Source organism: Perca flavescens, chromosome 6 (genome assembly GCF_004354835.1).
Source record: "Perca flavescens isolate YP-PL-M2 chromosome 6, PFLA_1.0, whole genome shotgun sequence".
In the NCBI taxonomy this organism is placed as follows: Eukaryota; Metazoa; Chordata; class Actinopteri; order Perciformes; family Percidae; genus Perca; species Perca flavescens.
Window position 1 is genome coordinate 20,708,412 of NC_041336.1, and position 59,614 is coordinate 20,768,025.

Sequence of the window (59,614 nt, forward strand, 5' to 3'; positions counted from 1 at the left end):
GTGGATTTGTGTTCAAATGTCAGACTGTTGTGTAATTGCCCCCTAATGATTTCAGTAATGCATTACAGTAGGCAATATATTGGGCCTTTTAAAACACATAATCCAAAATACAAAACATACCCAAAGGCATGTGAGTTAGTGTTGCATTTGAGAGAAAAGAAAATACAAAATAAAAAAATTATCAGATTTATCTTCTCGTTCTGCTGTTTGAATAGCTTTCCCGATATAGTTCAACAATATTAAACGTAATAAGACAATATGTCCTGAACAAGAGAAGAGGTCAACGAGACTCTACTGCTGTACAATAGATGAGATTTTATTAATTTATGTATTCATTTATTTAATCTAAATCCTCTCTATATAAAAGCCAGTGCAATGTAAAATGCAGTGTGGTTTATCAAACAATAAAACCAAGAGAAACAGCCTGTAAACCCATTTTTTTCATTTGGGTTATGTGAGGTGATATAAGAGTTTGTGAGTGCTGTTGATGAATGTCTCAAGGATATCAAAGTGGAAGAGTCTACAGACAGAAATGTTAGAGATGCTCAGAGCAAATCAGATGTAGATCAGATGAGTGTGCTGTGTCACATCTCCCTAGTGAATTAAAATGGATTCAGTTGTTACATCCTCCTTTGACTGCCTCCCACTGTGCAACACCTTCACATTTGGGTCTAAAATTTATTTCAGACATTATTTAGGAGCAAAGTGGTGCTTTATAAAACCACTAGAAACTGATTTGTCACTGCCTGTAATTTATGAAATGGTTTTTCAAACATTATAGCCTATGAAGAAAAGACAAAAGAAACAAGTTTCCAGGAATTAGTTGCTTTTGCAAACTGTGCATTGTCTGTTTTAATGCAGTAGATACACAATGTATATAAACAGGACAACCCTGCACGAGCATGCAATTATATTCTGAGATTAAAAAAGAACCTTTTTTTATCAAAAGCCAAAAATAGTTCAAACGGAAATAGCAAAGCTCTTTCGGTTATATAATAACTAAGCATAATAATAATGGAGCTGCTGACAGTGAATATGGGTGCAGTGAAATGTCCCCTGAGAGCCCATTTTTATCCTGTTAGAAGCAGAAGAACAGTTAGTTTGCAGCCCCAAAAGAGTCACTATGGCACCAGGTTCTGCATGCCATCGTAATTTACAGTAGTTCTAGTTACTAGCTTTGGATGTGAGATGCTCATCTGTATTAATAACGTATGTGACAACCCTTTTGAGGTGGATTCCCTCTTTTATCTCGGCAGATGCTTGATGTTTAATGCAAAATTAGCCGTCAATATGAAACCAGAGAAACTGGAATCAATGCATGCCATATAGAAAGGCCGTAATGAGACACATGGCTGCAATATTTTATTTCTTGGTGCCAATGCATTAATTATTCAATAATGTCAATGACAGGCAGTAATGATATGTGATTGTCAAAGAGTCCGGGCTGTGATATATCATGGAATGTTGTTTACCAATACACTAAGCTGATTACTTGTTGTTCTGTCACCCGGGGTTTTTCTGCGTACATACAGGTGCCATCCAGCAGGCGCAGAGCCCATCTAATGAACATGAACTCTCACTGGCAGCCACGGAGAAGTCCTTTCCTCCTGATTTTCATCAACACTTCAGCCCCCATTGATGGGAGAACAGTGGCCATGGACAAAAGCTGTATATACTGTACAAACACAGCTCTGAGCGGCAGCACACTGACTCATTCTTCAGTGTGTGTGAGAACGGAGGGGGACCCCTTTCAGCTCCTTTGTGTTGGTGTCTGTCAACAGTGTAGTTGGAGGCAGAGCCCATTGTGGTGGCCAGTGTTTCGTATTGACACAGGGCCTCACTCAGCTTGTTCCCAGGGTCCAACCTGAGGACTTATGAATAATGGAGAGAGGATCCTCAGGGCCAAGGGGGAGTTCACAAGTCTGACTGGGCTCGTTACAAACCTAAACTACAGCTTTATAAGCCGGCAGGTAAAACTGCGGTCATGGCTGCTCATGTTGACGGTGAACTTTGCTGCAACTCCCTGCAGCCAATGATCTGACACTGTGAGAATATGGCAGGCGGGTGGTGCTTTTTAAAGTACATTAAATAAAAAGTGCACAACAAATTTAAATAACACCTATTTTCAGATCATGTACTGTAAGTCTTTTACACTTTGAGTATGTTCATGGTATTCCCCTTCCTTCTAAGCGGAAACTGTCTATTCTGTTCAGGGTAAGCCTTTGCCTGAGGTAGGGGATACATTTCCTCCATGTAGACATCTATGAAAGGCCTTTTATCAGTGCCCTGCTATGCCGTGCAGTGCCCTGCTACACCATGAACTATTACAACTACTATTTCTAGACATAGTTCCATTATCTTTATTGTGACTATAATTGCCACCGTTCATCGTACCCCCAAGCAGCACCGTCAGACAACCGCCCACCAAGAGCCTGGGTCTGTCCGAGGTTTCTCCCTAAAAGGAAGCTTTCCTCACCACTCGAGGTTTCTGCCTAAAAGGAAGTTTTTCCTTACTGTTACACTAAATGCTTGCTCTTGGGGTAATTACTGGAATTGTTGGGTCTTTGTAAATTATAGAGTGTGATCTAGACCTACACTATCTGTAACATGTCTTGAGATAACTCTTGATATGAGTTGATACTATAAATAAAATTGAATTGAATTGAATTGAATCAGTGTCTTTCATGTACTAGTTGAGACATGTCCATAATCTGTTTACTTTTTTAACCAAACCCCACAGATGATTTAATCATTTTTAGGAGACCTCTTGATTGATGCACCATGATGAGTCATGATTTTTCATTTAAAACATTTTTCTTTAATTGAAATGTTTTAGTAATGCCATGTCTTTTGCATCAGATTTTAACAATAAAATGTGCTTCAGAATGCTAATTTAAAAAGCCATGCAGAAAATACAGAACCATCACAAACTGTTTCACTGAAAAAAAAGAAACAAAAAATGATAGGAAGATATGTTCAAGTTTGTGCGCTCCAGGCATCAGTTCTGGTCTGGTTCCCAGCAGGTTCCAACCATCTGCTGAGAGGCTCACACGACCTGAGCGACGTGCCCTCTCATCTTTGCCTTTTTACACGGCTGCTGGATGAGGGGAAACTAGAGGCCAGGGTGGGCGCCTATCGTTCAGCACAGCACAGTGTGTGTGTGTGTGTGTGTGTGTGTGTGTGTGTATATGTGTGTGTGTGTGTGTGTGTGTGTGTGTTAGTGTGGCGGGGGTCAGAGAGGTGCCTCTTGCTTGTGTGCTTTGAGCTGTTTCATGCTTTCTGCTTTGATCTTCTCTCTCATCCCTTTATCCCACACGCTCCCTGTGCCTCAGGCTTCTGGTTTGCAGCACACCGACAGTGGGGCTGGAGAGGCATGAGGGGGGCTGGTGACTGCCCCTAACAGAGACACTGCTTGTTCTGTCGATACAGGGAGAGGTGCCCATGGGGCACAGCCACCGGGTGCAGAGGGCAGTGGGCGGAGGGTTCACCAGGAGCTGAAGTGATGCATACTGTACAGTTCTCTGCTTCTCTTTTATGCTCTCTTAGATCCCCCAACAGTGGGCTGGAATTCTTATGTGAAAAACAACTGCCACAGTGCTTAGAGGGCGGCCTCCTGACCCCTTACAACATGGGAAAGTGCACCCCTCAGCTAGTAGTTATATAAAACCAGACAGAGTCATAAGAATCCCTGATAAATTACTTGGCTTTGGGCGTCTCATGTCTCTCTGCATCTCACATGGAACGATTATTTTCTATGGGTCAATATAATATGCTTTCTGCTAAAGCTTTATATAGGCTGTGTTCAAAGTGTTGCCATGTAATCAGTGTTGCAAGAAGTGATAGTCTTGGGACAGCATGACCGTCATCATGTGTCCTGTGTCCCCTCCAGAGCCTGCAAATCCTCATATAACCCCTCACACACACACATGCACACACAGTACCCCCCCAAACCCCACCTGCTGAGCTGGGACTGGAAAACACAAAAGCAGAGGCACAGAGCAGAACCCCTAATTGAAGATTAATTGGAAGGGGGGAGCACTTACCTTTATTTAGACATGTGGTAAGTGTTAGGCTGTGACAATTAAGTCAACCATCTCAGCAGATGACTGCACTTAATATTTCATGACACACTTTAAGGGAGGGGGTTTTAGGGGGTTCTGCCATACAGATCTGCAGCCAAGTAACCAAGACTTTCATCCCTCTCAAGACGATGACAGATACCATAAATATCTGTGGCATCTCCCTGGTAAACTGGAAGGTACTCTCTAACCTTTCCTTTCAATTAAATAATCTTTAAGTCAAATGGACATATGACTGTGGGGTGAACTAGATAGCAGTAGATGCATGTAACAAGGTGTAATATGCCTTTTTAATTTGTTTTTACAATGGATGCTAAGACTTGAAGAAAATGAAGGTCAGTGATGCAGTTACATAGTTTTTTGTACAATTAAACATATGTTGCCAAGGATTGCCAGATAAATAGAAAACACACTTTTATTGTTGTCAGTGTTTCAACGATTTTAACGAAAATTGTCTAAAGACAACAGTAGACATTAAAAGTAACATTATAACTTGATATGGACACAATGATGAATTGTAAAAAGGAAAAGATGAAAGATTGCACAAAGCATGTGGATTATAGAGTAAAAATAATCTATAGAGACAGATAATTGTAGCAATGGAATTAACAGTAGGACTTGGTGGGATTCTGATGCATGTTTGTGTGAGTGGGAGAGAGAGAGAGAGAGAGAGAGAGAGAGAGAGAGAAAGAAAGAGTAAAGGGGCTGTGCTAACAGGCTTTCTGCAGATCACTGGCATTTTGACTGCAGTGGAGAGTAATGGGGCTGGCAGGGCGGAATCGATTACTGGCCACAACAGATTTTCCCACAGGTTGGAGCTTGGGAAAGCCGTACTTTACTGCAGCGCAGACAGCTGGCACAGAGCATCCACTGGGAAAGGAGCCGGCTTGAAAATAAAAAAGAGTTTTATAAACTTGTGACACACCATGAAATGACTCTTTTCTGCTTCTCAGTTCTTTCTGAAAATATAGGTACTCAAAGTCAGATATTTAGATTTGATTCCAAATTGCATCACAAGCCCCCCAAAAACCTTTTGCCTGGGTAATGTGAAGGACTAACAGTTGACCTTCAGCGACAGACCTATTCGAAAACTTAGATTTCCCCTGACAGTGACCAATCATGTCTTGTACACACACATTTTAACCATTTATGTATGTCCACATGAAGAAAAATGTTACAGAGACACAACTATTACAGATGCAGGAGAGATGCTTGTCAGGACTACATCCAAAAGGCAGAATAAAGTTACACACGCACACACACACACACACACACACACACACACACACACACACACACACACACACACACACACACACACACACACACAAACATAAATAATTGTCTACAGCTTGACTCGACTAATAATTCATATGGCTAGTGCCTGTGAGGTTCCCTTTGCGTGATGTAAACCAGAAGATACATTTCAATTAGAGCCCCAAACTTCCCCCCACCTTTGCTCTCTCTCTCACACACACACACACACACACACACACACACACACACACACACACACACACACACACACACACACACACACACACACACACACACACACACACTCTCCATTGATATGCAAACAATGTTTTCCTGTGGCAACACAATGTGTGGCCTTAAAAGTAGCTTGCTCCGCGGTCCTCCTTTCTCTGTGTGGACATCACGTGCTGTCTCCTGTTGCGCTTATTTGGGAAACCAGTCTTGTGATCTGCCTTCCCTCTATTGTAGACCTGCATAACTTAACTGGTAATGGGCAGCATACTGGTAAACCTTATAAACAATATAATTGTCAGGGACCATTGTGAAGGAGTGTGCGCCATTGTGAAAAAACTCATGAAATAGATTTTTATTTATGCAAGTGTGACTCAGGTCATTGACATTTATTTAAAGCCAGCACACAAGGATATCCATATCGGAGTTCAACGTTTTATTTGAATCTTTTCTAAATGCTGTTCATGCCCTGTAATTGACCATAAGCCCTGTCATTGGCAGCTGGTGCTGAGATCCTCGTGTCAGTATTATGACCTGAGGAGTTGTCCTCAGAAAAAAAGATTTAAAAAAAACGTCTGCTAAACAAAGAAACAAGGAAGTCAACATATCCTCCCTGACTTTACCTATCCAAAAAGCACAGGGAGAATGGATGCCAACAAAGGCAGGAAAGTAAAGAATGAGAAGGCGGGTGTATTACAATTAAACAGTGGGAATGGGTCTTAGGCCTGGTTTGGCCCTGCCCAATATAGCGCCTGGGTGCTGACTGGAACCAGAGGGGACAGACAGGAAGCTGTGGCCCATAGGATAACATTGTTGTGTGGAAGTTGTCTGGGAGACATTTCCCTCAGTCAGACACGCTATTTTGGACCAGCATGGGTGGTATTTTCTCTGTCTTATATAGCTCATGTATATATATGCAGCAAAGTTAATACCTTTTTACATACACATCCATTCTGTTTGAATAAAGCATGACAAGGCATGATCTCACACACAGAGAAACATCACCCAGATGCCCCCCCCACACACACACACACACACACACACACACACACACACACACACGCAAGCTTCACTGCAGCAGTTGTTGAATGTCAGGTATAAGATGTCAGGATGGTGTGCACACAGGATGCAGGCACGGCTGCGAGCGTCGCTGCTGCCGACAGCCCCAACGGTTGACATAGTAAATCAATCCTGATGGGAGGGTGGGTAGGACGGAGGCGGAGGGGGGTCCAATGGGACTAAGCCGGCCTCTGTCAGACACACTCAGCCACTCAGCCAGTCAGAGAGAGACTGTGGACGGGTGGGAGAACACTCGCCGGGAAGCGCTCACACGGAGATTGAGTTACCACGGAATTAGATCAGGGCTGTGGGAAACAGCACCTCCTAAACACACTTGCACACTCTCGGTCACACACACATAAACACATGCAGACACACCAGCACACACTCAGGCCACACTCTTGCACACAAAGAGTCACCAAGGGAAACCTGAGGGAAGATTGAGGAAGGCAGCTGGGCACACGCCAGTTTCAAACAAATGCTTGCTTATACCTCTTAGCTTCCTGGCACTGGTTTTAGAGTGGTTTCTTCAAATTGGTGCCGAGTTAGGCCTACTGTCAACAGGCAGACTGGCATGTTCAAGTTTTTAAATGTAGAAGATTTAGAGAAACATGACAATCACAGACAAATGAGCTCTAACCAAACACACTTTTCCACATCCAAAATCATCAAAAGTCAACTGGAGAGGAGGAGGTTGAGAAAATGTTGTGATGCCACAGTTGAAAAGTCAAGGTTTTTGAAAGAAAAATCCTAATTATGTTTAATGGATCACAGGAATGTCAGGGCTAATGTGAAGGACCTTGACAGTCAGGTGTGAGGAGAGTGGTTTGTGTCTGCGTAATGGAGACCACATGAACTTGCCCGTTGTGTAGTAGTGGCAGCACTGTAGAGCCCTATTACCATAATAGCATCATAAACAATACTGAAGTGATCCCAAATATATTTAAGCTGTCTATCAGCAGAGAGTAATGGGAAGGCCATGTATGGTTTAGTCGGTGGTAGAGGGCAAGGAGAGAGCTTGTACTGAAAGAGCAATATAAATGCTTATATGAGAAACACCATCCAGAAAGACAGTGTGCAAGCCTCTGGAGTTTTTCCACCATGGGATTATGCACATGCTAAGGTCTATAAATCGACCAAGTGGGAGTATGGGAGTGTAGAAATTCAAGAAATGGGTGAAGGTAGGCATGATTTTTAGGGAAAGTGTGTGCTACTGACAGAGAGGGGAGGGGAGTGTTAGGGATAGTGTGAAGGCTCATCCACCCTCAGAATGACTGAAGCTTGCATATTGTATCTGTCACCACCGAAACCCCTCTGACATTCTGGGAACAGCGTGCTGGCTTGCAGTTGCTCCTTGGAATCAAGCTCTCATCTGCTTGTCTAGCTCCCAACGCACCAAGTTAACAACTGACCTGATGGACAGAGCAGAGAAACAGCTGCTGCTCTACAAGGTACTGGAAGGGGGGGGGTCACACTCCCACTGATGGCCTTACCAGACATGTCAGACTCAGGATGCAAGAATTATACCAGCCTCAAGTGCTGTCGTTTCCCAGACCTGACATTTGACTGCTGTTTTTATATTGTATTTCATGTATTTTATATGTCTACTTATATAATGGCAGTGTTAAGTCAAAGTAGCAATACCACGCTATAAAAAAACACTCAATTACAAGTAAATATCCTGCATTAAAAGTTTAACTTGAAGTACACAAGTATTGGTAACCAAGTGTCAAAAATAAAAATCATTCAGAATGGCCTCTGGGAATTTTTGGTATTATAGTATTGGATCATGATTATTCAATGTATCAAAATGTAATCAATACTTCAATGTTGTAAATGTACCTAACATACAATACATATAACACATAACAGTGTTTTCTACTAGATCATTCACTTAAAACATGTGCCTTGTATTTACATACATATATTTCTAGATAAATATATGTATATACAGGCAGAAATATCTGCTATCCCTAGAAAATCAGCTAGCAGGGATCAGTTACACAGTCGAACATAAACATTTAAGGTTCCCGTATTTTATATAGTTTGCCCTCTGACCCAAGCGTATTAGTGGGGTCAAAATGTTCACACCTTTAGCAGACCACCCCTGCTCCGCATCCAAAGTGAGGCACTTTTGTTTTGCTGCTTATATGCCTAAGTAGATTTGTATGTTTTTTTTAATGTAGCTCATAAGCAAAACATTGATCAATGGTTTGCTTGTAACTTGAGCTTCTAAAAGCATGTCTGCTTCTCTTTCCCACTACACAGCAGAGCGAGGTTCACTGTTTTCACCCACAGCGGATGAATGATTCCCTGGGAAGGTCTGTCTGCGCCAGTCAGTTGACCTGTTTGCAGTGACTGGGGAGGAGGTGCAGGGGGTTTCCTAGGAGAGCCTGGCAACGCTGACTGACTAATGTTGGGCCTCCCGGCTGATCAATGCTGTTGTGGAACCACACAGCTGACAGCAGACAATGAACAACACACTCTGCTAATGGGCCGTGTGTCCTCCACAACACCAAAGAAGAAGAGGGCTCCCGCTATAGTGGGGGCCTGTTGCTCATGAACTGGGGGCTCAGCAAGGAAAATGGGAACCTAAGGCCAGGAGTCTACTGGTCAGCCTGAGCTGTCAGGCCTCAGACTCACTGCTCTCTTTCAAAAGAAAATACATTTAAAATCATGCTTTTAATACATTTAAAATCATGCTTTTAATACATTTAAAATATCGGTTTAAACCATTACAGAAATTAGTTTCAGCACCTCTATTAGAGATTCCTATTAGAGCTATTTTCCTAAAGCATATTATGTCACTCAAATGCCAGCTCAATTGTAACAGGCTCAACTCTTTTCAAGCACCGCCCACATGATCCCGGGACCCCGCCCCCCTCTCCGTGGTGTGAAAATGATCAGAGCAAAGGAAGGTCTGACGTTTAAACTCTTGCACAGACCCTCTGCTGTCAGTGCACCACCGGAGCGTTCTCTAAAGGAGTAGGCTACTTTTGATCACTGTATGCTTGGAAGCAAAATGAAGCGAAGCCACAATTACAGCTCATCGGATAGCGACCTGGACGACAATATTGAGGTGGAGAAGGATAGTGGCGACGAAAATGGGTATGTTCCCGTTTTATGTTACACATCATATATCATATGTTCTATGGCAGATTTCTACAACATTTCAACTTGCCCATGCCTATTTTAATTTGTTATCTTGCCTTTGTTGATTAACTAATGTATTACTGTTTTACCTTTTTCAGTCAACTTGATTCTCACGGCTCGATGTCACCCTCCACAACCACACAAGTCCAAGCCAGAAAAAGGCGCAGAGGCGTAAGTGAACTCATTCTCTCTGGTGCCAAGTTGCGCACTACTGTTTGATAGATGCATCTGTTTTCCTCCCACCTGTGACTTAAATTACATTGTTCTCTTTACCCATGACAGATTATTGAGAAACGGAGACGTGACCGAATCAATAATAGTCTGTCAGAGTTGAGAAGATTGGTGCCAAGTGCTTTTGAGAAACAGGTAAATGGGTCATTCTACCATTATGGGCAGGCACACATTTGCCCATACATGTTTTTAGTTGTTTTGTTATGGACACTAGATAGGAAATGTCAATATCATTAAAAGTGACACTGTTCTTTCCTATTTCTTTACAGGGATCAGCTAAATTGGAAAAAGCAGAAATTTTGCAAATGACTGTGGACCATTTGAAGATGCTTCATGCGTCTGGTGGCAAAGGTAACAGACCCTTTCTTAGGCTTTGGAAGATAAGTAAATAGCTCCCTAATTCAAAAAGAATATGCTGTGAATCACGTGTCTAACCCCCCTGCTTCCTTTCCTGACAGGTTTCTTTGAGGCTCATGCTCTTGCTAAGGATTACCGCAGCCTGGGCTTCAGGGAGTGCCTGGCAGAGACTGCTCGCTACCTCAGCATCATAGAGGGTCGGGACGGTACAGACCCCCTCCGTATACGTTTGGTGTCCCACCTCAGCAACTACGCCTCTCAGAGGGAGGTGCACACTGGACTGGAACACTTAGCCTGGGGCTCTGCCTACGGGACTCCCCCTGCCCATCTCCCCCACCACCTCCTCCTACAACACCCCCAGGGCAGGACACCTGCATCCAGAAGCAACAGTAGCCCACCCTCCTCCTCTTCTTCATCTACATCTTCCTCCCCCTCCACTGAGGCATCTGGGACATCCAGACTCAGTGTCATGCCCCCCACAGAGACCCTCAGGGTGCCTCCCAGCGGCTCGCTGGCCCTCAGTCTGTCTGTGCCAACATCCAAGCTTTCCCCACCACTGCTTTCATCCCTCTCCTCGCTATCGGCCTTCCCCCTCTCCTTCGGTGCTTTGCCTCTGGTGTCCCCAACAGCCCTCAGCACAGTGAGCCCATCCTCCACCCTGTCAAAGCCTTACAGGCCGTGGGGTACAGAGATTGGGGCCTTCTGAAGCAAACTACTGGACTGAAGGCAACAGCTGAGCTGTGCCCACCACCACAGACTAGCCACCGCAACCTGACTCTGTTTTTATAGCAATCAAACACAGGGGAACGAAGCAAACTGATTTTATTTCATTAGTATCTCTGTATCTCGACATCACTGCAAATTAGGGGAACCCCAATCATTTCCGAAGCTTAAAAAAAGGTTTGAATGAAGGTATACAAGAATAAGGGGGAGGTGTTGATCTCATTATGTCCTAACTCTAAAGAAAGGAATTCTAAATGATTTTATGTTATTCATTGACTAATTTTAGTTAACATGCACTCCAGGCTGAGGACTGATATCATGACGTATGGCCAAGAATAGATGTAAGCACAGATATACTAGAGAATATTTTGTAGACCACATAATGGAACTTCTACACAGATGTCTGTATTTAACATAATGTAGAGTTACTTAATTTGGTCTGCTTCTTTCGTGGTATCAGAACTCATGGAAATTAATAAGCATTATGTGCCATTGTTGGAAAACTAACCACTTGAGAATTGGGAACTTGCATTCTTGTATCCATTTGTAATATTTTTGTACCAATAAATTGAGTTTAAAGTAAAATGTGGATTTAAACCAAAGTTTTTGTTTCTGTTGCATTTGCTCCTTCAACTCTCCAGAATGTTTTGTTATCATAATGTATAATAGGTAGCTATTTTATCTACCATGATGCCACATAGTCCTTTATACAAGCAGACTAACTGCCCTCTAAGTGATTAAGACCTTATCTTCCCAAATGACATATAATCTGCAGGTGCATTTTTGTTATAATCCCATAGAAGTTAATCATGCGATAATAAGGTCCCGGTTATTGACTGAAAGGCAATTCCTTTACTGTGTGCCAGGTAAGTAACCAAATCTGAGAGCATTGTTGCCCTTATGAATACCCAGGAAATCATTAAGAGCCAGAGGAAATCCTTTACAATGTTGCCCTGACCTCACCAGCTCGGGTTGGTCTGAAACGGAGACAATAGTGTGAACAGGATGGGGACATTGGAGGAAAGCGGTTAAAAAGTAACAACAATACACAAGACAGCTGGACCAATAAATCACTGTTCAGCTCCAATGTGTCCTTTCTGGTCCTATCCTAGTGACACAGTTTTTTTATGACTCGGTTTTATCCGTCCATGCAGCACCTCAGTCTTCCAGGAAAGGCAGTCCGTGATTTGTTCCCGTGTGGGCTTAGGCCACAGGCTATTAATAAATAAATAAATATATTACGTATATTGTCTTCCTTCAAAATAACAGTCAAATTAAACCACGATATACAAAAGTGTCTGTATTTAATGTCCTGAGTGCAGATGAATGACACAAACCTTGCTGCCTTTAATGAGGATGTTAAACATCCAAATCATGATTCTCATGGAAAGATTAAACATTAACGATCTAGATTTGAACTGTGTTTTTGTTATTATATTAATATTTGCAATTGGCACATTGTGAACTTTTGCCCTATAGCCTACTTTTGGATCGGTATGGGCTTCAGTTTGTTTTTTTGGCGTAAAAAAATCTGCCACTGCCACCTAGTGGAGGAACATTGTTTAATACAAGCCTGATGGATGACTCATTTTGTATGTTTATTACATGTTAGTCTAACCCTCAAGGAATAAGCCTGACTATATTTTGATTTATGCCATGGTACGCAATATCCCAAATTGAAATAACACTAGACTAAAACACGAATGAAAAATCAACTAGGGGAAAACGGCAATTCTCAGGATGTGTAGATAACTGATTTTTATTTGGCAGTTTACATTTTCCCTCCTCTTTTAGCACAGAAAAGTATTAGATGGTGCATGCCATGTTCACAGAACCTCAAACCTTTATTCAGCAAAGCTTTCACAGAGAAATATATGAAGGGAGAAACACAAGCAGCAGAGGATGCAGGCAGATATCAGTGGTACTGTATATTAAAAAGAGACTAGTTCAGTGTGCTGAATGTAAAGCATCCGGCATTCATTCTCTATCTAATCCCCTAAAGAGAGCAGAGGCTAATGGTGCCTTGTGGTAAATTTGCATTCACACACACCCACACAGACATACATTATGTTCACACTATCAATATCAAGATGGGAGCAACAGCACATTCCACTGTCCAAGACAATATGCATGGGACCAGTATGGTGTCATAACATTCAAGAGCTTAATGCTCAAATACTGTGTATGTAACAGAGCTGCTGATTTAGCTAAAGATGGAATCATTAGGAAATGGCGCTGTCAGAGTAAGAGGGAATCTGCAAGTGTATAAACAGTTGCTCCCCTTTGGGCAAAGACATTCTTAATATCAATAAAGCACCTATCAAGTTCATTATCAAGCTCATTTCAGAGGAGGTGGACACTTGATAGATCTGTAGAGTTTGGCGTATTGTTAAGTTCCAAGCGTGCGTGTTGAGAATGTGTGGGTGTGCTTGAGGAAGATACAGATGGGATACGTTGATATCTGGAAGGAGCCTGTGGTGTAAGTACACCGACCGTCATTCTTTACAAAGACACAGAAACATCATCATCATGACATCATCAGGAAACACTGCAAATGTCAGTCTACAGCCAACTCACAACACTGACGGCTTTCACAAGAAAATGGTTGTAGAGTCAAATTCCAAGAACTGAAACGTTAATCAATCACAAACAAAATGTTTGAAATTGTACAGTGCAGTACAGTACAAGCCTTGTATGTACTTCACCTACCATGATAAATAGATAGATAGATAGACAGATAGATAGATAGATAGATAGAGAGATAGATAGATAGATAGATAGATAGATAGACTTTAAGAAAAAAGTATTTACAAAATAATAGCCATAATCTCACTCATTTTTTTTCGAAAATCAACAAATCCATTCAACTCTCAAGATGTGTGTTATTGATGTTTGTATTCACTGATTATACTGATAGTGGTGAGTACTGGTGGTGTGGTGTGGTGTGTTGTGATGTGATGTGGTGGTGAGGTCCTCGAACCTCTCGGCCTCTAGGGTTGGGTGTCTGTTCAGAGGAGGGTGAGGGCGGGGCGGGACTGGATGGAGGGACGTTGATGGACCATGGAAGTCAGGACTTGAGTGAGGCTCATGCTGTCAGCTCTTCTCTCAGCTCTTTGTTCTTGCGCACCAAAGCTGCATGTCTCTCCTGAATGCAGCAGAACAACAGAGAGAGAAATGTTAGTCAGCTGCAGGCAGCGCCCAAACTCTGCTATTCTCAGTCTGAAGGTGGACACAAAGAAGAAACACACACACAACAAATTTCTGCATTTCTCACCTTCTCCTGTAGACGCTCAATCATGGCTGCCAGATGGGCGTCACGGTTCTCCTTGATCTGCTCCATCTTCATCTGGAGCTTCTCCTCGGCCATCTTACTGAAGTTGCTGTTCTCCTCCATGGCCTTTAGCAACACGTCCCTCTCATGGTCTCGCTTTTCTGCCAAAGCCCTCAACACCTGGGCCTCCTGAAACTAAAATATGTAGAGCAAAAAATAGGAAAATAGACCAATTGATTCATTTTGAACGGTTTATAAAATGTGTTTCCTTTTTTCTTCTTTTTTTAAACACCCAAAGCTATTTCAAACAGGTAAAATACTCACCTTCCTCCGGTCTTCAGCAGCCTCCAGTTTCTTCTCAATGTCCTCCAAGGAGATATCTCTCTTGGGGGGTGAGGGGAGGCTGTGGGTTACATCTGACACTGGAGACAGAGGCTTGAGAATCACCTCAAAGGCCTGGCCAGAGGATCGCTTGTTTATAGCTTTTACCTCCATGTCTGTAAATCAGACAATCATGATGATGACACCAGAAAAATCAATGTCCAATAACACAATATTTCAGTCCAACAATATGTCATTATTACTAACGTCTGTATTTACAGGATGAATATATACATCCATGGGGGCAGGCAAATATATTTGATCTGATAGAAAATCAATGTTTGAGCTGATCCATACCTTCAAACTCACACACAAGCTTGTTGCGTGACTCTGGGTAGAAGCAGGAGCAGATGAGGGAGAGGACGGACAGCTCCTTCATCTTCTCTTTATATGCTGTAGGAACATAAACACACAATAGCATCTTATGAAAACAGTAAAACACACCTCATTACCACATATCACTGTACAAACAATGTCACCAATTAATAAATATACTTGAGATATTTCCAAATTAAGATATCACAAGTTAGGAAAGGAACATTTGCACAATAAAACAATTAGCATCAGATGTGTGTCTGTGCCCTGTTGCTTAATAATTTATTGATGATATGGATAAATGTATAATATAAGGGTGATCAAACTATGATTCTTTTAATGGATATTATACAGTAGACATTTGTGATTCATTTGAATCATCAAGAAATCAGAGTGCCTTGTCTTATTCACTTGCAATAAGATGAGTGATTAGACAGGCTTGTGCATCAAGTTATTTAATTTCCTGTTCAACTCTCAGCTAATTGTCCCGTCATGATCACAATAATAAGAAACATTTATATCTATCTGTCTTATCGCGACCTTATTGTGGAGTGTTGCTGTCATTGCTGTCAAATACAGCCGATTGATAGTCTTGACTTTTTATACTAGATCTGGGGTAAGATGTGCTTTCAACCAGTTCCTTACGGACTATTTTTAATCTCATCTGCAAATTCTGTCACTTTTTCCATGCTCTCTCCTGTATTTGACAAAGTGCCCACCTGGCTGTTGAAAGAAGACTACAGATTGTTAGTGCTGCTAAGCCTTCTGCTGCAAAGGCCAGTGTGTAAAGCGGCCCCTTGCTGCAGGGCTGGCCTGCCTCCCACCCTGCCATGCAACTGTCTCCTCCACTATATCTCTGCCACCACACATAACATAATGAAGCCAGTCTGCAAGCCATCAATACATTTATTTTTTTTTTAGATCATTTTTTTTATTAGCATCCTGCTACATTTTTGAGAAACCAAGGTTGAGGGTTGTTTATACATGTTAAGGCAACACTAATGTTTTAGATACAGAGGCTAAAGAAACCCATGAAAACAAATGTGCTAAATGCCTGGCATACAATAACTGTCCATCAGAGGAGATGACTAATGCAGGCTATACAGTCTCATCTGATCATTTAAGATCCAGTGTGCTAACTCCTACGATTAAATTTGCATTTGTTCATATGCTAAAAGGTTGTTTTATTGCGAAATAAATTGCAGCCCATCTTGGCACGAAAAGAAATAAGAAAAAGCTACAGGCACAAATCAAAGGAACAATCCAAATAAATGATCAGATGAAACAATCGCGTTCAGGATAAATATATATAATATATATATATATATATATATATATATATATATATAGCCTATAAAATAACCATAGCAATAAACAAATCAAAGTAATATAAAAGCAAGACGGATAAAGCACTCTCAGCTTTGCTGTCGGCTAAATGGTGGGCAGCACAGCATCTTGGGTGGGGTCCGTCTGCATTATGCTGCATGTTGGGGCCGCTGTAGCATGAACCGCAGGTGCGGCGTTGTAAATAAAGCTGTCAAGGGCCAGTCCATGTTATCTGATTATAAACTGTTACACAATACAAGATCAAAGCAAATGAGCACTAACACATTGACGTAGATGAGGATAATGAAGGAGACATTTCAGTAACCTAATGACGGAGGATACTTGCGCTTGTAAGCCCATTCTTGCGGTCTTTATTACCAGACTCTTTTAGCTGAGACAATAGGCTCAGTGTCGATAGAGAAATATCAAGGTGAGTGATCTTAGTTGTAATCATTCAAAACAGAATATTTCTGAGTTGAGCCATTACAGACGCACGACCACCTAGACAATACCAGGCCGACATGGGCTTTAAACAGAAAGGAGCTGTCACAAGTCCATCAATCCATCCATCCATGGGTTACATCCGTATACATTCATGCATCGGTTTAAACATGACCTGTCTGAACACGCTTACCGGTTGCTGTTTTGGCCATGGCTGATGTATTTCTCCGCAGAGGATGCTGTAGCTCTGTTCAGGTGAGCGGTGATGCTGCTTAAGGCACTGAGTCAGCGAATAGACCGGGCTAGGATCGGATGGCAAACAGGAGGTGGGCACGCACGGGAGCGCGCAAACAGACCCTCCTCTCGTCCTCTGACGCGCAGAGCGATTTTCAGCATCCTACATGTATGTGACCGTATAGCCGACTCAAATGTGGCGAAAGCGCAGACACACAAGAAAGTCGATTAATATGTTCTCCAGACCGGATAGTTGCGGTTCAGTGTATCCACATTTATGAGAAAATTGCCTATAGGCCTATCTCAATGGATAGCCTATTTGTAAGTAGGCTATTTGTATTGTGTTTGCAAGTTGACAGCAACGATGTTGTCATCTAAACGATTTAAGATGTTCACATAGCTGACTGATCAAGATTATAGGCAAATGTTCTTGAATGGGCTTAAGGGAAGAACTAATACCTTTGTTTATCAGCCAAACAGTGTTTCAATAGCGATCATCTTCAAGAACTTCAGTTACTTTGTTTTAAATAGTCAGCAGTGTTCATATCGTTGGTCATACTGCAACAAACCACCTGCTTCACATAGAAAAAGCTGTAGGATGTACCTGTGCTACTTTTATGAGCCAGAACATAAAACAAACAACTTCAGACTGCATGAGGATTTATTAGTGATAATACAGTCAGTGGATTTTTTGTCTCTGAAAATAAGTGACGTTTTTTTTTTGCAGATTTTAGCTTCTGAAACTTATAAAAGAAATTGAGAAGCCTAATTGTAAAAAAACAAAAAACATACATTTTGCAGAACAAAATATACACATTTTGCAACAACAGATACCAACATAAGACACTAACTTATCAAAATCAGTGTAATTTCTTTTGGTTTTCAATAAAACTTTTTACATTCTATTTGAGCTAATTTTGCTACAGCACCATTGTAAGCACAGACATACCAAAAGTCATGAACCAGTTTTATGTATAAGGAACCTTATATGTTGCATAAAACAGAGGCTGCCTTACATAAAGACATTTGGTCGATATGCTGCTACATAACATTTAAGACTCACTTAAAATGTCCCATGGCATGAACATTTCACTTTATGAGGTTTTTTAACATTAATATGAGTTCCCCCAGCCTGCCTATGGTCCCCCAGTGGTTTGAAATGGCGATAGGTGTAAACCGAGCCCTGGGTATCCTGCTCTGCCTTTGAGAAAATGAAAGCTCAGATGGGCCGATCTGGAATCTTCTCCTTATGAGGTCATAAGGGTAAAGGTTACCTCCCCTTTCTCTGCTTTGCCCGCCCAGAGAATTTGGCCCACCCATGAGAGAGAGACATCATGGCTTTCAAACGAGCAAAGTGGCAGTTGGTCAAGGCCACACCCCCACCCTCCACCTTGCCCCCCCCTCTCTCCTCCTCAATAGCTACAGACACAGAAATGGCACATCCTAAGGAAAGCTTATTGTGGGACTGGCTCTAATGGCTGTAATTCTGCACCAAAGCTGAATTTTGGGAAAGAGACTTCAGATACAGTATTAAGGGACCACTAAGGTCTATATCCAAAGAGCACCATGTCATGGGACCTTTAAATTGTATTTAAGTTAAATTCAAGAGGAAACAAAAGTTAAATAGCACATTCCGGTTTATTAAGACAGTTAAAATCATTTAACTATATAACGGATAAATAAAAGGCAGTGCATAACTTCAAGATTCTGGAGGTATTACAGGTATGGCTATTGGTGAGCATAGAAAAACTGAGTTAGTGCATAGCGCTATATTTTCAAGAGACAATTTGGATGTATGCTTGCATATCAGTGTAATAGCTATTGCACTTAGCTACATACTGCTTTGCCTTTCAACTGTTTCCTAATGTAGTAGCCAACCAGTATCTGAGGACGTTGTTGGTAACTGCGAAGAACTTCTTGAGACTCGTTCAGCTGATCCCCCTTCAGCCGATCCAGTAATGTCACGCAAACCACAGCCGCTTTACACAAGAAATAAATGTTAGAAAGTCAACGAGAAGAAAACAACTTTCTTTCAGCTATAAATGATGCTGATATTGCATTTTCTTACCTCGTAGACCACTCAGCTTGCACATAGCAGCAAAAACTGATGACTCCATTTCAATGTTGCAGATTCCTGCTTCACTGGCTTTAGTGAGGTAGTCCCGTTTATCCTTCTCAGTGTAGGAGCAGAAAGCACCATCCAAACGGGCTTGCCCTGGGTGATTGATGAGACAGAGAAAAAAGATGAACATTGCAAATGAAATACTTGTTGGTAAAAAATGTGATTAACACATCAATGCATCTGTACCTTCGTAGAAATCCAGTGTACACATGGTGTTGCCTATCACTGTGTCAAACTGGTTCAGCTCTTTGCTGCACTGCAACAGCTCCTCAGCCAGGCTTTGGTCCAGATCAGTATTGCGCACCACCGTCTTCCCCAGGATCACCTGCTCAAACTTGGGCAGGAAGGTGGCATCCATAGACTGCTTGGTAACAACAACTGTGCCAGGCTGAAGCCCTGAAAATGGCAAGTGAGATAAACAATAAATTATAGTCTGAATGTACAGAAAGCTTCAATTAAAAATTATTTTTCATATGCTGAAACAAACTAGACTGATATCAAGTAAAATACAGCATAATGTTAATTTCCAAATGAACAACATCTAAAGAAATTCTTCAAATTATTGAGATGTCTTTAGTTCAAGTTGTAATTCAGTGCAACAGTCTACTACAATGTAGTCACAGTTCCTAGAATCAAATCACACTATACCCTTTAGCCATGCTGAAAATTATGTGGACTTCAAAAACATGCCACAGAACAACCCCCAATGGTTCATGACATATTCAGAAAAAAGGTTGGTATACATCAGAATACATATCAATCCTCTTATTCTGAAAACTTGAGAAGTCCCATCTTGGGCTAATCGCAATTATACACAAAAAGCCATATTGGATGACACTGCTCTAAAATCTAAGGGACTTTGGACTCCCTCTTGTGGTACACCTATGAAAAAAGGTGTCTTTGTGGACAACACCCAGTACTTAAAGTCATCTACTGTATGACCACACTAACCATCTCATGGAAATTACATTGTATCACACAGGGAGTCTAAGTCAAGTAATTTACAGGATCACAAGGAAACTAGCATTCTTGGAGTGTTAATTGTTGATAATGCAACACATGAATGATCAGGTGTAATATCAGGCATTCTAAATACATATTCTAAATAATAAGCTTACCTATTCCACCGGATGTCCCAATGCGTATAATTGTAACATCTGTGCAATGAGCGTGATGGAGGAGCTTTATTAGCTCATGTAACATTATGGCAATAGATGAGATGCCCATCCCATGCTGCAAAACATAGCACAATTTTCACATCTATGTAGTTTTTTTTAATAGAAATACACAGATTAATAGGATTACTACTATTTGTAGGTTGTGATAAGTCTTACATACACTGACAGACAGTACAGAGCCAACTTTGTACATAGCATAGCGGTCTGTTCCAGCACAGATGTTTGGGTACTCTGATTTGGGGTCTTCCATACCGAGCTCCGCAGCAATGTACTCGATGAAGGATTTCATTCTCCAAGGACTGCCCCCAACACACACAAACTGAAGGAAAACACACAAAACATAAAATAATAGCAGAATAAAGATGATTATGGAGTTGATTTATTTCCCAAAAATAAATGTAAAAAAAAATCATTACTTTGACATAACCAAACATAGCTGGTAGGTCGTGAGTTCTGGTTCCTAAACCGAAGTGGTAGAGGACGTCATCTTTCAGTGCGTCCAGGTGTGGGTTATGCACAAAAACAGGGCTTTGGGGGGGAGGGGGGGATAACAGATTTGAAAGGGTCAGTTCTAGCATGACAATAAGACTGAACTGCCATTTTATTTCATTTCATTCATTAAGAGGCTGAACAAATCTGATATGCGATAAATCCTACCTTTATGTGGGTTATAATGTTCAATTTTTAGTTTAAACTGTTTTAGAGGTGTTGATTTAACTGTATAGACAGTTTGGAGGATGTAGTTTGCACTGCTGTTGAACTGTATTCTATTCTGCACTATAGATAGAGTTTATAATTTGATATGAATTAATTAAATTAGTTTTAGCTTGGTAACCCTAATAAACTGACAAGTGAGTGTATACATACTATCAATAAGTGAAAAAATGTGATTTTAAGATTAAGACATACTTTATTGATCCGCAAGGGGAAATTACATTTTTTCACTCAGTTGTCAGTTATTACACAGAGGCCCGAAAATCCACACACATGGACCAGGACCTATACATTGCACTTATGGTTTCGATGCCTTGCTCAAGGGCACCTTGGCAGTGCCCAGGAGCTGAACTGAAATTAATTATTAATTGTAGGTTATACAATGTGGAAATACAGTAGGCCTACTGACACACTTTCGTTGTAATTAAATCACTTATAAGACCAACATTTTACATAGGCTACTTGGTAAGAAAACATGCCTGTCCTGATATCCTGTCACCCTTTATCATGTTACACCTTACAGCATTGCCTGAACCTAGCCTACTGTGTCCACACATACATAACCATTTAAACAAACGTTTGGATTAAGGGTTAATTTAGGATAGTGAAAGTTCTCACCTGGGGCATAAATCGGTCTTCTTGTCGACCTTTGGATTCATCTTCCTGAAAAAAGAAAAGCTGTGTCCGAACAAAATTATTTAGTGACCGAGTAGGAAAACCAAGCTCTAACAGATCTGGTCGTTACAATTGCAAACTGGAGATTTGTACTTAAACGTATGTGACCAGAAAATAGCCTAACCTAAAACACAATTAAGAAAATGAAAACACCCCGGCGTAGATTCTTTAATCAGACATCGCAGCACACACACACCACTTCATCGCTCATAGCGGGGAAAAGGAGTCAATTAGCTCCATCTTTACCTTTGAGATTAAGCCAACAGGATAAACAAGCCCAAAGGTTACAAACACCAGAAAGACATTTACCTTTGGTATGTGGCTGTTTGACTGCCGGTGTCCGTTTCTGAAAAAATTATTTCACTCTTTCTGAACTGACGTGAACACCGTAACGTGAGCCTACAGCCCACAATGACGTGACGTCCAGCACGCCACAAGCGTCACAACTAGCCCGCTCATAGGCTGTAGACTACTCTGCTCTGCTCGGTCACGAACAAAGGTGACTAAAGAGCAGACGGGGAGTTACCACATTCACCAATGTCCGCAGGAAAACCCACAGCGTGTTGTAAAAAACGCCTATGTTGCCAAATGATTTCTGGCAGCTTCATAATACACTTTGATTATATTTTGAGGACAGTGGTAGGCTAATAACCTCCTCCTCAAATCCATCAGAACAATGGAGTGACTCGCTATGCTCCTTTACTGTTATATGCTATAGGTGAATTCAGGTACTTTTAAAGAATGATGTGAAATATCTTAATACTAATAATTTATCGACCTTAATTTAAGGACCGTTTAACTCAACACTTTGCTTATTAGCTGGTCTTTAATGACTGAAAAACTTAAAATAAAGTCAGTTTACCTGATATTAAGTGCCTTCAATACATTACGGTGGTTCCACATTTTGAAATACCTGCAATACCTTTCATTTGCTGCATATAAAAAAAGGTGAAAGAAAGGAAAACTTTGATCATGTGGAAAAATTGATTTGTAGTGATGTTGAGTATAATGTGATAAATCTAGCAAATGTAAATATTCTTGTTGAGAGAGAGGCCATGTCAGTTCACATATAAAGTAGAACACAAGGTTTAATACTGTTGCAATTAAATCTGCATTAACAGATTTTGACTGTGTTAGCAAACAGTGGTCTATTTATACATCCTGATGGATTTAGGCACAATATTCACTCTCATTTATGCTCCATTTTGGTCTTCACCTAACCTGACTCCGCCAGATGGATTGCTTCGCATTTGCTCGGCATATCTGCGAGTGGAAAACTGGAGCTCGCGAGATCAGGACGGTCTCACGAGGCTAGTCTTCACCAACCCTTGAGGGGAAATCTTATTCACAAACTTTGTCAGCCGTTCGGTGCTGGGCAGGTAGAGTGCAGTGTGTTTATTAGAACAATTCTGGTGAAAACAGCTGCCAGCTGAGGCTGAAAATGGGGATGATATGAGCAAAGTTTTGTGAAATGTGCTAAAAAAAATAAACCCTCCATAGAACACAGGACAGAGTTGTTTCCCTGTGTTAATGTTTGTTGACCAGTATCTTTCACATTACACATAGTCATTTGATACATTGTTAATATAAACATAAAAAGTTAGAATTACATGCAAGAAAAAAAATGTCAACACACAAAACTGTTTAGCCAAACTTTCCTTTATAAGAAAAGTTAACATATTTAGTAAGACACGTTAAATTACAATTCTGATGTAATCCCAGCTAATACAGCTGATGACAAACATCATTTTGACAGCTGTCACTTCAGGTAGGGTTTGTTTTATATATATATATAAGTGATGATGAGTCTGCATTACCCAGTTTCTTTAAGCAAAACATTACAACCACAGCTGACGAACAGCCGTTAATGCTCTTATGTCTAGGTTTATTTTTTACAAAATTTAAATACTTCACTCCAGCCAAAATCTTACAGTAGAAAATGTAAACATGCAATACTCATACTTAAGCACATAAAGTGGTGTTTAGTATTATTACTTTGTGCAACTTCACTGCAAACTGTTATCAGTCTCAAACAAATATAACATGCAAATTTAAATGTCACAAGTTAAATTAAATTCACTAATTTCTCAGCAAAAAAAAACAGAAACACTCTTTGGGAAGTGAACACCTGTGCAAATGTCTTAAGGCGAGTGAAGCCTTTCTTCGTCCCTAAAAACAGAAAATATAAATTTACACGGTAATGTATATACCTTTTAATTTTAATGAAGATACCACACTGAACCCAACAGTAATAGTAAATCATACAGTAAGACCAGTAATGAGTCAGGACTAATATACATTAAAAAAAATATTAATATGCATTCAATTCAAATCTAGACTGTTCACGAGAGTTAATTTGATGAAATTAAACTCACATGTCTTCTTTTCCCCCATTCCATCTCATTTCATGAAGCCTTAGGTGCCCAAGATCTCTCTGTTAAGATAGTATACAAACATTATTTAATCCAAACAGCACACTGTTATTTAGAGAGGATACCACCATAAAATTGAATACCAACACCCAACTTACTGCCTCCATTAGGACTATGGGGTGCTCTGGCAAGAATTTCGGTTTCTTCCTTGCCTCAGGAGAACTTGCCAGACCAATTAAAAATTCTCTTGTGTAAGATATTCTGCCTATGAAAAAATATATATATATATATATTAAAATCAACATGACAAGAGTTCAAATCAGGCAAATCAAAATAAAGGCAAAAGTAGGTTGATATTCTGTCAATGCAGTGGCTTTTTTGCCAAACTCATACTGTAGATAAAGAAATTGGGAAAAACATCCTCAGAACAGAAATGCATACAATAACACTTTGTGTCTTACCTTCTTTCTGTTTGTGGAGGTTGAAAATCCTGTAGAACTGCTCTATGCCAATATTTGCCTATCAAGCATAACATTAGAATAGTTTTAGAAAATGTAAAGCTATAGTGCGTAGTTTCTGTCTCCCCCATCAAGAATTCTAATTAATGACACAACACTGTTGGCGCGTCCACTTGATACAAGCCTGAGGTAATTGCGCACACTCCCCCACCCATCCCCAACGTAGTTGCTAGTAGCCAAGGATGACACGGAGGATTAAAAAAAAACATGGACTCTTCAGAAGAGTTAATTATCTTCACTCGAGTTTCTAGGCACGAAAGTCACCGTACGACATAATCTTCTGAACATAGCCATACTGAGAAATACAGAGCGAGTTGTGTGAAGCTGATAGTCTTGATTAGCTTTGCAGCAACTCATTTGGCAATGGCTTGAATGTAACTGACATTCATTAATATCAAAAAGTTACACACTAAAGCTTTAATGTTGCCTAAATAAACTGCTTAACAGGCAAATGGTTTATTTAAAGTTATTTTAATTAAAGAAAAATGCAAAGTGTGAATCACACTAAAATACTGAAGAGCTGAAATGATTAGTCGATCTAAAGAAAATTAACCGGCAACAATTTTGATAATCCATATACAGTAATTGTTTTTAATTAATAAGTCATTTGTGTCATCTATCAAGCATGCCAAACAGTCTGGTTCAAGGTCTCAAATGTGATTTGCAGCTTTTGTTTTTATGTAATTTTTACAAATGATTAAAAAATGATCAACAGAATAATTGATACAGAATATAATTTTAAATTGCAACCCTTAAATATTGTCTTCTTTGGGATTTTTTTTACCTCTTGATCCTCTTCCTCCATCAGTGCCTGTCCACATGTAGCAGCATTTATTATGGGCTCTAAATTAAGTAATACAATATTATAAGAGCATATCATTATATATGAACACAATACAAAACCTTTGATATTCCTATAAGTTTGACCAACTGTTGCAGACTGCTTACCACTGTCAACATGAATGCAGCGGCGCAGGGGTCTTGCAGGCTCCAGATGTTTTTGGAGGATCCTTCTTCTTGATACCTCCATCTAGTGTCAGTGAGGTTCAAACATGTTTTAAATCCACTACACTCTACAAGGAGTCTTCATCACATTTATACTGATCAGATTTGGATTACTACAGGCATTACTAATGTTTCAATATATTATAAATCAGTGCTTTGTAAAGTGGTGTTTGCAGACCATTAGGGGTCCTGAAGTGGGTCACAGCCACTGGCTTTATGTCAGGAATAGTGGTACAACTCTTTCACTCAAGTGGCATGTATAACGTTACTATGGACCTTTTTCACAGCAGACATTTTGACTTGTCATAGTAGGAAGAGCACAGCTGAAATTGATCACCTTAACGATGGCTCAATTCCATCAAGTGTCCCAGTAAGCTGTTTCAGTGAGTCAGCATGTACAATACCAGGGCCTCTCCTAAGTGGAATGCAACCATCCTTAATGGTTTTGAATACACCTGTGCTTTTCCTACTATGACATGTCAACATGTCTGCCGTGAAAAACGTCTATTCAGATGTCAGGCTTCAACTGATCTTTCCCAATTCATAGCAGACAGGTATATAATGGTTTTCTATTATTATTATTAGCTAGATCAAGTATCCTGCATCATTTGACAGTGTCGTTAACGTAACTTATTTAGAAATAAGAAATACTAGGAAACGAGCTTAACACTGACCAGGGATTGTCCCAGGTTGAGTGTAGCAAAACAGTTAACGTAAGCAATTCAACAAAAACGATTTAAATTGGCCCTATTAGCTTTATGTTAACTTTAAGCAAGCTTAACATAAATACATGTCGGTGAAAACAAGTTGTCGAAAACTGTCAATCTTTCTACCTTCATAAAAGAAGCAACTTTGGAAACCAACCAGGTAACGTTACTGGGAACATTCTTGTTGCCCATCAGTGTCCATGGCAGACATTTGCGTTACCATGGTCTGCATGTTAACGGTGCATCATAAGCGGTTCTGTTTTACGAATCAGTTTATTTAACGGTCGGGACTGCGTCTAACGATTGTATATGATCTCGCATTATAACATTAACGAAACAAAATAAAACGTTAAGCGATGACATGCATACGTTTGAACTCTGCGAAACCATAATTCTAGCTTGTAACATTGGCGTAATAACTTATACCGGTAAGCAGCGAGTTACCGACGTAGCCGGTAGACTTTAAAAAAAAAAGAGACGTTTTATGTTAAAATATTCACCTGTTTAAATAAAAGTTCCCTCGGCGTGATTTTGTCTGCTTAACTTCTTCTTCTTCTACTATGTTTATTGGCGTTGGAGGATCGCCTGCCGGTGTCATCACCATAGACATAAATATAGGTCATCACATCCCATCACCAGACTCCTCGGTCCCGGTTGAACCGGAAGTCGTTCTGTCCCTGAAACTAAAATGATGTTGAACAATGTTGTGTTCTTTTATATATGTCAATGCTTATATACTGTCTATGGTTGTAGGCTAACCTTATAACTGTCCCCACCAAGCATTAGCCTCTTGTCAACGTAGCACATATCAAGCTGGATTGATCGATATCAAAATGCATCAATAAATTAGGTCTCTACTGTATTGTGTGTTGTTAAGTGACATGATATCAATTACAAAATGATGCTGTGTGGCAGAAAGCATGCTGTATTACGGTTACTGAGTATTATTCTTTCTGTGACATTGTAAGATTTACAATTACTCTCGAACATACCATCTGGGTTTAACTTTAACACACTGCGGCCTATGAGATAATTATTAAGACATCCACACCAGTACTTAAAATTTAGAAAGTTTACAAGTTTTTTAATTTGAAATACATATTACAGATTCTCACAGTGGTCACTTGTCCTATTATCTTGCTCTTGTACCTTTTTGTTTTTAAAGGAGAATACTGTATATCCCACAGATAACCACTTAAGGGTATCCCATTTAAACTAATCTTAAAAGTTATCGCTAACTGATTCCTTTTAATTAGTGATTAACCTGCACTTTATATAAGTAAGGTTTATGTGGCAAGCAAAATGTGTTTACACTGCAAGTGACAGATGTGTGAAGAAAAACTTACAATTCAAAAAGGTATGCATTTTTATATAAAAAAAATAACATTTCACAACATTATTCCACACTATTGTAAATTAAATTTAAGAAATGTCAACCAAAAATCTAGTATTTCACTTTAAGATAAAAAATGCATACAAACCCCATATTTAGTCAACAGACTATATTGCCTAATAAAAATAAAAGAAAATGCAATTTAAAAAAAAGAATTATACTAAATTCCCGGTATTCACAATTGTATTGTGTAATCAAAAAAGAAAAGAAAGACAAGGCAATTTTATCCTTTAAATCAACTTTGTTTCAATCAACACTGTACATGTCCAACCTACACTGCTAGGGCATGTTAGGTGCCGTGCAAGGCAATGCCACTTTTACTCAAGTAATAGCTGTATTTTTCTTGGACCTATTGGTCTTCCACTCAGTTCCTCAACTGCTGTCAACGCCTCCTGACGGGACTCAAATACTGCAGTTGCAGAGCCTTTCGATTTTCCTCTCTGGTCATACTGCAGTGAGACAGATCCAGGGATAATGCGAAATCCATAGCAAAAGTCATAGATTTCTTCACTTCTGATTTGGAATGGTAAGTTAAGCAGCTTTACACAAGTGGGACCATCAAAATGTTGCACTGAGGGACCAAAGCCACCACGAAAGCCATTACCTCTGTCTTGTGGAGCATGAGGGCCTCCTCCACGGGGTTCATAATCTCTGCCTCCGTGGATGTGAGCCTGTGCATTGGTCATTGGTATATTACCATCACGAGAAATCCTAAAGTCAGGGTACTCTGTGTCACCAAGGCGATGGGATGCCTCGTTTCTCCTGCCCGAGTACCGCTCCTCTCTTGGCATTGGCTCTTGCACCACTGGTGGCTCAACACCCAACTCCCGCATCTGAGAACGTGAAATGCATTTCAGTGTGACCTCTGACCCAAGAAACCTTTGTCCATTGAGAGAGAGTGCACTCATAGCCTCTGCCTCAGACCGGAAGAGAACCAACGCCTTTCCAACTCCAGCACCGTTATGGTCACGCAGCACAAACACCTTGTCCTCTGTGATATTAAACCCAAGGAAGAAGTCCATGATCTCAACTTTCCGTACATCAAATGGCAGGTTCCGCACAAACACACACATTTTTTCTGAGTCATAAGGATCACTTGGGTAAGATGGAGGCCTCTCCTGAAACATTTCAGAGTTTTCAGAAGGTCCGACATCCATGCTCTGAGCTTCCAGAAGGGTGATCATTTTCTCTCTCGAGATTGGCCGGGTAGAAATCAATCGGTTGAAAAACTGCCTTTTTTCAGGAGTCAAGGCATCACAATAGTCACGCAGACTCTTAAACAGCACAAATGCAGATCTAGTTCTTCTCCCATCACTGCCAATTAAGTGTAGGATCTGGTCATCCTCAAGCTTTGCATTACAAAAAAGCTTTTTTATGTCTTCTTTTTCCACTGCAAAGGACAGATTTTCCATCAAAACGCAGTACTCATCGTCGGAAAAAACCGGCCTCAAAGGAGATTGTGACCTGACGTGGTGTGGATTCCTCTGATGGCGAACAGGTGATCTATCTCTTGCAAAGTTGTTGACAGCCATTGACTCTTTACCAGTAGCCCGACGCCAAAAGTCTGCTGTCGTTGTGGAAACCTCCACATACCTTGACCCAATGTATTTCCTATCCCTCTTCAGGGCTTCGTGTGCATCCTCTCTTGTTGCAAATTTGACGATACCTTTCCCATTGTTGAAACCCTGTGCATTTTTCAATAAGACCATATCATCAATAAGTAAACCGAAGAAAAAGTCACGGACTTCCTCTTCAGTCACAGAGAAAGGCATTCCATTTAGAAACACATGCACAAAGTCATCATTAGTGTTTGAAGCCCTCTGGTGATGGGGGGGAGGGGAATAATCTGATCTGCTAGCCGATCTCCTGACCACCTCAGGATCCACAGATCTTCTAGCACGTCTTGCATTTTCCTCAAATCGTCTCCGTTCATCTAGCTCTACATTTGTTGTACTTCTTTCAAGCATGTTCTGCATCTCTGTTTTACTACTTAGTAGCAATTGAACAGGTGAACCCTTAATGCAACCTCCTGACTGTGTCATGGCTCTTCTTGCATCTTCATCGGAAGCAAAGATAATGAAAGCTTCCTCAAGCTCCCCACCAATTATATGCACCCCTCCATCTGGAATTTTGAGGCCAGCGAAGAACTTGCGAATATCCTCAGAACCTGCTGTGACTCTTAGTCCCTGTAAACGGATGACGACCGCCATGCTGAAGTACAAACAACAGCACCTGCAGACAAAAGGGTATAGAATAGCATTATTGCCAACGGAGCTTTACTAGCCCAGCGTCAATTTCCTGGCAGTCCAATATAACAACTGAACTGGAATAGCAATTTGAGACAAAGGACATCAAAGACAAGGGACACCATTACAATCAATGTCAACAACAGCCACTTTTAAGATGGACAAGAAATTTAAATCTGCGTAAACAGAACAATTTAACAGAGACTGTAGCTCACGCTCCAGAGTTGAAAGTCCTAACTCACAATATCAACTCTATCTGGCACAATAATCAACCTTTTTCCCCTATATCAGTTTTATCAGACCATTTTAATCAATCACCCCATAGGTTAACTATTCCAATTCCTCATGTATGATTCAACTAAAGCAGTCAATTGTAAGTTGATCTGAAAACCCCTACTGGTCAGACTGGATTACAAATATTCATCTTGCAAATAAAATGTGATGAAGGCCACTTGTTTAATCAAACATAGCTGAGTGATTTGACGTGTTGCCTTTGCCAGGCTGAAGGCTAATGGACTGAAAATGTGTCACCTCCCAGAATGTGACAGCCCACAGTGACTCACCATAACCATCCTTTAACATTTATGACCCTCCCAACATTAATGCTGCATCCAGGTGTAGTGCATCACAATCGTAGGTCCGAAACATTCAAGTTTACCAGCAACTATTTTCACTTATTCAGCCAACACAAAGTGATCACAACAGGGTAAACTATTTTTCCCAGTGTATTTGGAGGGGCCTTCTCAATGGGACAGCGCTGTTGATCAATCATAAAATAGGTCTTGAAATGCAGACTTGGAAGAAGACAGTTCAACTGGGACCCAGCAAGGACAATGTCACCGTTGTCATGGCATAATATCTACAAGGCATTTGCATTCGCTACATCAGCACCAGCTACAATCCAACTAAAGCATCTCCAAATCTGTCATTCAACAGAACCACTAGCCAAAAAGCACCAACATTAAAAAATTCAAACCATTATTACATAATGTTTTTGGTAAATTTTACTGTGTGGTAAATCACCAGTGATTTTGCATGTTTAAACTAAGTACCTTATGCTTATATTATCCATCATTTCCCAAAGCATGAGTCCTGATTTTAGATTAATATTTTTGCCCAATTAGAATTTTCAAATTTAATGTTTAGGTGCTCCACTCGCCAAAACACGTCCACGATTGTAGATTTTCCACAAATGAGTAGTTCTGATTGGACAGTCTCTGCTCCATGAACACCATGTTTCTGACCATAACAATATGAGCTACAAAGCACGCACAACTCAATCATCAACTTTATAGCATATTTGCAGAACGCTGAAATCAGGATGTATTGACACTCAAAAGACTCATCCACTGTAGCGCCACCTCGCTATAACAGCGTTTCCAAAATATCCCATTCATGGCTGAAAAAAACACTATTTGTTTGCATTATTTGGCAATGTACACCACTGCTGCAGTCTGTGCGTTCAAGAGGCTGGCGTTCTGGTTAATGCAATAGCGTCAGTGTCTCCTCTTCTGGCCCATTCCCTGTCCCGCTCTGCAACATTTCCTCCTCTGTATACTTTGGTGCAAAAGGTTAAAGTATAACAGTTGTTCCATAGAAAGTGTAATCGTCTTCTCATCAGCGTTCCTCATCAGGATAGTGTGCTGTCATGTAGCAAAACAATTTCCATCCGAAGTGAGCAAAATTATTTTCATAAACCATTCAACACAACTGTCAGGACGTTCATTTGTACATCACTTGTATTCCATATGTGGCATATGAATGGCAAAGTTCTGTTGTCATACCTTCACTTCAGCATGTAAATGCATCACCAGGAAGGATTCACAAATCACTCCACAATTTTAACAGTATAAAAACTTAGTGTGACCAAAGTGTCTCAATTGCCCTGTACGACAAATCCTGACATGACATAAAACCAACTAACATCACCTCTATGGAAATAAAATTGGGTCTAAAGTACTGTAGCATGCATCACCATATCTGAACGTACACATTTTGTATGAATATATTCAAATATGTTAATGTGTAAACGTTTTGTTCAAATAAAATTGTGTGAAAAATATCTGAACTAGATTTAGTTTTTGAATCCATACGGAGATCTTTAGCTGTGAATGAAAAAGATTTGCACAAATAATTTCCAATGTGCAAGTGCATAAAAAAGATTTGCACAAAGGTTTGCAGTTACCTCGTTTGTGGGTGCAAAAAGTTTGAGCGTCACAACCCCTGCAAAATGACCGAATTCACTATCAGAATTTGATCTATTAGATCTAATATTTGGAAAATCTAGAAGAGCCGCACAATTAAATAATTTAATCCCCATTCAAGTTAGAGTGCTCAACTATTTTGGATCAGCTAGCGGAGGTCACTAGTCATCCTGCTCTATGGGCCAAATCATCCAGGTAATTTTTTTGGCTTCATGCGCCACTGAGCTACTCTAACAGGAATGAACAGGGCTCCACTTCAAACTCTGCATCCAGGTTTTATTATGCATCAATGGTCTATGGCTGCAACCAAACATGACAGCTACAGTAGCTTGAAAAATAGCAATTTGGCGCACTAAATTTGATTGACATTTTATCATACCACAAATGAGACAATTAGCTAAATAGCGAACCCTGCACTCCCTCTGCCTCACTCCTCCGACAAAAGTACTAGGTTCTGTCAGGGCTCGACAGTAACAGATTGAGTCAATTGGCAACCGTTTCGTGGCCTCTGGTTGCCCCCATTGGCAACCACCTGTTCTATTTTTTTTAAATATATGAAAACTTACAAAAATGGAAAATATTTCAAAAGATGTCAACATTTTATATGGTTGTCTCCGTGAACATTAAACACTACATTTGTGCACAACACATGCTAATATGCCAACGGTGCCTGGCACCTACCGGACAGAATAGCAATGTGCCTCATTACAGTGTCACTTAAATGTCTGCGCTTCTCTCAGCTGCTCCGAAACACAAGTTAGAGGCAAGAGAAGCATCGCTGCATGTCAGGCTAGTAAACACTGATAACACGTTACACTTGGCAGCAGGTAACGTTAGCCGACTGTTAGCTACAGTAGTAACTGGATTAAACAGTTAAAATGCTGACCACTAAGCAGTGTAAAGTGTGACTGTATTTCACCGTAGAGGATTCCAACACAGGGACGTACAACCGTGATGCCGCTAAAGCTATGAGCTAAAAGACAAACTAGCACTTGGCCACTGCTGTTGTCAGAAAAACACAGATGTGAATAAAAGGTAGCGTTTACTTTAAACTGCTAAACAAAGTAATTATTCTGAAGTTATTACATTTTTATTAAATCATTTAAATCTCCCCCCTTTTTTTGTGCAGATGCTGAATTTATGTGATCTGTGACTCAAAACGGTTATCAGAGCCGTGAGTTTTGTGATCCGTTGCACCCCTTTTTGAGAGGAATGAGAAATGATATTGCAAGCCATTTTCTCATCGCTTCATTGTTAAAATGTGTGATATAGTTACATAAGAAATGAAAATGCTCCAAATATAGGCTGTTTAAAACATGGCAACTGTATTGTCAATTTCGGCAACCAAAAGCTGATGCCTGTTTGCCAAGCCTGGCAACCACTTTAAAAAGTTAGTGCCCGTGTTAACTTTTTAGATGTTTATCTGCAAACCTCTGTTACAGCAAACCTTTGCTGTGCAATTCCAAACCTTTGTGCAAATCTTCTTTATGCACTCACACATTTGAAATCATTTGTGCAAATCTTTCATTTGGTCATAACGTGGCATGCACATTTACAGGTCTAACAGGTTAAACAAATGAAATCTATTTGTTTGATGCACTGACGATGACAGAATGGAAGTTTAACTCTAATGCTTATAAGTTTGCTACCTTTTGTTTCTTAAGCTTGGAAAAAAACATCAGGATGGTTTACTTTAGTTTGTTACTACCCCAGTTTCTGGTCTTTTTGTGAATAATAGTGTCTTGCAAGCCTGTTCAGGCTATGAATGCATGACAGTATTTACAGATTAACAATTTAAAACACAAATCTATTTGTTCAGATATTTCACACATTTGAATTAATTTAAGCAACATTTTTTACACTCTTGAATGTATTCATACAAATGAATTCACGCATTTGGGAATACACAGCTGCAATACATTTCAGCCTATTTTGGTTCCACAAGTCTTACTCTGTTGAAACTGGCATCGAAACTTCAGGGTTAGCTAGCGTCAGTTCTAACGTTACAGACAAACGTTAGCCTACTGCTAACTTGTGTCACAGAGAAGAACGAGCAAAAGCTGTTTAGCAAATTAAGTGCGTGACACGTAGCTAGAATATTCCAAAGGTGACAATCAACTATAAGGGCATTAAACTACACGTTTACTGAACAACAGTGCCACGCCATTTAGCTAGCCAACTGTAACGTAACGTTACGCCGAACACACATAGGACGCTTGTCGCCATTAATAACGCGGTTGATCAACCCAAACGCAATGTGCGTTAAGTGACAAAAACATAACGTTACATAACCGAAAACGAATGTAACTTGGTGTTAGGTAAGAATGTGGCGAACATTGCGGACGTCCTTGGCGTCCAAACAAAGCACGGCAAAATGTCGAGCTTAGCTAACCGTAGCTAGTCAGCTAACGATAGGCCTCTGCCTGAGCGTGAACTCATTTGACAGACAACGCTGACCTGCGACTAAGAGAATATATTCTTTAGAAATAACACCACATAACTAACGACAAAACTTACACAATCGACAAGCACAGATTCTAGTGCAAAATCGAGAATAGCGGATAGGTTCAGGTCAGTTAAGTTTGGCTTTTGTCGCTCTCGTCCTAGTCTTCTTCTTCAGAGTTTATTGGCGATTGGCAACCCCCACCCCTACCGTTTTTCTTCTTCTTCATTGGGTTTTGACGGCAGCTTGCATCATTAACGTTGCACTACTGCCATCTTCTGGAGTTAGTTAACTCCTACAGTGACCTATGTGTCCAATATGTCAGATTTCCCTGCAGTCTGTTCTCATCATGGATGTATTTAGGAAGCTGACCAAGCATGTTCTGCCTGTCCGTTTTTCACCACACTCCAGTATGTTCTTTACACTGCTCCTGTTATCCAATAAACATTTCATTTTTTACAACATGTTCTTTCTGATACATATTTCCTACAACTAACAAGAACTCTGCTGTTTCTGCTACCTCACAATGACCACAAAACAGTCGGATGCTTCCCTGTAATGTGATGTGTGCTACCAACTGGACTGAAGTGTGGAACAAGATATTATGCAGGGGAGAATGACGCCACCTATTGTATCGGATATGTATTCATCCAGCAGGTGAAGAATTTCTGGATATTTTCAACGTTTTCCTTACAGTACTGCATAATATACTGTATTATACACATGATAATAAATGAGACGGACGCCTTGGAGAACACTCCAAATACTTTACGGAACAACCGGAAGTCATCACATTGCATTCTGGGTAATGAAGTCCCTACCGCTATCCGTTACAGTTACAGCGTTCTTTTTCACGATACATCGTCTTTGTCTTTGGGTCATGTGTTCAAGTCTTATAATCCATTTACCTTATTTTTTACTCTGACAGTCTTTTGAATCCTGTAATAACATGCAACCGCGTAATGTACCAGCTAGCTCTGGACCGCAGCATCTCTTTAGAATCAAAGGTTTAGATCACTGCAAAACATGGTCGAGAACGACTGAAATTAAGCATCTAAAACCTTTCTTTCAAGAAAGCAATATTATGTTTAGAACATAAAGCTGTGTTCTTGAGATCAGAGATCCTAATCATGATATGATACAATTACAATACGTCAGAATTTCTCGAGTTGGGGTGTGGGGAATTAAATATCAAGACAGTATATCGCATGAAATGTCTTGTTGCGTAATGTTAGTTTGTTGCTGAGAGTTTTAACCATACAAATACAATTAATTTTATTGCTATGGTTTTGCAGGCTATTCAGTAGCCACAACGTACAGACAGAGACAGACTAAGTAAAGTTTTGACCATTTGTTTATCCTCTATCATCCTCTATGTTATCCTTTATTCTCAAACAAGGTAGTGAAGCTTTTAGTTTTTTATGTTATTTTGTAAGTCGCTATTGTTGATGGCTCGGACCCGCAGTGCGCTCAGCGCCTGCTATGTTCCCACATCATGTGATGTACAGCAGCCAAGCGAGGATCAGTGTGTGGAATAGAAGGTATTCCTAAAATGGGTTTATAATCCTTCAAGCAGATCGGTTTGTCAATCGTATTGTAATTTAACGTAACAGGTTGACCAAATTAAGGGGTCTTTTCTGGGGTTTTCGTTGTCATTTATGTTCATATTTATGTTCATGAGCTCACCTCTTAACTCTTGGCTAACTATGTGAGCTCATGCTAGCTCGATAGTACCAACATTCACCCAGGCTGAAGCTGGGGCGCAGCAGCAGCGGAGCCTCTAGCCGACGGTCATTTCCGACAGCTCCGTATGGATTTGACGTCGGCATACATTGTTGCTTGATGTTTTACAAAAGGTCGATTACCGGTGATTTCGAAGATGGGGGAACCTTGTGACCTTAGGCACTTCGTAAAGTGAGTACCTTGTAAAACGCTGATTTTTTTACTAACCGTTGTATGTATTGTGGTTTAGCCATCTTACTACACTCAAGTAAGACAAAACATCACTAGCTAGTATGCTAGGAAAGCCGGGTGCAGAGACTCGAGTGTCCTTAAACGGAAACGTATAATCAAACCATTCCTGCTTATTCAATCAACTAGAAAAGTTACGAGCTCCCCACTTGTCAAGAAATGAATTACTTTGACATTACAAATTCGGCAAAGATCGATAGGTGAAACATAAGTTAACAACAGTAATGCTAGCCTAGTGGCTGCTAGTACAGTGTGAGAGTTTGCTAACCTAGCTTGCGTTAGCATATGGTGCTAGTAGAGTTTCTTGGCTAGCTAGCTGTCTTCGTTTATAGGAACAAATGTTTGTTTACCTCTGCTGCACAAGCTAAAAACGCGCCAGCCGTCACACTGACTGCATTTCCAAGCATGTAATTGTTTGCCAGTCAACATTAACAACATGAATAATGCATAGCACAATACGAGCTAACGCTATCTTTAAAGATGGCACACGAATGCTTTCTGTTAGTTAGCTAGCTTACCCAAGTTAGCATAGCTTGTTCTGATATTTTGTATTAACCAGCGTCACAGCTAAGTTCATGTCATCTTACCTGCCTGCTTACTACTTATACATATGATGTAGTATGACTAGTTAGCAAATCTTGATAAAATGTCACTTAATTATATGTTTGCTACACATACTCTACTCGTTTTCATAGTGGGTAGAAATATCTTTTAAAGGCCATGTTTTGGCTGCATCAAATTCTCGCTCGTAGGCCATGCTTTAGTTAGTTTCCTTATTTGCTTCAAACCAGTCCCGTTTGTTTTCACGTGTTCCATCACATAAATCATCATTGTACACAGGCTCTGCTTTCTGTAGGTCACTTACTTGTGCTTTACATAGCCTATCTAATAATGAGATGCATGTTCTCTGCTCGCCCTGCATCCATGTTTTTCACCTATCTTCGACTATTGTAGTACTATTTATAAACCATAGGTGAACATTTTACTTTTGTTGTTGCTGTGATGCAACTGACGCTACGGCAGTAGAGAGTAACAGCCAACTAAGCTGAGAAAAAGCAAAATTCTTGTCCCATAGGAGACATTCATATTAAAACGTGCAACTGGTCTCTGCCACATTGCAACGATAGATAACAGGAATCTCAGGCAGGGACGCTTGAAGAAGTCGTTAATACTCAACGGTTGAAAGCATGTGACACCACATATTTTTTGACATGGTGTACATATAGACCGTGTGTTTTGCACAAGTCACATCCACTATTATACACTATTAAAGTTAATGTTCTTTATTGGATGACGTCAAAATTATAAAAGTTCCTGGCAGAGCTGTAAACTGTTGTGAACAAGCTAGACTAAGTTCATTGCAACCCTATCTTTCTTTTTGTCAGGTGTTTCGTCACTTTGGAGGGCTCATTTCTCTGATTTGGATTATTCTTGGCCAGCAGCCTCTTCAGGCCTACTAATCCTAGACGAGTTTCTCAATGGACACTCTGCTCAAGTCCGAGATCAGGTATTAGACAACACAAAATGCAACTCACAGTGTATGTCTTGATCAGAGTAGTTTGATATGCAATTGGAAAACAATTTTAGTATAGTTTTCCAAGTTGTATTTTGTTTTGGATGCAGTTTGTGCAGATATTTCTGGCACGTATTTACTGTTAAAACATTGTGATATCAAGGTCATCCTAAGCCCAAGTCCTTGCCATTATTTATACATTGGTAGTTATTTGACAATTAAAACTACAAGGCTATCCTCTGCAAAATGTTTTGGGCTCTTTTTTTAAGTTATAGCCTATGTCTGATAACATGTTGTCTTCACATGCTTTTATCCATTTATGTAGTTTTTGTGGACCAGTGAATAGATAGTTCGGTACAGTGTAGCCACATACAGTATACAGTAGTGGTGGTAGAAATGCCTCTACATAAAAGCATGAACAAGATTGCATCAATAGCAGGGTGCAAAATTAAATATTTTGTCCACCAGCCAAATGGCCAGTGAGTGTTCAAATTTTACCAGCCACTTTATAGATTCTTTCTTTTTTTTTTATCGGGTAAGCGAAGCAAATCTACCAGCCTCTTGCATATTTTACCAGCATTTGGCAGGTGGAAGGTGCTAATTTTGTACTCTGATCATTAGAAGAAAGGATACATTTTTTTTAGAGAAATAATGTGATATATAAGCTGATACCCAACAACCGGTATCAGTTAATATTTACAATGGATAACCACAATGCTTTGCTGCTATTGGATATATTATGTTCAGTCATGCTCAAGATTTGTTTGTTTACTTGACACATGAAACAGTTCTGCATTACAGTTGGAATAGTATTCCTGTTTGTGGTGTAAAATATTTCAACATCAAGTTAAAAAGGTGAAGATCTTGGTCTAGTAAGCCCAATCAATTAATCATTTGACTGTAAGCTGCTTGTTATAGCCCTTTCTATATAACAGAATGTCACTGCAGAAGTGTCACATTTTGAAGGTCACAGAAAATAAAAGGGAAAAAAAATGACCCAATTGTTTCTAGCACTCACATTGAGCCTACCCTAAGGAAAACACACAAAGGAGACACAAAACCCCAATCATTCACCTTTGTTACATGTTAAATACTTACATCCCTGTGTTTTTTGGCATCTGCTGTTTTTCTTTTTAAATTGGCAGCACCAGTTGCTATCTTAGCAATGTAGGGACCCTCACTGTGTGTGTGTGTGTGTGTGTGTGTGTGTGTGTGTGTGTGTGTGTGTGTGTGTGTGTGTGTGTGTGTGTGTGTGTGTGTGTGTGTGTGTGTGTGTGTGTGTGTGTGTGTGTGTGTGTGTGTGTGTGTGTGTGTGTGTGTGTGTGTGTGTGTGTGTGTGTGTGAGTGAGTGAGTCAGAGTTAGGAATACAAGACATTGATTAATTGATAGAACTGTAAGTCACAAAAATGGTTAAACTCATGTTCATCCCATCAACACTGAAGTGATCTCTTTGATGACTGATGGAACACAAAACCTCAATTGCATGGACCTAACAATTGAAATATTAAAGACCGACTGTCTTTCCTTTCATACAAATACATTTTTTTTCATATGGCCTTCACTTTTTAAAATTAAAAAAAAAAAAAATATATATATATATATATATATATATATATATATATATATAAATATAAAAAATAAAGGTTTGGTAGATTAAATATTCAAGAACATCAACACCATGCAGTTTTCATGTACTGTTGAGAAGAAACACCCTAATAATGATAAATTATCAATGGTATGATACAGTGACTTCAATATCGGATCCTAAACGATTATTAGATCTAGGTAGAAGCATGCTGCATGCTTATTGGCTCACTGACGCTGATGAGATTTACTCCTTATGTATTGAAATTGGGTATTGAACGACAAGGCATTTTTCAATACTCGGTACTTTAGTGGCAATTCCGTTGGTGCCTAAAAAGTATTGAATTTGGTACCAAGCCCTAATTATCATGGAGAATACAGATTTTTATTTTTCACCATCATCAGATAACATACAATGTTCATGTTAAAAGACACTGTTATTGTTCTGTTAAAATAAAAAACATTTTAGATTTTATTTTTATTCAAGTTACTATGGCCACATACTCCCATCTTTAAGCTATTCCAATGGTTTATTCTCCATGTAAAGTTTGGGATAATCCACTATATGTGCAATCAATAGTAATGACAGCCTGTGGAGTACTTCCTGTCTCATTTACCTGCCATTCAAATCCATTACTCCCAGTCACTGTCTGACTGAGCATGTATAGCCTTGACACTATGATATGACTGCCCTGATTTGGCATCGATTCTAGGAGTTTTGTCACATGCCAGCCGTTTCCCTTATTTCCTGTCACTCGCCATAATTTGAAAATGACCAAAGTGGTGTGGATGAAAGTAAAAAATGGATTCTATATATGAGTATTTTCTCTTTGAGACAAATCTCAAGTATGCTTATTCATAGTATGACAGGCTTGCACTTCAAGATTTGGGTAAACTGCATAAACTGTGTAAATTGATTTCTGTCTTTCTCTTTTTATGTTCCCTTGACGCACTTATGTAACCACAGAGAGGAAGGGAGTAGTGCCTCGGTAAGTCTTGACTAAACAAAGTTACTGACCTCTGTCTAATTTAACAATATTCAAAAAATGTGAAATTACAAGTGGTCTCTCTTTTATTGTAGGTGAAGGTGGAGGGCCTATCTAAGGCAGCTCTAATCAAAAGCCTTTCTCCCAGAGTCATGCTATCCAACCATCTTTTGCCTAAAGGGACCAAGATGAAGGTCAACCTAGAGGATCAGGGTCGTCAGAAAGTGTCCTTTAGCTTCGCACAGACCAAGAAGCCCCTGCAGAGTGTGTTCTTCATCCCTGCCAGTCCTGACAAGTCTGTTGCTGAGCCTAACGCTGCCTTGTCACAGTCAACCTCAGACAAAGAAGGGCAGAAAACAGACAGCAAAACTGAGCAAAACCAGACTCCCATGGTGCAAACACCAATGGCAGAGACACCTTCTCAAACACCAGTTTCCTCCGCCACTAAACTAAAAACCGTCTTAGCAAAGATGCATTTCAAGAAGCAAATTCTAAGTGTCTCTGTGACTGAAGAGAGACCGACAGCTGTTGTGCCAGAGGAGCCGCACTCTCCGGAGTTGCAGGTTCTACAAAAAACAAGTGTAGCTGAATTTCCAACACCCCAGCCTCAGAATGTGGTCAATGTCTGCCCCTCTGATAATGCCCACATTGAAGCCCCTGAGACAATGGTAACCCCTAGCCTCAAGAAGCCAGCTGCTTCCTCAGGAAAAGATGGAGAGAGTTCCAGCAGTGCTGAGCAGGATAATAAGGTAGACAAAAGGAAAACCAGGTCCCAGTCTGATAGTGCACCCCCTGGCTCAGAATCTGATGGAGATTTAGGCCAGATATCTTCTAGTCGCAAATCAGTTGACTCCAGAAGTAAAACAAACTCTGACAGCAGAAGCAAAGAGGTAAAAAAGTCTTCCTCTGGTTCCCATGTGGAGGAAAAGGAAAAAAGTTCCTCTAAGCGCTCAGAGAATCATGAAAGATCTTCTAGTTACTCCAAACCAGACCGTGATTCTAGACACACATCCTTACGCTCATCTCGAACAGACAAAGATCGCAGAAGGTCCAGGTCTAGATCACGGTCTAGATCAAGAGGGTCTCGAACAAGTTCATCTCACTCCAGATCAGAGAGATCCCGAGGTGACAGAGGATCACGCTCCGAAAGGTCTTACTATCATGATTCTGATCGGAGATCACACCGGAGTTCTCCACGCAGAGAGAGAAGACGTTCTCGCTCTCGCACTGACAGAACTCGGGACAGTTCTGACTCTGAGGATGACCATAGGAAGACAAGGACAAGGACAAGTGACTCCAGTAGATTATCCGCCCATTCAGGTTCACATAAAGAGTCAAAATCCTCTTCCTACTCAAAGTCTGAGAAATCCTCTAAATCTGCAGATTCGCCTCACTCTTCAGAGATGGATAAAAGAACACAATCTTCAAAGTCTAAAAGAACTTCAAAGCGACTATCAGACTCTGATTCCCAGCACAAGTGCTCTCCTGATCTGGGCTCGAGTTACCGTAAATCTAGCAGCCATTACAAGTCAGAGACCAACAGCAAATCCTCTTCTTCCAGTATGCATACCCAACCTCAAACGTATGAAAAACGGCAAAAAAGCAGCTCTAGTGACTCTGAGGTAGATCATAAGGGAAAATCACAGGCCTCTGACAAAAGCTCTGGCTCAGAGGAGAACTGTAAAAACTCTCTAAAGAAAAATAATAGACCTGACTCGAAGCAGATGACCCCTTCTAGATCTTCTGTGAACACCAGATATGATAGACAATCAAATGACATATTTCACAGCCCTGGCAAAGCACCATCATGTGCAAACCCCTCAGAATCGTATTCTCAGAGTGAAAACGAAAAATCCGATTCCCAACAAGGGGGAAATGAACATACAAGTAAGGACTTTAAAGACATGGTATTACACACTGATAAGAGTTTGCAAGAAGAGTCATCCAAGAGGTCAAAGGAAACCAAATCAGATCTTGAAGTTGAGACCTCAGCTATAACCTTGAGTGAAAGCCGAACGCATGTAAATGCCGCCCTGGAAAACTTGACCAATGTGAAGAACAGCCTTTCTTCTAATTATCAACCACATGTGAAATCAAATGCAGATGTCTTAAATTCATGCAGTAGCAATGATAGTATAATGTGCAGCCAGGACAAGAAAGAGGTTGACTGTTTACCAGGGCCAAAGTCCTTACTTGATACAACAGATATACCTGTCCCCCATGATGTTGAGCAGAACACTAAACCAGAGATTGTTAAAGTTTTGACAGTCGACAAGCGGTCTGATTCATCCTGTCTTGAATTTGAGGATCAGCTGACCTGTGAACAGCAAAATATGGATACTGTTAAAAAGAGCAGCAGTACTACCAAAAAGTCCCGATGGGATATTGTTGGGCAGGACACCTCAGAGAGTGAAAATTCACAGAGGACACTTTGTGCAGAGAGTAAGCCTACTGTTAAAAAAGTGATCTCTGTCAAAAAAATTGAGTTTTCTAAAGACAATTGCCAACAAGACTCGGACATTAAAGATACTTTACAGCAAGAAACTGAAACACATTCCAAACTGGTGAAGCAGACTGATATCTCTACGCAGGAAGTCAGCTCCGACAGCACATCCATGACAGATAAATACAAAGACCAAAGTGGGCCTTCACAAGCAGGCACCAGCATTGACCACTGTGACTTAAAACTGAGTGTTTCTCAAAAAACCAACACAGATGAGCCTCTGTGCGTAAATGATACATCACAGGTTGACAAAGCTGCAATGATGCAGAGTTGGAATGGCAATGATCATGAAGAAAAATCCAAGGGCAGCATTAACAAGAGCAAATTGAGTAAGAGAACATTACATCAGGATGCATTAGGAGGACAGAGTGAGGTTAGTGATAGTGACAATTCGGAATATGACTCTGATTGTGGTGAGGCTATAAAACGATTGCACTCTGTGGTGGTGGTGCCAAAGAATTCTTCCCTAACAATCGATACACAGGACACAAGAGCTTCCCCATGCAGGCTAATGAATAGTTCAGAACTACAGAATGTGAATATCATTGAAGTTCCAAATCAAGTCCCACAACAAAGGCAGGGGAGTCCTTCCGCATTCTTGGAGACCAGTGGTCCCTGTGCTGGTATTAATGATTCATCCCATAGCAGCGTGTTGTGTCAATCCCAGAGTAATATGATCGATAGCACCAGTCACTTGGAGGGTTCCAGCAACATCAGTGCGCAGCCTTACATGGCTGGTCATATCGGTGCCCATGGAAGTCCCACAGATCCTGCCCACAGCCTTGATAATTTCAGACAGTGTGCGCAAGGGCACAAACCGCATAATGTAAGTAGCAGAGGTGAAATCATGTACTCTCATTACCAACATGATGATTTCTCCAATGCTGACAATATCAATGACAAGAATGGATTCAGCCTGGGTTGGGATTTTTCGCAATTAGAACAACCCAGCAGTACATACCAGCAGCCTGATAGCAGTCACGGGCCACATCTACCAAACACTAAACTGACTGAAACCTCTCCTAAGGAACAGGAGCACAGGCAGAGTAATGCCACCTGGAACCACCAATCCCCAAACACACAGACTAGCAGACAACCCTACCTTCATGTGCATGAACATTATCAGGATTTTGCAGGGGAAATCCATCCTGACTCCCTAACTAATGACCACGATGACTACAGTGGGGATAAACTATCTGATCTCAGTAAAACAGCTGTTGAATGCAGTGGACCTAACACTCCTGGGTCATCAAGCTTTGTACAAGGGCATGAAATAAGCAGCAACAGCAGGGGTTCTGCTGTGCCTGACCCCCCTAGAGAAGACAGCTTTAGACCCCACAGAGGCCGGGGCCCTCCCAAGAAAAGGCGGCCAGAGATTGAGTCAGATTCAGACAATGAGGCAGAAGCTGGGCCTGCAGGCAAGAGGGAGCGTCAAGGAGATGCTGACGTCTCTAAGGAAACTCCTGTCAAAGCCGTGGTGCAACGTCCATTACTCAATCTGCGAGAATTTCAAGATGCCAATAAATGGAAAGAGTTTGCCAAGTCTAAGAAGATGCCCCCTTACTTTGACCTGATTGAGGAGAATCTGTACCTGACTGAGAGGTAAGTTGGTATTTAGCCTCATTAGGAGAGACAAAATTATTTTGTTTGTACAAAGAATAACCTCATAATACCTCATTTAAGTGCTTTCAGACTGAAATGTTTTCAAATGTTTTTTTGCAGAAAAAAGAGCAAATCTCACCGAGATATCAAAAGAATGCAATGTGAGTGCCCAGTGCTGCCCAGAGAAGAGCGTGCAAGGGGAGTATTAGCATGCGGGGAAGACTGTTTAAACCGGCTGCTGATGATTGAGTGGTAAGTTGAAGAACACAAGGATTTTTTTTATATTAAACAGGGTTTGCAAGGATCCTAGGTTAGGAAAGCCTGGAAATACAAAAAAAACGTTTTTGAATTAGTAGTAAAACAATTGTACAATTTGTGTAAAAATGTATAAACAAATACTGTTCAAATACTTTTATCAGATTTTCAACACCCTAACCAATTTGTTGCTTTAACAATAGGACATCTAGTAACCTGGTGTACTAAATAAGAGCTGGTCATAAGTCAGTACAAATTATGCATTTTACCATCCAAATTCAGCAAATTTAACAACAAAGTTAAGCCCGTAAAACATGGTATTTTGCAATAAAAATGTGAAGGAGCCTGCCTGTTTACGCACGTATGTTTTGAACTATGATTTTTTTTTTTCAGCTCCTCACGGTGCCTGAATGGAGCCTACTGCTCTAATCGACGCTTTCAGATGAAACAACATGCAGACTTCGAGGTTATCCTCACAGAAGACAAGGGCTGGGGTCTACGCGCAGCTAGAGACTTAGCTCCGTAAGCCTCTTAAAATCTTTCAATACAACAGGGCTCCAGACCATTTTTTTTTTTAAATCGGCTCCTCTCTCTGGCTACCCCATCACTCAATATTTCCCACATTGGGTGTTAGATAGTTAAACACTCTCCTTTCCATGGAAGTTTGATCACCTTAGATATGATTGCTTCAGTGTTAACAAAAAAAGAGGTAGGGAGAGCCTGTATGAGGCAGAGATACATTGACAATAATAATACTTTGTTCACATTTACATAAACAAAAATAAGACAGCAGATTGTAGTTTCTGTATTGATTACCAAGGCATTTATCAGTAATGCAGTTAAAATGGAGTAAATGTGAACATTTGTGCTGCAGGTCGATTTTAGGTGTACGCCCCTAAAGTTTCTGCCTGTGCCCCTAAAATCTTCAGTTAAAAAAAAAAAAAAGTTGGTCTGGAGCCCCGTACAACATTTTAAAATGATTTTTTTTTTTAGCATTTATCATTACTCTGTTGTATTATTGTATTATATTTGTATTACTATCTCAGAAACACTTTTGTACTGGAATACTGCGGCGAGGTATTGGACCACAAGGAGTTCAAAACAAGGGTGAAAGAATATGCTCGCAATAAGAACATCCACTACTACTTCATGTCTCTAAGGAATAATGAGGTAAGTTATGATATGACACATTGCAATCAATGTTAATATTTAAACTGCAGTCTGGTTTAATAATTCAAGTAAAGTGGTCGAATAGTTTACATTGCATTATGTCTCTTCAGATCATTGATGCAACGCTGAAGGGTAATTGCTCTCGGTTTATGAACCATAGCTGCGAGCCCAACTGTGAGACCCAAAAGGTACAGTGGCAACATAAATAATACTCTTTCACGTTTAACTTACTAAAAGCTGACTTACCTGATGATGATTTTTATCCCATTTCAGTGGACTGTCAATGGCCAGCTTAGAGTTGGGTTCTTCACCTCCAAGGTGGTCCCTGCAGGAGCTGAACTGACATTTGATTACCAGTTCCAGAGATATGGGTACTGTTTTTCTGCAGTTATTTCTTTCTCCACACTTGTATTTTGTGCCATCCATCTATTGTGTGTTGCATGTTTACATACATACGTTCATAAAGAGTGGATGATTAACCTTTTAACTGATGGTTTAGCTGTGGTGAGTTCACATTTTTGTTTTATTTGTTTCTACAGCAAAGAAGCACAGAAATGCTTCTGTGGAGCCCCTAGCTGCAGAGGCTTCCTGGGCGGGGAGAACAGAGTTAGTGTTCGGGCAGCTGGAGGGAAGATGAAGAAAGACCGCAGTCGAAAGAGTGCTCTTACCACGGTCAGTTCTTTCACTTATATAAGAAAGTGTGTCTTGTCCTTGGTTTACATTTGGCTGCCAGTAACGTTAATGTGGTTACACTTCCACATGAGAATCACGGCCACAATAGTTTAATGAATCTGCTTAAAGTGTTATATTTCAATTATTAGGTTATTTAGTTTCAGCCATATTGATGTTAGCACTGTATTGTATGAATACAAGCCAAAACATTACTCTATAAGCCAATTTCTCCAAGTAAAATGTGTTTATATTTGATGATGACATCACTTTGTCCTTCCTCAGGTTGATGAGGAGCTTGAGGCGTTACTGGAGAATGGAGAAGGCCTGTATGATGAGAAACAGGTGGTGTCTCTCTGCAGACTAATGGTCCGAGTGGAAACCATGGAACAGAAACTCACCTGTCTCAAGCTCATACAAGTATGACCTGAATGATTGATGGTTGATGCCTTTTTGTTATATTGTTGATATTTGTTGTTATCATTTGCACTACGTAATATGATGATATGTTTGTGTTGCACAGGATACTCAAAATCCATCATGCCTGAAGCAGTTCCTGGACCATCATGGATTGTCTCTGCTGTGGATCTTCATGGTGGAGCTTTCTGAAGCTAAAGGCAACAGTGCCAATAACATCAAACTGCAGTTAGAGGTGACATATGTCATTGACTTTGCATTAAACTTTCATAATGTTGTGACTGAAGTAACAAGGAATGTTTCAAATCTCAGAGCCTGCACGGTCCTATAGACAGCCCTTTGCTGTTTGATCGCTGATAACTTATGATTTTGTTTCCAGATTATGAAGACCTTGGCTGTGCTGCCTATCTCTACTAAGAACATGTTGGAGGAGAGCAGAGTCCTTACCTTCATCCAGCGATGGGCCCAGACAAAAACTCTTCCTCACCCTGCTGAGATGGATGGCTACTCCAGTGAGAACACCTCCCGTGCTCAAACACCCCTCAACACTCCTGATGGGTCCTCCACCAAACTGGGATCAGAATTGGATGGTGACACCTCCAAACCTGCTGTGTACCGCCGCCTGAAAATCATCAGTGAAAACAGTCTAGACAGCGCTCTCTCGGACGCTAGCAAAGCATCTGATGGGAAGGAGGAAGAGGAGGAGGACGATGATGAGGAAGAAGAAGAATCCTCACATGCAGGACTTCCTGATGGCAAACAGTTGAAGGAAGAGCCTGTGTGTGAAGCTGCAGATCCAACGAAAGGAACAATGGAAGAGTCCGTTAAAGAGGAGGGTCAGGTCAAAGGGGAGGAAGAGGAAGAGACTAGGATGAGTTCAAGCAGTCAACACCAACTTCAAACTGAAGAGGTAAAAGAAAAAATGGATTTGGAGAAGGAGATTGAGATGAAAGAGGACACGAGTGAGGGTCATACGGATGAACTTGAGGAGCCCAAAGAGCCTTGTCAAGAACAGGAGAGTGGGGAGGAGCAGACCACTCAGGCAGTGACAGAAAAGGCTGAACTAGAAGGAGACCAGCCCACCGTTCAAGTACTTGAGTCAGAGATTCAGTCCATCCAAACAAATGTTGCTGAACTTCCACCTGAGCCGCCTTTAGAAAACATGGAGGTCCAGGCAGAGACACACGAGGCTGAGAAACCTCCTCCTGGCAGTGAGGTGCCACCTGATGAATCTACCACTGATGCTGCCCAAAGCTCTGAGACCCCTGAGGCCACTATGCCCTCTGAGGTAATAGTGACACCCGTGGACCCATCAGTGATAGGAACTCCTTCTCAGGATGAAGAGGAAGGTGTCTCAGATGTGGAGAGTGAGAGGAGTCAGGAGCCCCCACTCAATGCTTTGGACATTTGTGGCATGGCTGCCAGGCTTCTGGACAGCTGGAAGGATCTGAAGGTAAGCTCAAACTGATTCGCTTTTAAAAGCAGACGTTGTGAAACATGCATAAAAATATAATCTAATATATAAAAAAAAATATATAAAGTTTGCATAGTATTGTATTCTGAAGTTTGAAGTCAAAGTTGTGCTTGTTCTTTCAGGAGGTGTACAGAATCCCAAAGAAGAGTCAGGTGGAAAAGGAAGCAAATGGTAAGTTTAGTCCAATGCTGATTTTTCTTTTTTCTTTTTTTTTCTTTTTGGGCCTAGAATTTTTTTCATATGATTTTGGCTAATTAGATTTTCTCACAGATCGCAGCCGAGATCGAGACGCAGCTTTGACGCCACGCACAACTTCTGGTAGCCGAGAGCGTGAAAGGGAGCGCGAGAAGGAGAGGGAACGTGACAGAGACCGAGATCATGACCGAGACAGGGATCGAGACTGGGACAGGGAGAGAGACAGAGACAGAGAACGCGAAAGAGACCGCGACAGAGACCGCGACAGAGACCGCGAAAGAGATCGCGACAGAGATCGCGACCGAGACCGTGATCGAGTCTCTGACAAAACTCCACAACGCAGCACGGAGAGACGGAGGAGACGCTCCACTTCACCACCCTCATCCTACGAGAGGAGCAGCCGACGCACTGAGGAACGGTAATAATTCTTGTGATGGGGGGAACAATGTGAAAAATTTATTTCAAGCATAGTGTAATCTTTGTACAACTGTTTATCATAGTTCATCAACTGTGGTCTTGTTCTCTGGATTTTTAAGGTTTGACTCCTCTAACAGCAGCAAGACACGGGGAGTTGGTGGAAAGGATCGCAACAAGTTGTCCACAGAGGAGCGACGAAAGCTGTTTGAGCAGGAGGTTGCCCAGCGGGAAGCCCAGAAACAACAACAGCAGCAGCAGCAGCAGCAGCAGCAGCAGCAGCAGCAGCAGCAGCAGCAGCAGCAGCAGCTTCAAACTATGGCTTATGACCCTGCTCTGGCCTATGCCTCCAGTCCTGGCTTCATCACCTACCCTCCTGGATATCCCATCCAGACCTTTGTGGATCCCACCAACCCCAATGCAGGCAAAGTACTGCTACCTACACCTCCGGTTGAGCCCACCCTGAACTATGAAGAGACACCTCCCCTGCGTCTTATCTCAGACATTGGACTGTCCTCTCCATCCCCCACTTCCCAGGCAACTCCAGTCTCTAATCTTTCTCAGCACATCACCACAACCGACCTCGCCACTGGCAACCCCCAACAGTATGCCCAGCCAACTGTAGCAACTCAGGACACAGGCGTAGCTGTCCTCTCTGTACCCGCCCAGGCGGCCCCTCAGGTACACGGCCAGCAGAGCTACACTACTCTCTGGGATCCCACTACTCAGCAGGCAGTGACTGTGCAGACGCAGCCTGGACAGCAGTACACCACAGCTCCAGCACAGGCTCAGACACAGACAGCCATCTATTACCAGGGTCAACCATGCCAAACCATCTACAGCATCCCCACCGCCTACCCACAGGCCAACACTCCCGTCATACAGGTAGGGTGCTCTTTCCTGGGGCTGATGTCCTCTGGTGATTTTTCTCTACTTAGATTGTCTAATTGCTCTCTAGCGTATACAGTTTCAAACAGCATAGATGCATATATTAGTGACATTAATGTGGAAAACTTACTGTATATTAATGGTGTAACAATGAAAACGTTTGTGGTTGGACAAAATATGTTACTGTAATGTTAATTTATAAGTTTGCCTAACCAATTTTATGTTTTTCAGCAAAAAAAAATCAACTATAGTTGGAGAAAAGATATCTTAGCTCAACAATCATAGCACACGATTTGTTTGTGCATGCCTCAAACCTTTAATCCATCTTGCGTATTGATGAACACTCCAAACAATGCAGCACATGCTCAAAACACAGTAACCGATTTCTGATTGTCCATAGTGAGTATGATTTTTGTGTTTCATTAGGCGTACACCGAACCCACAGCCAGCTACCTGCATGGCCAGCCTGTGTATCCTGGCCATCAGCAGGGAGTGGTGGTGCAGCAGGGTGGCACAGTCACCACCATTGTCACATCCCAAACTGTCCAACAGGTAATGCATACACACTCTTTGTCTAAAATGGTGTGTTTTTTTAACAGGTAATGCAAACACACTCTTTGTCTAAAATAGTGTGTTTTATTTTTTTTTTAACACATTGACTGATTGATATTTCACAACTGTAAATAAAATGGATATTAGTAAAGGAAAGAGATTTTTTTTTTAGCAACATGAGGTCACATTATAGAGTCACTGTTTTGAAGGATGCAACAGTTTATTAGGCAGTTTAAGTCTTTGGGATTTTAAAAAATCTGTATTATTCTTTTTGTAATTTTGAGGAAAGCTGTCTCAGTGTAACCACATGGGGGTAGTATACATCTAAATTATGCAGCTCCCAAGAGCTACACTATGTGGGTCCTGTATGAATGTAAATAGGGTGCAAAATATGAGAGCTTGTAGAATACAATGTGAGAACTTGCAGAACAAAAAATCTGAACTTGTATGTTAAAATTTGCACTTGTGAAAAATATTCACACACGTGAAATACATTTGCAGCTTTCATTGTCTTCATGTAAATAATATTCACACACGTGATCTGAAAGAAATACATTTGCAGCTGTCATTGTCTTCATGTAAATAATATCAATCTACACATTTTTGAATATTGTTTCTGTGACTTCACATTCAGAATACAGGTGTGTGAACATTTTCTACGAGTGCAAATTTCAATTTACAAGTTCAGATTTTTTTTTTTTTTTTACAAGCTCTTTTTTTCTTTGTGACTTCAAATTCAGATCACGTGTGTAATATATTTTTTACAAGTGCAAATTTTAACATACAAGTTCAATGTTTTGTTCTGCAACTTCTCACATAATATTCTACAAGCTCTCACATTTTGCACCATATTTACCATCATAGTAGAGCCCGACCGATAAAGAATTTTTAAGGCCGATATCTATATATATCAAATATTTGGTGATTTAAAAATCTGATATTCCGATATATATTTAAAAAAAAATCCAGAAACTCGTAACAAAACATAAACCGATTTCCCTAACATTAGTTATTTGTAGTTATTTATGAGTCCTCACTAAAATAATATGATAATGCAGTTTAAAAATAAACTTGTTTGTTTTATTGTCACAACAGAACGGAGGAACATCAAAATATATTAAAGTTCTGATAAATAAAATGTATAAAAATACAAATTAAGATATGAAACTTAAAGGGTTAAACATGTGTTGACAACAGGGACATTGTAGAGCGCCCTCTGGTGGACAAACTATGCAACGCCAACACTCATAACGTTTTTATTTTACTTTTTAAATATTCATTTATCGGCCATTATAAATGCTGATACCGATAGTTTGGAAAATGCCTAATATCGGCCCGTCAATAAATTGATCGGGCTCTACTTCATAGTCCCGTTTTTTAATTGTCTATATCAGAAATATGGGTTTCTTTTTAACAACCTCATTTTGATTACCCAAAAATAACAGACGGATGATTTCACACAACGCGCTTCACAAGTACAACAGAAGATCGGATCTCTACTTTCATTGAATTTGGGGTGTTTTGTTGCATTTTTTAGCATTTGAAAAAGAAATTTGAAATGTTTTGAAATAGTATCCTGACTGAATGTTGACCCTCTTGTGATTGTCCTTCCTTTAATATTAGTCTAAATAATTCATAATTTAAGCTTTTTTAACTCAAGGATTAGGTATACTTTCCTTAATAAATGAGGTTTATTGACCATGAAATCCAAAAAGTGTAAAACTAGTAATGAGTTGGTGTTAGTGGTGTTCATACGTGGTAGTGAAAAAAAGTGTAAAACGGCAAAAACATTGAAAAAAGTGCCTAGAAAAAAGGGACAAAAGCATCGACAAGTGCATGGTCCAATGGAAGACAATACAAGGGTTAAGATTTGACTAAAGAGAGAACAAATAAAGGAAAGTGCTCAATGGGCTCCATTTGTAAATGAGAATCTAAATGCAATCATAAATGCAGCTTAAGGCCTGATCAGACAGCGTGGGTTTCAAGAAAGTGTGTGCAGTGTGCCTTGCATTTTGCAACTTGCAAACAAGCACTGTACGATCACGGCCTAAGTGAATCAGGTTCTTTCTCTTGGCAAATCCAAAAGAGGTAGTTCAAAGTGAAGCTACATGGATTTGCTGCGAATACTTATTTTCCATTTCTTCTCATCTCCAGGAAATGATTGTACCCAACAATGTGATAGACCTCCCTCCTCCCTCTCCCCCCAAACCCAAAACTATCGTCCTACCTCCCAACTGGAAAGTGGCCCGGGACCCAGAAGGCAAGATCTACTACTACCATATTGTCACAAGGTTGGTATTGCTGTGTTTTTTTGAAGTCCGTGTTGTGCCTCTAGAACCCCCTGCACTGCATTGTATTTCTATCTGAAATCACTTCCCTCTGCGCGATAGGCAAACACAGTGGGACCCTCCAACCTGGGATGGATGTAGTGACAACACTAGTGTGGACCATGAATCTGAGATGGACCTTGGAACACCCACCTATGATGAGAATCCTTCCAAGGTGAGCTTTTACCAGTGATGGTTTTCAAAGTGTGCTATGAAATGTAAACGTGTGTAGCAGTCGTGCGCTAGACTTTTGTGTTTTTTAGATAGTAGCCTCCTAGTGAACAGGATGATAGTAGTTGACAATGAGGAAGAATCCTCTTCACTTTTTTGTTTGGTTTCCATAAAGTGTGTGCTTGAATGCAGAACATGATTATAGTGTTTGTTCCTGGAGGTAATTGAAGATGTGCACTAGTGATTACTTTCAGCTGTGTCTCAGTGAGGGGAAAAAAAAAAAAAACCCTCAGCACGACAATCTATTCAGTGAGGGTTTTGTTCTCGCCGATGACTCCTCTTCGCAAAATGGCTTCATCAGACATGGAGACAAGGATTTAAAGAGAGATTCCACTCACCCACCCCATGCTTAGCTGTCTGTCCCTTAGGGGAGGGATGGCTCAGCTCATCTCTTCTTCCTCTGCCTCGTTTGTTTTCCCTCTTCATTTTTATCCTGACTTTGAGTATAATAAAACACATCTGGAAGACCTGTCATTTATTTATTTATTGGTTATAGTTTAAGTATATAAGTGTCTCTTTATATTAAAAAAAAAAACTGAGATGGAATGAATGCTTCCCACAAAGAACAGCTACAAGGTCATGGGACATTTCCCAGCATGTGTTTAGACAGCGGTGGCCTCGTCCAGCACTTGAAACTATAGCACATGCTCTGCACTTGTAAAGTGTCCGATATCACTGTTTCTGGATTCCCGGCCCTGGCACTATGTTTGTGAGACCTTCGTGCTTGCTTTTTATCTTCACCACTTTGTTGTGGGTATAGGCAGTCAGCTGTTGCCTGTTTGCCTTAGTTGTTGAAGGCTGGGGCCAGAGAGGCAGCATCCTGGTAGGATGTCCTCGCTTTGTGTCAAGTAGCTGGTGAGCAAGTACTGTTTAATGCCCCCACCCCCCCTGATCTTGAAAGGACTATGACTATGAAAGGGAGCGCGTCGCTCGCGTTGCTTGTTCGCGTTGCTCGCGTTGACTCTGTAACGGCCCTTAGGGCGTTTTCACACATGAAAGTCCGGACCAAGGTTCATGTTTTTGTTACATTGTATACATTTGATCCGGTAAGTTTTGGTCTCACACTGAAGTTATGCAAGCGCACTAAAGATCTATACGTGACAAAACTACGTCCTGTCATCATCACATACGTGAGCTGCGTCTCCAGATACTTATGATTGGTTTGTTGACGGGCTTCCCCGTCCTCTCGTATCCTCTCTTTGTGTCTGAGTTTTTTCAACGTTCTGCTGCTCTCCCCTACTGCCGCGCCTCTTTTTGTTTTGTTGTGATGTTGAGAAGCAAGACACGGGAACTTTCTTTCTGGAGCATTTATTCAGAGACAAACGGAAAACTACACTGTACATTTACTACCACTTAACAAATAAACTGCTGATGTATTCTCTGCTCTGATAGCCGACAGCTGTCTTCTCTGAGCGCATTCAACCTTTTTTGGACCTTTTTCACAGCAGACATTTTGACTTGTCATAGTAGGAAAAGCACAGGTGAAATTGATAACCTTAACGAAGTGTCCCAGTAAGCTATTTCAGTGAGTCAGCATGTACAATACCAGGACCTCTCCTAAGTGGAATGCAGCCATCATTAATGGTTTTGAATACACCTGTGCTTTTCCTACTATGACATGTAAACATGTCTGCCGTGAAAAAGGTCTATTCTCTTTCTTACTAAGCACCGAGCTATTCCTTAAAGGAGCTTCCCCGGTCTTGTAACACAAGGAGAGCCTGCCAGAGCTTCTTATTTGGTCCAAAAGTCCGAACTATCCAAAAAATGCTTCCGCACTATAAACAAACATTTGGTACGGACCGAGACCACCTCTTTTTATCGGACCAAAATTTGGTCTTTTGATCCGGATCGTGGTCCGGGGGAGGTGTCACACCTGTAATTTTGGTTCGGATCAAACTAAAAAGTCAGAACGTCCGGACCAAATAAGGTATGTGTGAAAACGCCCTTACAAACCGATGAAAGAATGTCAATGTGGGCAGTTATATTCTTTGTAGGGTGTCAAACGAGGCAACATTTAGGGTACAGTTACTCTTCCACTATATTGAGTAAAAAAGGCTTCATAATGCGCTACAGAAGTGATCAATGTGCCATTGCAGCCAGGTATCCTCCAGTAATAGCTTTTTATTCAGGCTTATGATTGGCCAACATGGCATTTTGGTTAGTTATATCGCCACCTGTTGGTTTGGCGTGACAGTGCTTCAGTTGTGTTTTTGCGCTTCATTTTGACAGAGATTTCTTTTAAACCGTGCTTGTGTGTGGGATTTTTTTTTTTTTTTTTTTTTTTTTTTTTTTTTTTTTTTTATAAAACCTTGTATTTCAAAAATACCTTGTGTACGTGTGGACTTTTACTTAGACTTGCCAGGCCAAAGGTTTAATGTAAGAAATTTGTTTGCAAACAAATATTTTAATCATCTCATCCATCTCTTCTATTGTGTATTTACAGTTCTCCACAAAGACAGCTGAAGCAGACACTTCCAGTGAGCTGGCTAAAAAGAGTAAAGAGACATTTCGCAAAGAGGTGAGCCAGAGTCTCTGTAAACAATGTTTGCAGCAATGTTATTTAACTCCAGATGTTTTAATGTTCCAAAACTCTTCTAGACACATATGCAAGTTTTCATTTGTTTAACATATTATTCTATTGTTTTTTAACAATTCTTTTTCTATATGTGTGTTTATTTTACTCAGATGTCCCAGTTCATAGTGCAGTGTTTAAATCCTTTTCGGAAGCCAGACTGCAAACTTGGACGTATCAGCAACACAGAAGATTTCAAACACCTGGCTAGAAAGGTAAGATTAAACAATAAGATGTTCACACATGCTGTTAGAAGCGGTAAACCTCTCCTTGGCCTCTACATGGTCAGAGCACAAAGAAAGTATTGGTCAGCTTTTAACTTAAAAGGCAAAGTTTCCTCCAAACCAAAACTACATAACTGAGCTCCCACAAATTCTTTTTCTAGCCAAATGTTTGTGTATTGTGCCTCTGGAAGAGACGAAGAACACATTGTACATGTAAACTATTATCTCCCTCTCTTTTGTTTTACTCATTCCTTTCTAAAAGCTCTTTTCAACCAGTGTTTTCTTCAAAGGGCTGTAGTCTGTGTTTTTTTTTTTTTCCATGGTTCCCGGTGGGTCCGTGCATTGTGTACGTAGGGAGTGGTTTGCACTGAGTGCCACTCGGACATACCATGACTCTGAGGACATGGGCACAATAAACAGAAAGACGAGTTGGGCTTCACTCATTTAGAGATTGCGTTTGTCTCAAATCGTAAAGGGGCGAAGTCACTAAAAAAGAATTAACCATCCAACCACTCTTCCACAAATTACATTGTAATTAAATGATTTACTGTAGTCTGGTGACAAGAGGCATGTCTAACTCTTTCCTCATCTCTGCCCATTCTTCTAGCTAACTCATGGAGTTATGAATAAGGAGTTGAAAGCTTGCACTAATCCAGAGGACCTTGAGTGTAACGAGAACGTGAAGCACAAGACAAAGGAGTACATCAAGAAGTACATGCAGAGATTTGGAACCGTGTACAGGCCCAAGGAGGACACAGAGGTGTGCTAGCTTAGAGGCCACAGATGTTAGACTTGTCCTGCGCAAACACAGGAGAAGCACAGCTTTGCCTTTCCACTCACTCCTTGTACGCATGTACGTACTGGCCAGCCTGAGCGGCGTAGTAGTTTCTTACACGTATTTATGACTAAAAATTGGACTGCTGCCCAAGAAGCTCTCCAGGCCACGTGGATCACAGAGGAGCTCCGTTGATACTGACGGAGATTCGAGTGTCGCTGAACGAACCGAAAACTCCAGGTGCAGTGTTCTCGAAGGATGACACTGCGGGGTACTACAGAGACTAATGTTTTCACTGACTGTTTGTTTGATTTTAAGCATTTTTTTTTTTCCTCCATTTGTGGCTCTTAAATGTTCCCGAGATGATCACCTCAATTCCACTTTTTAAACTCTTCTAGTCCCGAATGTGGATTACTCTACAGAATCAGATTTGGTATCATATTTATCAGAGTTGCTTTGTTACTTTTCACTGTTAAAAATGGATCAATGACAAAACAGTCCAGTGCTTTTTCACTCCCACTTCCTTTTTCTTGTGCACGCTTCAACCCCCAGCCACTGACTGTATCTGGTGCTGCTTTTAACTGGGCGGTGGAGGTCCAAGCTTCCACTCCTCAAACCCTGCCTTCTTAACCACAAGACTTTGGAACCTCTGTTGTTTTATGAATGCATGATGTAGGCTGAGGTCAGAGTGGTATCCTTATGGAAATTCCTATGTTTTCCATGTCTCCTGTGTCAAGTAATATGCCCTCACTGGAATGAGCTTTTACTTACAGTACACTTTAGGGATCAGTCAATAACCAGCAGGTTGGCTAGGTGATCAATATGTCTTTTATGAATTGATGTATAATACCGGGAGCAGGGTTTGAATGCTATGTTTGATGTGCTGTTAAGCCATTTCCTGTCCAACCCCTCTCCCAACTTCTTCTGCCCTGTTTCCTCTACTTACAGGAGTAATGCTGAAAGTGAAGGTTGTAGCATTGCAGTTTTAACAGTTTCTAAACATCTTGTGTGTTCTGGTTCTTTCTATCTGGTCCTAGTTAGACGACACTTTGATAGGTCTTGCTCCACACACTGTCGCTCATTAATTTCAGAGATTTTTACGGTTGTCGAGGTTAGTTTCATAAGCATTAGGTCACTGATTTCTTGCAGCCTATTAAATTGCATTAAACAAAGTTCCAACATATGTACATTGCTTTATATGTGAATATATTGAATACTAGTTTTGGGAATGTTTAAATAAGCAGACACTTTGTAAAAGGACTATCATTTCATGATTGAAGTGTAAATAAAGTGTAAAATTACCAAAGCTGTATGCAGGAGAGTGGGGTCAGGGAGCCCATCCTCACCAGCTCAGCCCTCCTGATGCAGTTCCCACATCAGTCTGTCAAACTTAGGACCCCACTGACTTACATCCCTTTATTTTATTTCAGTGGTGGGGGAGATTCTTCCTTTTTTTTTTTGTTTATTATTTTTCTATGTACAAAGTATGTTTCACCCTACTCTACTGTAAGTATTGTGTAAGCACATTGTCATACTGAGTGTACAAACATTTTAAAAGATAATAAACCTTTTTGTAAAATGATATCCATTTCCCTACTTTGCAGTTGGATTGGGTTCACTTGGGTCTCAGTTAAATAGACTGGAACAGATCTAAGCAAATGTGTGTGACCTCTTGACATGATTGACTGCTGAGTGCACACCCAATCCCATTTTAGATTGGCTCCCTCTTCTAATATGGGGTGCACATGGCATGAATGCCAGTACAGCGCATATGCAGTGTTGAGCCAGATGTTTGGCCCCAGTAAAGGACATCAAAGTGATCGACTGCCTTCATTCGAGACGTTTAGTGTGCTCTAAATATGGAGACCTGTGACGAGTGGAGAGAGGCACTGCTGTGCTTCTCCTCTCTCTTTGGTCCCAACCCCCTCCCAGTGTATGCACATTCCGCAGCCCCATGCCTGTGTGCTCCAGACCACAGTTAAGCAGTCCCGTCTGGAGTTTGTGACGGCATGTAACGCAGCCCTAGGCCGTGTAAGATGCCTGCTCCCACTTAGAACTGAATGCAAAGAGATCATTAACAGATTTGAGTGCAGAGCAGAGGGGGAGCAGGAATCAGACTGCGCTTCAGAGAGAAACCTTCCAGAATATTTTGAATAAAGCTTTTATTTTCATTTCACCCTCAAATCATTAAATACCTCTTGACTGATTTCCTACTGGGTTTTGAACAGGAAATGCTCTTATACACTAAATCCCTTGATAAGGGGTAGGATAATTCATCAAGTGGGTTTTATATTTTACTGTTAAGTGACCAGTAATTTTCGTATTTCCATTTGGTGGGTCTTAGTGTTGCTATAAATTAAAAAGGCATGTAACATAGCCTATCCAAATTACATAAGCAATGCCTGATTTCTTTTGCTAAACTGCTAATTGTTTAGGGCCTATGGTAGGTATGCAACAAGGGTTAGGGTTAGTCACTAAAGTATCAACCTACAGAGGCCTCTTGAATCCATTTGTCATTTGTACTCTTAACCCTATATATAAAGATGAACTCAAGTAGCCATTTTTATTGTCATCCCCATTTATTTCAACCATTTATCCAAGCTATTATTTTAGCTGCTACTTTAACCGTGTAGCTGTCAATTAGTTTAAGCTATGT

At 40.7% G+C, this 59,614-nt stretch overlaps 5 protein-coding genes across 14 annotated transcripts; 2 read left to right on the forward strand and 3 right to left on the reverse strand.

Moving 5' to 3' along the window:
* The first annotated feature begins 9,492 nt into the window (after positions 1-9,492).
* Positions 9,493-11,679, forward strand: LOC114557055 (hairy/enhancer-of-split related with YRPW motif protein 1). The gene is made up of 5 exons (XM_028580315.1): positions 9,493-9,734; positions 9,878-9,950; positions 10,062-10,145; positions 10,280-10,361; positions 10,469-11,679. Exons 1-5 carry the CDS (start codon positions 9,634-9,636, stop codon positions 11,071-11,073), a joined length of 945 nt encoding a protein of 314 aa, XP_028436116.1. The 5' UTR covers positions 9,493-9,633; the 3' UTR covers positions 11,074-11,679.
* Positions 11,680-12,929: 1,250 nt separating this feature from the next.
* On the reverse strand, positions 12,930-17,119 carry stmn2a (stathmin 2a). Its single transcript, XM_028580317.1, has 5 exons — positions 17,018-17,119; positions 15,040-15,135; positions 14,686-14,858; positions 14,365-14,556; positions 12,930-14,235 (listed from the first exon to the last, which is right to left on the reverse strand). The coding sequence occupies exons 1-5, from the start codon at positions 17,034-17,036 to the stop codon at positions 14,176-14,178; spliced, it is 540 nt and encodes a 179-aa protein (XP_028436118.1). The 5' UTR covers positions 17,037-17,119; the 3' UTR covers positions 12,930-14,175.
* A 1,558-nt stretch (positions 17,120-18,677) lies between these two features.
* On the reverse strand, positions 18,678-22,438 carry upp1 (uridine phosphorylase 1). 2 transcript variants are annotated; one of them, XM_028580877.1, is made up of 8 exons: positions 21,994-22,438; positions 21,691-21,750; positions 20,775-20,886; positions 20,519-20,677; positions 20,299-20,413; positions 19,367-19,576; positions 19,127-19,273; positions 18,678-19,037 (listed from the first exon to the last, which is right to left on the reverse strand). In XM_028580877.1, the coding sequence occupies exons 2-8, from the start codon at positions 21,729-21,731 to the stop codon at positions 18,886-18,888; spliced, it is 936 nt and encodes a 311-aa protein (XP_028436678.1). In that variant the 5' UTR covers positions 21,732-21,750; positions 21,994-22,438; the 3' UTR covers positions 18,678-18,885. The 2 variants fall into 2 exon arrangements, with proteins under 2 accessions (XP_028436678.1, XP_028436677.1); XM_028580876.1 differs by having other exon boundaries at positions 22,057-22,436.
* Positions 22,439-23,388: 950 nt separating this feature from the next.
* Positions 23,389-35,074, reverse strand: LOC114557738 (RNA-binding protein 12B). 7 transcript variants are annotated; one of them, XM_028581381.1, is made up of 8 exons: positions 34,710-35,021; positions 26,850-27,032; positions 25,586-25,667; positions 25,422-25,480; positions 24,581-24,638; positions 24,278-24,384; positions 24,123-24,181; positions 23,389-23,916 (listed from the first exon to the last, which is right to left on the reverse strand). In XM_028581381.1, the coding sequence occupies exons 3-8, from the start codon at positions 25,665-25,667 to the stop codon at positions 23,889-23,891; spliced, it is 393 nt and encodes a 130-aa protein (XP_028437182.1). In that variant the 5' UTR covers positions 26,850-27,032; positions 34,710-35,021; the 3' UTR covers positions 23,389-23,888. The 7 variants fall into 7 exon arrangements, with proteins under 7 accessions (XP_028437182.1, XP_028437183.1, XP_028437180.1 ...); XM_028581382.1 differs by lacking the exon at positions 26,850-27,032 and having other exon boundaries at positions 34,710-35,030; XM_028581379.1 differs by lacking the exons at positions 26,850-27,032; positions 34,710-35,021 and adding an exon at positions 26,476-26,791 and having other exon boundaries at positions 24,267-24,384.
* Positions 35,075-36,071: 997 nt separating this feature from the next.
* Positions 36,072-58,540, forward strand: setd2 (SET domain containing 2, histone lysine methyltransferase). Of its 3 annotated transcripts, XM_028581375.1 has the most exons (22): positions 36,073-36,549; positions 37,992-38,113; positions 40,672-40,693; positions 40,786-44,795; positions 44,916-45,047; positions 45,444-45,572; positions 46,097-46,220; positions 46,331-46,408; positions 46,494-46,591; positions 46,760-46,892; positions 47,175-47,309; positions 47,413-47,541; positions 47,686-48,759; positions 48,903-48,951; positions 49,051-49,393; positions 49,512-50,274; positions 50,704-50,829; positions 52,984-53,120; positions 53,220-53,331; positions 55,831-55,905; positions 56,073-56,174; positions 56,791-58,540. In XM_028581375.1, exons 2-22 carry the CDS (start codon positions 38,085-38,087, stop codon positions 56,950-56,952), a joined length of 7,962 nt encoding a protein of 2,653 aa, XP_028437176.1. In that variant the 5' UTR covers positions 36,073-36,549; positions 37,992-38,084; the 3' UTR covers positions 56,953-58,540. The 3 variants fall into 3 exon arrangements, with proteins under 3 accessions (XP_028437177.1, XP_028437176.1, XP_028437175.1); XM_028581376.1 differs by lacking the exon at positions 37,992-38,113 and having other exon boundaries at positions 36,072-36,549; positions 49,530-50,274; XM_028581374.1 differs by lacking the exon at positions 37,992-38,113.
* The last annotated feature ends 1,074 nt before the right edge of the window (positions 58,541-59,614 follow it).

Excerpts from the sequence above, each read along its gene's own strand:
- LOC114557055 (XM_028580315.1), top strand. The coding sequence starts at position 9,634 with ATGCTTGGAAGCAAAATGAAGCGAAGCCACAATTACAGCTCATCGGAT. Across the intron at positions 9,735-9,877 it reads GATAGTGGCGACGAAAATGG|TCAACTTGATTCTCACGGCT; the intron begins GTATGTTCCCGT and ends TACCTTTTTCAG. Across the intron at positions 10,362-10,468 it reads TCATGCGTCTGGTGGCAAAG|GTTTCTTTGAGGCTCATGCT; the intron begins GTAACAGACCCT and ends CTTTCCTGACAG.
- stmn2a (XM_028580317.1), bottom strand. Across the intron at positions 14,557-14,685 it reads CTGCTGAAGACCGGAGGAAG|TTTCAGGAGGCCCAGGTGTT; the intron begins GTGAGTATTTTA and ends TACATATTTTAG. Across the intron at positions 14,236-14,364 it reads TTGAGCGTCTACAGGAGAAG|GAGAGACATGCAGCTTTGGT; the intron begins GTGAGAAATGCA and ends TGCTGCATTCAG.
- upp1 (XM_028580877.1), bottom strand. The coding sequence starts at position 21,731 with ATGAATCCAAAGGTCGACAAGAAGACCGATTTATGCCCCAG. Across the intron at positions 20,414-20,518 it reads GCTCTGTACTGTCTGTCAGT|CATGGGATGGGCATCTCATC; the intron begins GTATGTAAGACT and ends TATGTTTTGCAG. Across the intron at positions 19,274-19,366 it reads TACACTGGATTTCTACGAAG|GGCAAGCCCGTTTGGATGGT; the intron begins GTACAGATGCAT and ends TCAATCACCCAG.
- LOC114557738 (XM_028581377.1), bottom strand. The coding sequence starts at position 29,952 with ATGGCGGTCGTCATCCGTTTACAGGGACTAAGAGTCACAGCAGGTTCT.
- setd2 (XM_028581374.1), top strand. The coding sequence starts at position 36,515 with ATGGGGGAACCTTGTGACCTTAGGCACTTCGTAAA. Across the intron at positions 46,221-46,330 it reads TGTCTCTAAGGAATAATGAG|ATCATTGATGCAACGCTGAA; the intron begins GTAAGTTATGAT and ends ATGTCTCTTCAG. Across the intron at positions 46,409-46,493 it reads CCAACTGTGAGACCCAAAAG|TGGACTGTCAATGGCCAGCT; the intron begins GTACAGTGGCAA and ends ATCCCATTTCAG.